Source organism: Dendrobates tinctorius, unplaced genomic scaffold, assembly GCF_039654945.1.
Source record: "Dendrobates tinctorius isolate UK_male_01 unplaced genomic scaffold, ASM3965494v1 ptg000376l, whole genome shotgun sequence".
In the NCBI taxonomy this organism is placed as follows: domain Eukaryota; kingdom Metazoa; phylum Chordata; class Amphibia; order Anura; family Dendrobatidae; genus Dendrobates; species Dendrobates tinctorius.
Window position 1 is genome coordinate 917 of NW_027362042.1, and position 72,089 is coordinate 73,005.

The 72,089-nt window shown below is 45.8% G+C and overlaps 1 protein-coding gene across 2 annotated transcripts; it reads right to left on the bottom strand.

Moving 5' to 3' along the window:
- Positions 1–7,714: 7,714 nt before the first annotated feature.
- LOC141075841 (RELT-like protein 1) lies at positions 7,715–49,656 on the bottom strand. 2 transcript variants are annotated; one of them, XM_073562990.1, is made up of 4 exons: positions 49,475–49,656; positions 22,107–22,337; positions 9,675–9,749; positions 7,715–7,827 (listed from the first exon to the last, which is right to left on the bottom strand). In XM_073562990.1, the coding sequence occupies exons 1-4, from the start codon at positions 49,524–49,526 to the stop codon at positions 7,748–7,750; spliced, it is 438 nt and encodes a 145-aa protein (XP_073419091.1). In that variant the 5' UTR covers positions 49,527–49,656; the 3' UTR covers positions 7,715–7,747. The 2 variants fall into 2 exon arrangements, with proteins under 2 accessions (XP_073419091.1, XP_073419090.1); XM_073562989.1 differs by lacking the exon at positions 49,475–49,656 and adding an exon at positions 49,327–49,406.
- Between the last annotated feature and the right edge of the window lie 22,433 nt (positions 49,657–72,089).

The following is a 72,089-nucleotide window of genomic DNA, read 5'->3' on the forward strand; positions in this document are numbered from 1 at the left end:
GGAAGAACACAGGTACAGTTCTTGTTAAGCCCAGAAGTGGCAGGCCAAGAAAAATATCAGAAAGGCGGAGAAGAAGAATGGTGAGAACAGTCAAGGACAATCCACAGACCAGCTCCAAAGACCTGCAGCATCATCTTGCTGCAGATGGTGTCACTGTGCATCGGTCAACAATACAGCGCACTTTGCACAAGGAGAAGCTATATGGGAGAGTGATGCGAAAGAAGCCGTTTCTGCAAGCACGCCACAAACAGAGTCGCCTGAGGAATGCAAAAGCACATTTTGACAAGCCAGTTACATTTTGGAAGAAGGTCCTGTGGACTGATGAAACAAAGATTGAGTTGTTTGGTCATACAAAAAGGCGTTATGCATGGAGGCTAAAAAACACAGCATTCCAAGAAAATCACTTGCTACCCACAGTAAAATTTGGTGGAGGCTCCATTATGCTTTGGGGCTGTGTGGCCAATGCCGGCACCGGGAATCTTGTTAAAGTTGAGGGTCGCATGCATTCAACTCAGTACCCGCAGATTCTTGACAATAATGTGCAAGAATCAGTGACGAAGTTGAAGTTACGCAGGGGATGGATATTTCAGCAAGACAATGATCCAAAACACAGCTCCAAATCTACTCAGGCTTTCATGCAGAGGAACAATTACAATGTTCTAGAATGGCCATCCCAGTCCCCAGACCAGAATATCATTGAACATCTGTGGGATGATTTGAAGCAGGCTGTCCATGCTCGACGGCCATCAAACTTAACTGAACTGGAATTGTTTTGTAAACAGGAATGGTCACAAATACCTTCATCCAGGATCCAGGAACTCATTAATAGCTACAGGAAGCGACTAGAGGCTGTTACTTTTGCAAAAGGAGAATCTACAAAATATTAATGTCACTTTTATGTTGAGGTGCCCATACTTTTGCACCGGTCAAATTTTGTTTAAATGCAGATTGCACATTTTCTGTTAGTACAATAAACCTCATTTGAATCCAGGAATATAACTGAGTCCATCAGTTATTAGATATATGAAACTGAAATAGCTGTTGCAAAAACCAAAATTGTTATAAAGAAAAAAGGTTAACATTAATAGGGGTGCCCAAACTTTAACATATGACTATATATATGTATGTGTGTGTGTGTGTGTGTGTGTGTGTGTGTGTGTGTGTGTGTGTGTGTGTGTGTGTGTGTGTGTGTGTATATATATATATATATATTATTTCACTCCGCATAATTTTTATTTCCTATTTTTCAGTACATGAGGTGGTAAGGTCAATGGTGTCATTTAAAAATACAAATGATTACCCCTGAAAAAAAACAAAACAAGGCCTCATAAGACTGCACATGTTGACGGAAATATAAAAAAAAGTTATGTCACTTGGAAAAAAAATGTAGAAAAACTAAAAAGGCACGAATGAAAAAACTGCCATGATAGGTAGGGGGTTAACCCCTTAACGACAGTTGAGATACGGTAAGTCATATGCCGGCGTCCTGACTTTGATGTGGGCTTGCTAACAGAGTCGGCATCTTTCCCAGCAGATAATGGCTGAATTATTATTATCTAGCTACGCCCGAGCTGGTAACCTGTTAAACGACGCTGCTGAATCGGAGAAGCAGCAATTAATGCGTGGCGGCACATCATTCTATGCACCCATCGGCGCCTCCCAATCGCATTTTGGCGGCATAGAATGACGCACTCCCCTGCCAGTGCACATTTAAGGCTACTTCATAGATTTGTCAGCGGCATTTAACAGGTGCCAAAGGGTTGTCAACCCAGCCAGGGGTCTGCTGATGACAGCCATGCCCATCATGACTGTAACTCCTGTGAAAACAGCCATTGGCTGATAGGTGGGGTGCTCGGTCAGAGGGAACATGTACACAAGTAACAAAAATACTAACCGTCACTTCCAAACAGAAAAACTGGTCACCTTGTCGATGGCTGATGGGCACACATGAATTGGCCAATTTATGCGTTACGTTTCTTCACTTTAACCCATTTTCTAGAGCAACAATGCAATTCCAAGTATGCATGCCATAGTGTGAACAGAGTGCAGCTTTAATTACATATGGAGGTGGCTCTCTTAGCTTGCACCTGTTCACACCTGTTTTTCTGTTTGGAAGTGATGGTCAGTTTGATATCTGTACTCCTGTGAAAGGCATCCTGTAGCTGGCGACCACAGGAGACGGTGATTTTTGCTATACGTAGTAGTACTGTGGCATTGCTGTACATAGGAGAAGCAGTCAGGCAATCGCAGATTCAAGTCCCTTAAGGGGACTAACAAATACAGTAAAAAGTGAAAAAAAAATTCAAAAAAAAATAAAATAAAAAATACATTTATAAAAAAAAAAAAAAAAAAAGAAAGAACATACACATTTCGTATCACTGCATTCATAAAAGCCAAATATATCAAAATATACAATAATTCAACCAGACTACTAAATGACGGGATGAGAAAAAAAAAAAAATCAATCAAAAAGCCATAATTACATGGCTTTTTTTGCCACTTCAACAAAATGCAGTAACAGTCTATCCAAACATCGCATCCACCCCAATATGGTATCAATAAAAACGTCAGGGCGCAAATAATAAGCCATCAGATAGCGCCATATCCCGAAAATTCACAACATTCTGTATCTCAGAAAATAGAGACAAGTGATTTTTTTTTTTTTTTTTATAAATTTTCCAAAGTTTTTTGCACCACTTAAAAACAAAAAAAATACATGTTTGGTATCTATGTTATCATGCTGACCTGGGGAATCGTACTGCCAGGTCAGTTGTACTGTATAGTAAACATGATAAATAAAATTTTTCATCACCTGGAATGTTTTTTCCTGCTTTCCAGTACATTACATAAAATGAATGGTGTCATTCAAAAGTACGACTCATCCCATAAGAAACAAGCCCTCATACGTTTATGTGGACAAAGCAATAAAGAAAACTTCTAGCTCTTGAATGAAGGACAGGAAAAAGTAAAAGAGAAAATTTCCCTGTAACGAAGGAGTTAAAAGCTGGTTAATGAAATCAATGATCTGTACATGGGCTGTGGCTACCATGGTGAAACTTAGAACAAATACAATACAAAAAAAATTCTATGAAATCAACCTGTCCAGTTATGAAGCAACACTAATAGTAAATCAATTTCTCCTGTTGTTGTGCAAATGGAACAGACAAGAGGTAGAAATGATCAGCAATTAGCAATACAACCCCTATAAAGGAGTGATTCTGCAGGGAGTGACCACAGACCATTTCTCTGTTCTCATCCTCTTTGGCTGTTTGGTCACTTTTGCATTTTGTCACTGCTCTCATTCATAAAGGTACTGTACAGTAGCATGAGACGGTGGCTACAATCCACTGAAGTTGCCAAGGTAGTGCAGCTCATCCAGGATGGCAAATCAATGCGAGCTGTGGCAAGAAGGGTAAATGTGTCTGTCAGCACAGTGTCCAGAGGATGGAACAGATCCCAGGAAACAGGCCAGTACACCAGGAACCGCGGAGAGGGCCGTAGGAGAGCAACAAACCAGCAGCAGGACCGCTACCTCCTCCTTTGTGCGAGGAGGAACAGGAGAGTCAGTGCTAGAGCCCTGTAAAATGACCTACAGCAGGCCACTAACATCCATGCGTCTGCTCAAACTGTCAGAAACAGACTCCATGAGGGCCCAACATCTACCAGTGGGTGTTGTGCTTAAAGCGCATCACCGTGCAGGGCGACAGGCATTTGCCAGAGAACACCAAGATTGGCAGATTCGACATAGGCACCCAGTGCTCTTCACGGATGAGAGCAGGTTTACACTGAGCACATGTGTCAGTCGTGACAGAGTCTGGAGACGCCATGGAGAAAATTCTTCTGCCTGCAACATCCTTCAGCATGACGGTTTGGAAGTGGGTCAGTAATGGTTTGGGGAGGCATTTCTTGGGAGAACTGCACAGCCTTCTATGTGCTAGCCAGAAGTACCCCGATTGCCATTAAGTACCGGGATGAGATCTTCAGACCCACTGTGAGACTACATGCAGGTGCACTGGGCCCTGGGTTCCTTCTGATGCATGACAATGCTAGGCCTCAAGTGGCTGAAGTGTGTCAGCAGTTCTTGCATGATTATTATTTATTTATATAGCGCCATTAATTCCATGGTGATGTACATAAGATATAAGTTATAGATATCGTAAACAATTTTCCACAACAAATTTACAATGACAGACTGGTACAGAGGGGAGAGGACCCTGTCCTTGCGGACTTACATTCTACGGGATAGCGGGGAAGAGACAGAAGGTCGGGGTGCAGCAGCTCTGGTGGTGATGAGGCGGCAGAATGGTTATTGCCGTCTGTAAGCTTTCCTGCAGAGATGGGTTTTCAGGTTCCGTTTGAAGGATCCGAGGGTGGTGGATAATCGGATGTGTTGAAGCATGGCATTCCAGAGGATAGGGGATATTCGGGAGAAATCTTGGAGGCGGTTGTGTGAGGAACAAATAAGTGTGGAGGAGAGTAGGAGGTCTTGGGAGGATCGAAGAGAACGTGAGGGAAGATATTGGGAGATTAGTTCAGAGATATAGGGAGGGGACAGGTTGTGGATGGCTTTGTAGGTCAGTGTTAGTAGTTTGAACTGGATTCGTTGGGGAATTGGGAGCCAATGGAAGGATTTGCAGAGGGGAGAGACAGGGGAGTAGCGAGGAGAGAGGTGGATTAGTTGGGCAGCAGAATTGAGGACTGGAGTGGTGCAAGAGAGTTAGCAGGGAGGCCACAGAGGAGGGTGTTGCAGTAGTCAAGGCAGGAGATGATGAGGGCATGTACAAGAGTTTTAGTAGATTGAGGACTGAGGAAGGGGCGGATTCTGGAAATATTTTTGAGTTGGAGGCGACAGGAGGTGGCAAGAGATTGGACGTGCGGTTTGAAGCACAGGGCAGTGTCGAGAGTTACTCCAAGGCAGCGGATTTCAGGTGCGGGAGAGAGCATGATGCCATTTACCATAATAGATAGATCGGGTAGGGAAGATACGTGAGATGGAGGAAAGATAATGAGTTCAGTTTTGTCTACGTTGAGTTTTAGGAAGCGAGAGGTGAAAAAGGAGGATATGGCTGATACTCCAGGATTCTGGACAGCAGAGAGGTGACATCTGGGCCAGAGAGGTAGATCTGAGTGTCATCTGCATACAGGTGGTACTGGAAGCCATGGGACTTTAGGAGTTGTCCTAGGCCAAGAGTATGGATGGAAAAAAGTAGGGGCCCCAGGACAGAGCCTTGGGGGGACTCCAACAGAGAGGGGGCGGGATGAGGAGGCAGTGTGGGAGTGGGAAACGCTGAATCTGCGGTCAGAAAGGTATGAGGAAATCCAGGACAGGGCGAGGTCTTTTATGCCAAGGGAAGGAAGAATCTGTAGTAGTAGGCAGTGGTCAACTGTGTCAAAGGCAGAGGACAGGTCAAGAAGCAGGAGGATGGAGAACTGTCTGTTAGCTTTGGCTGTAAGTCATTAGTAATTTTGGTCAGGGCAGTTTCAGTGGAGTGGTGGGTGCGGAAGCCAGATTGCAGGATGTCAAGGAGGGAGTTAGATGAGAGGTGGGAGGAAAGTTGAGCATGGACATGATGAAGGCATTGATGTTATGGACTGGCCTGCTTGTTCCCCAAGACCTGAATCCAATTGAGCACATCTGGGACATCATGTCTCGTTCCATCCACCACCGTGACATTGCACCACAAATTGTCCAGGAGTTGACTGATGCTTTAATCCAAGTCGGAGATCCCTCAGAACATCTGCTGCCTCATCAGGACCATGCCCAGGCATTGTAGGGAGGTCATACAGGCACATGGAGGCCACACACTGCTGAGCATCATTTCCTTGTCTTGAGGCAATTCATTTCCACTGAAGTTGGATCAGCCTGTAATTTGATTTTGAACTTTGATTTTGAGTATTTTTCCAAATCCAGACCTCCATGGGATATAAATTTTGATTTATATTGATCATTTTTACGTTTTATTCTTCTCAACGCATTCCAGTATGTAATGAATAAAGATCTGCAACTGCAATAATTCATTCATTGATATCTAGGATGTCGTATCTTAGTGTTTACTTTATTTTTTTGTGCAGTGTATTATTTGCTGCTATTAGACACTGTTCAAAGAGTTGTCCACTAAATGTAGAACCCCTTCCAAAATGAAAATGTCCCATGTAAAAAAAAAAAAAAAAAAAAAAAAAAACAGCATCATATGGTCCAGGACTACTGCAGTTCTGCCAGCATTGTCTCTGCGGATGCTGATGTTACAGAGTTATGTCCTATGTGTGCTCGGTGGCTATCATATTGTCTATAGGGTGCACTAGCCTTCGTCGAACGGAGGTGTAAGGGAGTGCAGGGCAGGAGCCCAGGAGGGGCAGGGCAGGAGCCCAGGAGGAGGGTTAGTCCATTTAAATGACCATTCAGAATGGACATTTGGAAACCGTTGGATTGGTAGCCTTTTGATTATGGACGGTCTCTACTGTTCTAGAGGTTTGCATTTTTATTAATATATATTTTTTAAGAATATTGAATAAAAGTTGAGATTTTTGCTGTAGTATATTGTATGGCGAGTTTGTCTTAAATATTGTTGAGTCTGGGGAACACAGAGTTCAAACTTTTGATTACAGTACGCTTTTCTGCTACTGTGGGACACTTGCAAGTTACGGACAAATTAAATAATCCTCAGGTTTGTGGCCAGGTAACTGCACATGGAATTATCACATTTTCCTCAGAGAAAATTGCACCCACAATCCATGCACCATGTGAGGTAATCCACCCAGATAGACGGCCCACTCTTCACTAATTCCTAATGGCCGTCTCTCTGCAATCGTATCTCTCAGCAGCTCACAACACATCACAGGCTTCTGGATACCTCCTCCTATCACTCTTACACAAGTGACACTCCAGTGACTCCAGGGCACGTAGACACATTCTGCTGACATATTGCTGCTGGGCTTATTTTCATGCCTCTTTTTGGGGGCTTCTCCTAATCCTCTCCTGGATGTCAGCAGCTATGACTGAACACACGGTCATTTATTTTATTTGACACTGGCCACAGATCCTGTGTTACCCTAAGGGTGTGTGCACACGCCGCGGATTTTGCTGCGGTTCCGCAGCGGATTTGGCCGCTGCGGACCCGCAGCAGTTTTTGCTGCGGTGTACAGTACCATTATTCCCTATGGGAATCAAAAACCGCAGTGCAGACGGTGCAGAATTTTCCGCGCGGATTATCTGCGGTTTTCAATCCGCATAAAGAATTGACATGTCAATTCTTTCTGCGGATTCCGCTGCGGTTTGCCATCTCCTCCATTGAGGAGATGAAAAACCGCAGAGCAATCCGCAGGATTTTACAAAATCTGCGCGGATAAACCCGCACCCCAATCCGCAGCGTGTGCACACAGCCTAACACTGCACCAAACCATGTATGCTGCTTTTTACTAGAATATAAAGATCCAGATATTGACCTGCAAAAATCGTGTGTTTCTGCAAATGTTACTGTGTGTACATACTACTGCCAAATGGTAAACTTACTGATCGGCGGTCCTTTCTAGCAGGATGCTAGGCAGTTACACCACGTCCTCTCTAGCAGGATGCTAGGCAGGTACACAGATCACCACTCCCCCACATACCTGCATGATGGGAATCTTTGAAGGCTAAAACTTGAAAACTTATGGGCATCTTACAGATAAGTAGGGATATTTCCATCACAATTGCACAGCTAGACTTAACATCATGTGAACTGTGATCTATAATCGGTTACTGAAGACCTTACCTTTCTGGATCAAACAGGCTGTTATCTCCCACGCCGGATGTGTCTGCGACCATGGCTTTCAGAACGTCAGCATTTGCTGCAGAGACAAATGAGAGGATGTTGCAAAATGACACCTCAATAAATGCACACCCTATAGGGGCAATCTTCTACCTGAATACAGGTACATAACATGTAATGTCCACAGAGGAGCAGAGCACAGGAATAGAATATGTGTGGCTTCTACGCTCCACACAAAGGCAGAAGCTCCGATAACAGAATATGCATTGCTGGAAATGTAATTCAGTGCTTCACACAAGGATGCCCCACTGACCAGCACGGCAGTAACACAAAATTATGAGAAGGCCTTCGCTCAGGTGGACATATGAATACATGCGACCATCACTTCTAGGTGACTGAGGTTTAAGGAACAGATCTGAGTCCTATGCTTCTACAGCCAACAAGATGTCGACTGGGTGCCCGACTGTCAGGGAAAGCTGGGAGTGTAGACAGAAGCATCACTGCCCCTTCCCTCTACCACCCAATCTTATGTATGGGGACACTGACTGTTACAGACAGGCGGGAAAGCAGAGGTGCAGTGGCACCAATTACGAGAGGACTTCTGTTGCCCTGGTCTGGCATCCAGTCTGGTCATCCATGGCAGCCGATCCTCACTTCTGCACTCAGTGCCCTAGTCGCTTACTAGGCACATGAATGATGCCTGGAAAATGCTAGAGGTGTCCAGGATGCTGAGGGCATGACACAGGAGACACGACGCCTCTACATCACAGGACATGTACTGAACAGATAAGTTATACCAGAATACATGTGACACCACGTTTGATACCTTACAGCGCGGGTGAAATATTCGCTCACTGAGCAGCCCCCAGTTGCTCACACTCCCTGATAAAACCTCTTCAGTATAGCTACATCTACACAGCCTGAATGACCCGAGTGCCTTAATGGGTTAAGCTTTATGGCCAATACCTAGTATTTTCTTCCAGGAGACCTTGAGGGGACATTCACTTTGACAAACAATAGACAATCAATGTAAGTAAACATACCATAAGTTAATGACTAACATGTTCTAGTGCAAACGTACATCGAAAATGACCACCTTTGGAGCTTTGCCCAGTAACAATAGGCACAAATGGATCAAGACTTAGAGGAAATGAATCGGAACAGGAAGCACAACCAGAGGAAAGTGTTACCCCCATACCAATCAGACCAGGAACTTATCGAATATTCACAGCAGAAACCAAACAAGACAATGGTGAAAATGCAAACAAGCGTATGCAGGGGGCAACTGCGAGCCCGGGATGCTTGTGAGGGCAGCAACTGTAGACTTGTACATACGCATGTGCCACTATAGACTGTATCAAAAAAATTCTCCATACTTGAAACAATGTTAAGCATTAATGTTTTAATTTAAAAATGAAATATATATATGATCTGCTAATTACCTGTTAATCTAATAGGGTTTTCCAGTACTGTGATACTGATGAGCTACACCTCAGACAGGTGATCAATATCAGCTCGGTGGGGGGCAGACACTCGGCACCCCCACACTGATCGGCTGTGTCCAGACAAGGTAAGTGACTGCATGTAAACAGTAACTGGAGTGGGAGAACACAGAGCCATAAAGTGTAGTGGCTGCTGCAGGGTACTGCAGATCCACTCCTATTGAAGTGACTCGGAAGTACACCGTGTATGGAGCGGTGCAGCCCTGTACAATGCCGGCATCCAGAGCAGGTAACAGCGGAGCAGTGGGGTACTCAAGTGTAAGTCCCCCACCAAGCTGATATTGATGGTCAGGTCTTCAGTATCAAAATAGTGGAAAACCATTTTAAGAACACCGACGCTGTAAGGACAGTAGGATGCTGATGTCAGTTGGTAAGGAGACCGTTATCGTCCACTGTAATACAATTGTCTGCTGTACAGACGTACCTTCATTTTTCATGATGAAGCTCACAATCTGTCCTACAGTATCATTGTTTGTTTCTGCAACACCATCTTGCATTTCTGGAAAGAAAAAAAAACAAACAAGCAATTAAATAAAAAATAATCAAGCACACAAAACTGTATGATATATGACAGACGTTTGTTATAGGGATTTTCCTAGTTATGAAATAATTTCTGCCCATCTGCTGTGTGAGATTGACGTCTGAGTGAGGCCTTACATGTATGACAGATTTTCACGTACAAGGGATATCCATGGTTTTCACAGACCGCACTCATTCCTGTGATAGCCTGCGGGGCCATTCACTGGTATGGGATTTTTCAGGGGCCGAGCGGCCTGTGGAAAGTTGCAGTGACATGTCCGATGACATCAGAGTGCGGTCCAATTTTCACGGACTGACAGAAAGGAGAAGATTGTGACATTTTTTTCTCCACGTACGGAAAAAAAAAAAAAAAAAAAAAAAACTTATGACACTCAGACCACACTAATAAAACACTGATCAAAATAATAAGTCCGTTTTCTCGTACGTGAGAAATTTGGACGCCTGAATGAAGCCCAAGACTGATGGCAGATGCTACAGAAATGGGCCAATGATCTGCTCATGACCAACTCCAGCTATAAGGCCTCATACACACTGGAAGAATGTTAGCGAACCTGCCAATGTCAGTCTACTGACTAATGTGTCTGGGGGTCTCCTGGCTATCCCCCCGACATGATGTGAAAAGGGAGAAGAATCCAACATACAGTTGTGGCCAAAAGTATTGACACCCCTGCAATTCTGCCAGATAATACTCAGTTTCTTCCTGAAAATGATTGCAAACACAAATTCTTTGGTATTATCATTTAATTTGTTTTAAATGAAAAAACCACAAAAGAGAATGAAGCAAAAAGCAAAACATTGATCATTTCACACAAAACTCCAAAAATGGGCCAGACAAAAGTATTGGCACCCTCAGCCTAATACTTGGTTGCACGACCTTTAGCCAAAATAACTGCGACCAACCGCTTCCGGTAACCATCAATGAGTTTCTTACAATGCTCTGCTGGAATTTTAGACCATTCTTCTTTGGAAAACTGCTCCAGGTCCATGATATTAGAAGGGTGCCTTCTCCAAACTGCCATTTTTAGATCTCTCCACAGGTGTTCTATGGGATTCAGGTCTGGACTCATTGCTGGCCACCTTAGAAGTCTCCAGTGCTTTCTCTCAAACCATTTTCTAGTGCTTTTTGAAGTGTGTTTTGGGTCATTGTCCTGCTGGAAGACCCATGACCTCTGAGGGAGACCCAGCTTTCTCACACTGGGCCCTACATTATGCTGCAAAATTTGTTGGTAGTCTTCTGACGTCATAATGCCATGCACACGGTCAAGCAGTCCAGTGCCAGAGGCAGCAAATCAACCCCATCAGGGAACCTCCGCCATGTTTGACTGTAGGAACCGTGTTCTTTTCTTTGAATGCCTCTTTTTTTCTCCTGTAAACTCTATGTTGATGCCTTTGCCCAAAAAGCTCTACTTTTGTCTCATCTGACCAGAGAACATTCTTCCAAAACGTTTTAGGCTTTTTAAGGTAAGTTTTGGCAAACTCCAGCCTGGCTTTTTTATGTCTCGGGGTAAGAAGTGGAGTCTTCCTGGGTCTCCTACCATACACAGTCCCTTTTCATTCAGACGCCGACGGATAGTACGGGTTGACACTGTTGTACCCTTGGACTGCAGGGCAGCTTGAACTTGTTTGGATGTTAGTCGAGGTTCTTTATCCAACATCCGCACAATCGTGTTGAAATCTCTTGTCAATTTTTCTTTTCCGTCCACATCTAGGGAGGTTAGCCACAGTGCCATGGGCTTTAAACTTATTGATGACACTGCGCACGGTAGACACAGGAACATTCAGGTCTTTGGAGATGGACTTGTAGCCTTGAGATTGCTCATGCTTCCTCACAAGTCCTCAGACAGTTCTTTGGTCTTCTTTCTTTTCTCCATGCTCAATGTGGTACACATAAGGACACAGGACAGAGGTTGAGTCAACTTTAATCCATGTCAACTGGCTGCAAGTGTGATTTAGTTATTGCCAACACCTGTTAGGTGGCACAGGTAAGTTACAGGTGCTGTTAATTACACAAATTAGAGAAGCATCACATGATTTTTCGAACAGTGCCAATACTTTTGTCCACCCTCTTGTTTTGTGTTTGGTGTGGAATTATATCCAATTTGGCTTTAGGACAATTCTTTTTGTGTTTTTTCATTTAAGACAAATTAAATGAAGATAATAATACCAAAGAATTTGTGTTTGCAATCATTTTCAGGAAGAAACTGAGTATTATCTGACAGAATTGCAGGGGTGTCAATACTTTTGTCCACAACTGTATTAGATTTCCATTGGCTGATCCTTCTATTCTCCGGGAGATAAGCCGTCACCAGAAGAGTCTGGCACCAGAAATGCCAGAGAACAGAGGAGCACTAGGTGGAGGCGGGCGATCCTGTGTATGGGGGAAGTCCAGAGGAAATAAGGGCTTTTAGGCCTCTTGTGCACCGCAGCAATGGGTCAGTATTTTGCAGTATCTTTCCATCATACTTTTTCTCTGTATAGTTCCCACTCACTAGCTTTGGACGACTAATTGCCCGATTTCCCCTGCAGCCACTTACCACAATCAGGCGGACACTTGCGTAAAATCAGAAAAACACACAGTGGCTTTCAAATGAGTTATTTGTAACTGAGGGGAAATTAATTTCTTGCTGAACACTAATGCAATACGCTTACCCTTAATTGCCAAGTGTCCATTTAAGAGCCCCTGCCACGTTCACGATAGAGTGGCATCGCGGCCGTCTCCAGGCTGTACCCGCGGTGTGGGACCCTGCGGTCATGTGCGCTCTAATTAATGATCGTGTCAAATCTCGATTGTGGACTCAATCTCTGCCATGACCCCATAAACCTACAAATATTAGGGATCACATCCCAAATCACAAGCTAAAGAAAATATTGGTGCAGACTATCATGTGCTATTAAAATGTGCTACAATGATTAGTGAGCAGATACTGCACAGAAAACAGAAAAAGCAACAGATTAGTCAGTCAGATTAGCATCACACTGAAGGGCAGATATTTTGTTACCCGCCATTTCCTGTGCAGTGATCGGCAGCTGATTACTATAGATATGCCGCCCTCATAAAAGACGACGATAACAGACATACTGCTGGCAGTATACAAGCTGTGGACCAGATCAGTGATCATTCACACACATACAGTTTGCCTCATCCGGCCTTTATACGAGAATTAATCGACTTGTTACATGGTGTATAGGTGCTCGCTAGAGCAGGAAATCTGCTGCTGGAAATCAGCCTTTAGGTGGTCTGGTAAAACCAGACATGTCCAACAGTGCAGAAGAGGGATCTGGGGGGTTAGATACCAATGTGCCCTTACCTTTTTAACACACATTTATATTAGAGTACATGAGCCAAATCTGACACGCATCCTGTACGGAGCGCTCTGTGGGGCGGCCCAGCATCCTGTACGGAGCGCTCTGTGGGGCGGCCCAGCATCCTGTACGGAGCGTTCTGTGGGGCGGCCCAGCATCCTGTACTGAGCGCTCTGTGGGGCGGCCCAGCATCGTGTACGGAGCGCTCTGTGGGGCGGCCCAGCATCCTGTACGGAGCGTTCTGTGGGGCGGCCCAGCATCCTGTACGGAGCGCTCTGTGGGGCGGCCCAGCATCCTGTACGGAGCGCTCTGTGGGGCGGCCCAGCATCCTGTACGGAGCGTTCTGTGGGGCGGCCCAGCATCCTGTACGGAGCGCTCTGTGGGGCGGCCCAGCATCCTGTACGGAGCGTTCTGTGGGGCGGCCCAGCATCCTGTACTGAGCGCTCTGTGGGGCGGCCCAGCATCCTGTACTGAGCGCTCTGTGGGGCGGCCCAGCATCCTGTACGGAGCACTCTGTGGGGCGGCCCAGCATCATGTACGGAGCACTATGTGGGGCGGCCCAGCATCCTGTTCGGAGCACTCTGTGGGGCCCAGTATCCTGTATGGAGCACTAAGTGGGCCCCAGTATCGTGGATGGAGCACTATGTGGGGCCCAGTATCGTGGATGGAGCACTATGTGGGGCCCATTATCCTGTATAGAGTACAATGTGGGGCCAATATACTGTACAGAGCACTATGTGGGGCCATTATACTGTATGGAGCACTATGTTGGGCTATTATACTGTATGGAAAGCAATGCAGGGCTCCATTATTCTGTATGGAGGGCTATGTGGGACACATTATACCGTATGAAGCACTGTTTGTGGCCATTATACTGTATGAAGGGCTGTGTGGGGATTATAGTTGGAGAATCATACTGTGATGGATTGACCACTATCGGGGGGGATTGAGGGATGGGGCAAAGAGTAGGGTCATCATACCGTGCATGTGGAGGGTACTTTGGAGGAATTTACTGTGGGGGTATTCTACTGTGTTTGGGGGCAATTTTGTTTGCATCATACTTTGTATTTTTCAAGGTTTTTTATCCTTTGTTATTACTTGTTTAAATTAGGCAATTGGGCCATCCATATGTTTTTACTGCTCTTACATAAAAGAATACAGAATACATTTTTGGAATAATATAAATAAGATTTATTAAAATGTGCTCTGTTTGTGAGACATATGAAAAAGTTCATAGTACTATTTGATAAGGAAAACCTTGCTCAATTGTGACTTTTTTTTAATAAATATTAAAGTTGGCCAGCGACTTTGTCCAAGCTTTTAATTCTGGCCTCTGTATATTTGAGTATGACCTCCATGTATAAGAAGAAGAATAGCCAAGGCACGTAAAGGTCTTGTGTGAGCCACTTACACCTCTATGAAAATGAAAACATTTTTAACCTGCTAAATGACATGTCACAGAGAAAACCACCATCTTAATACAGATGACAGAAATCCTGTGCACATCTCTTCCCGCATCAGACATGTGACCAAACCAGTTTACAAGCTGCACAACAAGGAAACGGCAGCCATAACCTCCCCTCCCCAAAGCCACAGAAGATAAGAAGATAAAACATATCCGCCCCCACTAGACACAAAAAGAGAGGAAACGTCATGTAAAGTCCAGACCTGGCATCAAGCGCGCTGCCGGTATCCCAAGCCAGCGACAATGTGCACTCAGGGAAGCCATCAGTTTTATTAATATTTTTACTTAAGCAAAGAATACAATAAAAAGAAAACATAGAAAACATAGAATATATAATAGGTCATAAAAAAACAAAATATAATAAAAAGGTTTCCTGACCATAAATGGATTAACTATACAACCCATAAGACTATCCTCACTCAGACATTAAACCTTTCAGTGGTTGTTGGGCTCTCTGTTAAAGATTCTCTTTTAGCGCTTTGCTTTGTTATTTTTTTTTATATTTTTTTTTTTTTTTTACACTAAACATTATGTGACTCGTACATCACACAATTCAAAGATTTACTCTTAAAACCATGTAAATAGGCAGAAGGTTCAAGAATATAAAAAAATAAATAAAAAAGATGAAGACATCAAGTAAAATGCATTAAAAAAAATTGATGATGCTTTTCGGTTATATCAGCTATATCCATACAGCAGTTTTATGAGTGAGATTAACAGGGAAAATTAACTGAAAAGTGATTGCAAAGTTCCCATGGGTCAAGTCTGAGCATAGATGGCCGCCGGTGACCACTAATTAGGCATCTGAAGATTTCCATCACTTAAAACACAATTCAAAAAATATATATTGGAGATGTCACATTTCCATGAACCTTAACCAAAGAAGCAGTTTCTTTTACAACTCCACCAAAGTCTGAAACTACATGGACTAAAATATGATTTTCTGATGTGAACCCATGACCCATCAGGGTCAAGTTTGCAAGATTTCTCCACTGAGTAAACAAGTGAATCTCAAATCTCATAAAACCAGTAGGTGTTGTGTTATCCAGCCCCATAAAATATTATAATAATAATAATAAATTTTATTTTTATAGCGCCAACATATTCCGCAGCACTTTACATTTCAGAGGGGATTTGTACAGACAATAGACATTACAGCATAACAATAATCACATACAGTAGATTATAACAAATACCAAGAGGAGTGAGGGCCCTGCTCGCAAGCTTACAGTCTATGAGGAAAGAGGTAGACACGAAAGGTGGGTGTTAACAGTTGCCCTGATTGTATGGACCAGCCATAATGTTAAGTGTGTGACAGTACAGACACAGAGGGCTAATGGAGGCATAAAGCATGTGGGAACATGATGCGGGAAATCTGGTTATGGTAAAACTTTTGGCTGTGCCACACAGGGATAGATTAGGTTAATGTGTTGAGGCGATAGGCCAGTCTGAATAAATGCGTTTTCAGGACACGCTTAAAATTGTGGGGATTGGGGACTAATCGCATTGACCTGGGAAGTGCATTCCAAAGAATTGGCGCGGCACGTGTAAAGTCTTGGAGACGGGAGTGGGAGGTTCTGACTATTGAGGATACTAACCTCAGGTCATCAGCAGAACGGAGGGCACGGGTAGGGTGGTATACTGAAACAAGGGAGAAGATGTAGGGTGGTGCTGAGCCATGGAGGGCTTTGTGGGTGAGTGTAATAAGTTTATACTGAATTCTGGAGTGGATGGGTAGCCAGTGTAATGACTGGCACAAGGTAGAGGCATCGGTGTAACGATTGGTGAGGAATATGATCCTGGCTGCAGCATGCAAGACAGATTGGAGAGGGGAGAGTTTGTTAAGAGGGAGACCGATTAGAAGAGAGTTACAATAGTCGAGGCGAGAATGAATAAGAGAAACAGTAAGAGTTTTTGCAGAGTCAAAAGTAAGAAAAGGTCGAATTCTAGAAATGTTTTTGAGGTGCAGATGACAAGAGCGAGCCAGTGATCGAATGTGGGGGGCAAAGGAAAGCTCGGAATCAAGTATGACCCCAAGACAGCGGGCCTGTTGCTGGGGAGTAATAGTGGAGCCACCCACAGAAATAGCAATGTCGGGTATAGGTACATTAGTAGAGGGAGGAAACACCAGGAGTTCAGTTTTTGACAGGTTCAGTTTCAGATATAGTGAGGACAGGATATTAGACACAGCGTTTAGACAATCGCCGGTGTTTTCTAGGAAGGCTGGCGTGATGTCAGGAGAAGAAGCGTATAGTTGGGTGTCATCAGCATAGAAATGGTACTGGAACCCAAATCTATTGATTGTTTGACCAATAGGGGCAGTGTACAAGGAGAAGAGGAGGGGGCCTAGAACTGATCCTTGGGGGACCCCAACAGTAAGGGGAAGGTGAGAGGAGGAGGAACCGGCAAAAGATACAGTAAAGGAGCGGTCAGAGAGATAGGAGGAGAACCAGGAGAGAACGGTGTCCTTGAGGTCAATGGAACGGAGCATAGTGAGGAGGAGCTGATGATCCACAGTGTCGAATGCTGCCGAGAGATCCAAGAGAATTAGCATGGAGTAATGACCATTTGATTTAGCTGTTAGCAGATCATTAGAGACTTTAGTGAGGGCAGTTTCAGTGGAGTGTAAAGAGCGGAAACCGGATTGGAGAGGGTCGAGAACAGAGTTTTCTGAGAGATAGCGGATAAGACGGGAGTGGACCAGGCGTTCCAGGAGTTTAGAGATGAAGGGAAGATTAGAGACAGGTCTATAGTTAGCGGCACAGTTTTGGTCGAGGGATGGTTTTTTAAGTAGTGGATGTATGATGGCATGCTTAAATGAGGAGGGAAAAATACCAGAAGAGAGAGAGAGGTTAAATATTTTAGTTAGGTGAGGGGTGACAGCAGGGGAAACGGACTGGAGGAGATGTGACGGAAATGGGTCACTGGTGCAAGTAGTTGGGCGAGAAGATGCAAGGAGCCTGCTTACTTCTTCTTCTGTGACTGGTTCAAAATCAGAGAGTGAGCTAGATGCAGTGGGGGAGGGAGGACAGTGCATGGTATGAGGTGATTGGGAGATAATTTCCTGTCGAATCTGGTCGATTTTTTCTTTGAAGTAATTGGCCAGATCGTCAGCTCTGAGCTCTGTGGTTGGGGCCTGTACTCTTGGATTGAGTAGAGAATGAAAAGTGTCAAAGAGACGTTTCGGGTTATTGGACAGTGAGGTGATGAGGGTGTTGAAATAGGTTTGTTTGGAGAGGTGAAGGGCAGTGTTGTATGTTCTAAGAATAAACTTAAAATGGATGAAATCTTCGTGTAGATTGGATTTTCTCCACAGACGTTCGGCGCACCTGGAGCACCGCTGCAGGAAACGTGTTTGCACCGTGTGCCAGGGTTGTCGCCGTCTGCGTTGTGGTGTTCTATTTATAGGGGGTGCAAATTCATCCAGGGCACTTTGAAGTGTTTCATTGTAATGCTTCAATGCAGAATCAGGACATGAGAGGGAGGAGATAGGGGCCAATGAAGACTGCAAGTTCTTCATAAGTTTCTGGGTGTTAATGGCCTGTATGTTTCTATAAGTCTGGACAGTGGGGGTGACCTGAGCAGCCTGGCAGTTCTTTATAGAAAATGAAAGAAGATTGTGGTCAGAGAGCGGGAGAGGGGAGTTTGCAAAATCATCCACTGCGCAAAGCCGAGAGAAGACCAAGTCGAGGGAGTTTCCATCTTCATGCGTTGGAGAATTAGTAAGCTGCGAAAGGCCAAATGAGGAGGTTAGAGATAAAAGGTGAGTAGCAGATGGTGAGAGGGGAAGAGCAATGGGGATGTTGAAATCTCCCATGATGAGGGTAGGGATGTCACAGGAGAGAAAATGTGGAAGCCAAGTGGCAAAATGATCCAGGAACTGATGGGAGGGGCCCGGAGGACGATACACCACCGCCACTCGCATGGAGAGGGGGGTGTAGAGTCTGACGGCATGGACCTCAAAAGAAGGGAAGACAAGTGAGGGTACTTGAGGGATAATCTGAAAGGTACATTTTGGTGATAGGAGCAGACCAACGCCTCCACCTGCTCTATTGTCTGATCTTGGGGTATGAGAGAAGTGTAGCCCCCCCGTATGAAAGAGCAGCAGCAGCGGTAGTGTCTGACTGCTGGATCCAGGTTTCAGTAAGTGCCAGGAGGTTAAGAGAATTAGAAAGGAAGAAATCATGGATGAAGGAGAGTTTGTTACACACTGAGCGAGAATTCCAAAGTGCACGATTAAGAGAGACAGATGGCAGGCAGGGAATATTAATCAGAATAGAGGGGTTTCTAAGTGTAGCAGTCGGGGGGTTTGACTTTCTATAACATGGGGGACCCGGGTTGGGAGCAATGTCTCCTGCGACTAGGAGGAGGATAGAAAGAGTGAGCAGATGGTTAAGTGATTTGTGAGAGCGTCTCTGATGTTGAATGGTGGGACTGACTGGATCTGTGCAATTTAACAATGTGAAAAGAGCGTGAGTGCTATACATATGAGAGGAAAGGAGTGAGGGGCCGATATGGATGGAGTGTAGAGAGTTAATGCCAGGGCGATGGATGTGTGTGAATGCAGCGGCCAGGATTAAAGTTACACAAATGCATAGGTATATATTTGTTGTACTCCAAATGTACAGGGAGTAGATGTATATAAATGTCTTACCTGTCTCCTGCCCTGTCTAACTGCCATGTTATAACTGCCAATAGTACTTTGATACATGCCATGTTATAACTGCCAATAGTACTTTGATACATGCCATGTTATAACTGCCAATAGTACTTTGATACATGCCATGTTATAACTGCCAATAGTACTTTGATACATGTACTTCGATTACATGTGCATAAATGCCCCCTGCATAAATGCTCCCCCTAGCTAGGTCTGAATATATAGGAGGTTAAGGCTAAGTTTTTTTATTTCTTTTTTTTTTTTGTTGGCTCTCTCTTCTCGTTAATCAATCACACTAAATTGAGACACCAGGACCCAATAAAATGTTGTGGTCAAATAAACACATGTCCAGCACTACATGGATCATAAAGCACTTTGAAAAGTTTCTTGACCTCACAACATAAGGGGACAAGCAGAGTAAGTTGAAAAAACTATATACCAGATATAAGCTTGCAGAGTTGAAAACACAGAGATAGCATTCAGGATTAACTGCTTGCTGACATTGAATGGAGACACAGGAGTGGATTCAGAGCAGAGATTGGAAAAGCTTGTTACCAGATATAAGCTTGCAGAGTTGAAAACACAGAGATAGCATTCAGGATTAACTGCTTGCTGACATTGAATGGAGACACAGGAGTGGATTCAGAGCAGAGATTGGAAAAGCTGGTTACCAGATATAAGCTTGCAGAGTTGAAAACACAGAGATAGCATTCAGGATTAACTGCTTGCTGACATTGAATGGAGACACAGGAGTGGATTCAGAGCAGAGATTGGAAAAGCTGGTTACCAGATATAAACTTGCAGAGTTGAAAACACAGAGATAGCATTCAGGATTATACAACCCAATCCTTTGTCCCTCCCAGGTCATCACTTCCTTGGCCTCAGTTGACCAGGCTCCACCGATGACAATCAACTCTTGGCTGCAAGGGTCACAATACATGTCACCGGAGTAAAGCCCCTGTCACACACAGCGAGGTCGCTAGCGAGATCGCTGCTGAGTCACAAGTTTTGTGACGCAACAGCAATCTCACCAGCGAGATCGCTGTGTGTGACAGCGATCAGTGACCGGCCTCCCTGCCGGTATCACTGATCACTCTTGGAAAACCCTGGACATTTCTTTGATTGCTGGTCTCCCGCTAGCCCTCACGCATCGCTGCTTTTGGCAGGTGGGAAACCAGCGATCAGAGAGCTGGAGCCTGGTATCCAAGATAAACCACGGGTTACTAAGCCGTGCGCAGCACTTAGAAACCCGCTGTTTACCTTGGTTACCAGCTCCCTGCACCAGCGCACTGGTATCTAAGGTACACAGCGGGTAACTAAGCGACGCCGTCGCTTGTTACCCGCGTCGTCGCTGGTCCTCATCGCTGGTGAAATCTGCCTGTTTGGTAGCTCACCAGCGATCATGTAGCGACACACCAGCGATCCTGACAAGGTCATATTGTTGTCGGGATCGCTGATGCCTCGCTATGTGTGACGGGGGCCTTAGGATGAACATAAAACCGCTAGGTCCCTGCACATCCAGCTCTGGTCATACAGTCATGTGATCATAGCAGCTGGCTGCAGCGGTGAGGAGTTGGTCACCGCTGCAGCCAATCAGTGGCCATTATATAGATGTGATATATGGGTTGCAGCAGGGGATTTTCTTTACGCATATATAAATAGATGAAGTTCTTTCACTGGTTTGAAACGTAATGACTCACGTAATATTTGCCTGCTGGGGAAATACAAGCTGTGAAATTATTAGAGGTACGAGTTCATTCAAGCCTCCAGTTGGCAGATCACGTACACACGTCTTCTAAGACTCCAGCGCTGGTTTTATGGTGTCAGAATTGGAGCTCATGATGCAATCATTGCTGGTACCCGGACCATCAAAATCTGAGCTGAATACACAGGAACCTGGCCCCCGTACAGATCGGCATTTCTAGGATTTCTATCAAGGAACCCACAACCTGCACATAACACTCAGCGGTTTCAATAAAAAATATAGAAAATTATGCAAAGAAAACAAGCAGCAGAGGAAATTACGTTCACACACCAACTCATATACAGTGAATTTGTCATACTAAAGAAGGCACCACAGATCCACACCCAAAGAAAAAAAAAAAAAACACACATTTCCTGCTAATTAAAACTTCTATCATGGTGTAAGGATGTGAAGGAGTCAATATCATACATCTTTGTGCTCTAGAATAAGGAGAGATTAGTGAAAGTGAACAAGTCGCCTCAAACAACGCTATTAACCTGCCGATGTAGGGTTAATCTGCAGGTCAATAGTGTGAAAAATGCAGCTACTGGGAGAAAATGAACTTCTTTTCTCCTGATATCTGCCAGCTTTCAGTCATGAGCACGTGCGCGGTGTGGCTACAGTCACCGCTCTATACTGTTAGGGGTGGATGTAAGCACGCCGCCCCAGGACTGTGACATGACCGGTACACTGCAGACTCGGCAGCTCCTGGGTGAACAGAAGTCACACTTGCAGGTAAATCCCTGAAATGACCTGTTTGCTTCAACAGTGAGCCGAAAACTAATCCTGATCATCAGCAGGCAGTCGTTTTCTGAGCACGGTCAGCCAGTGTAAGGCCGGCCGTGTATATTAGATAGCTGTTGACCCAATGATGCTTCTGCTGATCATTCGATCAACAGTCATCTCTGCCCGTGGCTTCTCTTGTGAAGAAAATTGCAAGAAGTCAGAAATCGGACATGCCGGACCAACATCCCCCCTGTAATCAGTGATGGCGGAACCAGTCATTATCAGCAGGTTTGGTCGACATTAGTCCAATTTGTATGTTGGGGCCTTTAAATGTACCCTCTGTGCAGGACACATACTAAAAGTGGCCATAATCACCAGTTATATGGCGTCGGGTCTGATTGTCTCTAGCTATACATACCGATTTTCTCCGCAGTGATTTTCTCCACCTCTGGCTCGGCTTCTGTAGTGCAACGATATCCTTTCTTCTTTAGGATATGGCAGATGAGCACTCCTACTAGACCCATGATGAAGAAAATTGGAACCAAGTAGAAGGCCACATATTCCGGATGGCCACCAGAAGAGGAGTCCGCGGTGTTACTCGTACTTGGCAATGCTGCACTTGGGTCAACAGATGGCTGAGACTCTAAAGCTTAAAAAGAGAGAAGAAACAATTAGAATAGACTATATCTTCAACTTAAAAAGAATTATACCCCTCACACTAGAAAAAGAAAAAAAGTCACGAGATGAAGGGATTTCCCAGGCTTCCTATATGGATGTCCTATAGTGGCCCTTCTCCGTTGCTGCAGCTCAGCTCCTATTGAGGTCAGTTAACAGGATCTGAGCTGTTCACCACCGGAGCCGATAAAAGTTGATAAGAAGGGGCGTCATTGTCTGACCCACAATGATCTGATATTGATGACCTGGTGACACAGATTTTTTTTTGTACGTACAAGAAAACAGATTCTGGTTGGTGGTGATAATCCCCGTGCCATCACATGCCAAAACACAATACAAATACAAATGTCCAGGCTTCTCCTACACATTGGAATGCCAAAAACCTGACTGAAGCAGAGGACGAAAACGGCTTCCATGTTCAGTCCATTTTTTCACTGACTTACCGTATTGTCTGAAAAGGGAGATTTGGATCTGCAAATGGGATTAAAATAAAACATTATTCCATATTTTTCTTTTGTGGTCACTTGATCCACGAAAAAAAACCTCACGCACCTTGTGAACAGCACCATGGACTATAATGAGTACATGGCATAGCCATAAAAAGATACAAAGTGCATGCGAAGCAGGCACGTAAGAGGAAAGGTCATACATTTTGGAAGCCTGGAAAACCCTATTACCATGTTTTGCTACCCCATCTGAGAGCAAAATGAGGAAAGACCCCAATTCCAGCGGTGTGTCACTTACTGGGTATCTTGCTGCAGTTTTGATAAAATCCGTGGTTTGTCTGCTACTGATCTATAAGCTCTCTGAATTAGGAGTTGTATAACCCCGCCCAGCTCAGTGATTGGCAGCTCTCTGTGCACACTGTGCATAGGCAGACAGCAGCCAATCAGTGCTGTGGGAAGAGTTATAAAGAGCTCATGAATATTGAGGATTAGCAGCAAGTTTACTAGTCTTTTATTGATAATCTCCTTCTGATAAAACTACAGACAGCAGCCCAGTGAGCTTCACATTTCTGCTACCAGGGTCTCTTCCCCTATATTATGATGTCATCAGATTAGGTGACAAAAACCTGGTAACAGATTCTTTTTAATGGCTGCCAAGCCTGATATTGGAACCCCCGAGTCCAAACCTCTGGTTTATAGCCAAATGAATAGAGTACAGCAGTAATGCCAGACGCGGCCAGTGAACAGGAGTGGCGTCATTTCTGGAGGCAGACTCTCTGCTAATTGCATAGGACCCTAGAACAACAGAACAGATGGAGGAGTTTACAAACACTGATCCAGTAGTATACTGAAAGGGTACCGTATGTGCCCACGATCAGGAACTGCTGTGGGTATGTACTGCATAATTACGTAGCGTCAAACCCGCAGTGTCCAGATGTTACAGCATAGTGGGTGGGAACTCAAGAAATCCCATGCCCACTATGCACCCACAGACACCCACTAATCACCCAGGGAGACGGAGAGGCGGCGCGTCTCTCCAGACAGCTGAAAGTCAATTTCTAGCATCTCTGCAAGAGAAATGACATCAATAGAATGTATTGGACGTGGTGAATCGGTACGCTTTAGTGAACACAGAGGATTTACCTGCGTTCATTAGAAGGCAGCGCTTTGGAAGCAGCGAACATGCTGTCTCACACGGCCAGTCATAACATATCACACTGGTAACTCCAACACATGTAAAATACTCTCTGGAGGCAGATTCTCATGTGCTCGGTGTCCGGCCCAGAGATCTTAACAGCTCATTTGCATCTAAGAAAAACATGGATTACTCTGGAACAAGACATAGGATCTCAGATACCAAGGTATCATTTTGTTCAGCTTCCTATGACCCACGCCCCTGTACACGGCTTAGGAGGGCTGATCTTACTGACAGAGTCCCTTTAAATCCCATTGGGTGGCACATATCACAGGTCAATATTGAGAATGTCTCCCTGGATATTAACCTTTACTGGATTTTTTTTTTTTTTTTTTGCATTTCTTGAGTGATTACCAGAATAAAAAAAAAGTGGTTTTCTTTTTAATAACTCTGGAGCATCTCACTTTAAACTGGAGGTTTGTTCCAGGACAAGCCAGCCCTGCTCAACCCCAGTGCATCGCTGAATGCGTTCACATGTGAGCAAGAGACTTTCTTAAAAGGAACTGTTCGCCTCCAAAAAATATTATAAAATACAATACTGTATATCTTTGTCCTACAGTTGTTTCAAAGAGCTATCTGCATTTTTATTTTTCCGCTGAAATAGTCATATCAGGGGGGGATCATTTTATTTTTTCTTTAGCTTTAAGGCCTCATTCAGATGGACGCGATTTTTCTTGTACATAAAAACACAGTCAACGCGGTTTTGGATCAGATTTTCATGAGTGTTTGGTCCATGTGTCAGTTTTTACCATTGGCATCTTATCAGTGATATTCACGTATTAATACAAAGCTTCTCCTACACCTCACAATGTTAATGGTGGCAGTGCATCGTTTGCTCTCTGCTATCTTCAAAGACCCATAGATATGGATGGGTAACTTAAGGCCCCGTCTCACATAGCGAGATCGTTCGCGAAATCGCTGAAACGTCACAGATTTTGTGACGCAACAGCGATCTCGCTACATGTGACACATAGCAGCGACCGGGCCCCCCGCTGCGATCTCGCTCGAATGTCCTGGGCCATTTTTTGATCGCTAGTGTCCCACTGGCCAGCGTGCATTTTTGTGTTTGACCCGACGAGTGACCTCATTGGTGACTCAGAACACAGGGACGCAGGCGAGAGTTGTCAGAATCGCTGCTGTGTGACTAGGTCCCAACGACCGCCGAGGTCGTTATACAGATAGCTGGATCGTTGCTGCGTCGTTGGGTAAATCTGCCTGTTTGTCAGCTTACTAGCGACCATTTAGCGACGCACCAGCGATCCCGACAACGATACGACCTGGTAAGGATCTCTGGTGCGTCGCTAAATGGTCGCTAGCAAGCTGCCAAACAGGCAGATTTACCCAACGACGCAACGATACGGCGATACGTATAACGACCTCGGCGGTTGGGTAAATCTGCCTGTTTGGCAGCTTACTAGCGACCATTTAGCAACGCACCAGCGATCCCGACAATGATACGACCTGGTAAGGATCGCTGGTGTATCGCTAAATGGTCGCTAGTAAGCTGCCAAACAGGCAGATTTACCCAACGACGCAACGATACGGCGATACATATAACGACCTCGGCGGTTGGGTAAATCTGCCTGTTTGGCAGCTCACTAGCAACCATTTAGCGACGCACCAGAGATCCCGACAACGATACGACCTGGTAAGGATCTCTGGTGCATCGCTAAATGGTCGCTAGTAAGCTGCCAAACAGGCAGATTTACCCAAGGACGCAACAATACGGCGATACATATAACGACCTCGGCGGTTGGGTAAATCTGCCTGTTTGGCAGCTCACTAGCAACCATTTAGCGACGCACCAGAGATCCTGACAACGATACGACCTGGTAAGGATCTCTGGTGCATCGCTAAATGGTCGCTAGTAAGCTGCCAAACAGGCAGATTTACCCAACGACGCAACGATACGGCGATACGTATAACGACCTCGGCGGTTGGGTAAATCTGCCTGTTTGGCAGCTTACTAGCGACCATTTAGCAACGCACCAGCGATCCCGACAATGATACGACCTGGTAAGGATCGCTGGTGTATCGCTAAATGGTCGCTAGTAAGCTGCCAAACAGGCAGATTTACCCAACGACGCAACGATACGGCGATACGTATAACGACCTCGGCGGTTGGGTAAATCTGCCTGTTTGGCAGCTTACTAGCGACCATTTAGCAACGCACCAGCGATCCCGACAATGATACGACCTGGTAAGGATCGCTGGTGTATCGCTAAATGGTCGCTAGTAAGCTGCCAAACAGGCAGATTTACCCAACGACGCAACGATACGGCGATACATATAACGACCTCGGCGGTTGGGTAAATCTGCCTGTTTGGCAGCTCACTAGCAACCATTTAGCGACGCACCAGAGATCCCGACAACGATACGACCTGGTAAGGATCTCTGGTGCGTCGCTAAATGGTCGCTAGTAAGCTGCCAAACAGGCAGATTTACCCAACGACGCAACGATACGGCGATACGTATAACGACCTCGGCGGTTGGGTAAATCTGCCTGTTTGGCAGCTTACTAGCGACCATTTAGCGACGCACCAGCGATCCCAATGATACGACCTGGTAAGGATCGCTGGTGCATCGCTAAATGGTCGCTAGTAAGCTGCCAAACAGGCAGATTTACCCAACGACGCAACGATACGGCGATACGTATAACGACCTCGGCGGTTGGGTAAATCTGCCTGTTTGGCAGCTTACTAGCGACCATTTAGCGACGCACCAGCGATCCCGACAACGATACGACCTGGTAAGGATCTCTGGTGCGTCGCTAAATGGTCGCTAGCAAGCTGCCAAACAGGCAGATTTACCCAACGACGCAACGATACGGCGATACGTATAACGACCTCGGCGGTTGGGTAAATCTGCCTGTTTGGCAGCTCACTAGCAACCATTTAGGGATGCACCAGAGATCCTTACCAGGTCGTATCGTTGTCGGGATCGCTGGTGCATCGCTATGTGTAACGGGAACATTAGACCAATGACAGATTAAAATCAGACATGCCTGCGATTTTCTTTGTCCCCAAAAAACAAAGCCATATGAACAGCTCATTAGATCACAGCAGGAACCTTCTGTGAAAAACAGGTAAAACAGGTAGAACACGTACATGAAGCATTGACATCTAAATGAGGTCCAAGTCTTGGGGAAAAAATCGTTTTAAGGCATGACTTTCTAAAACTTTGTTCTTTAGAGCGGCAAGCTGACATTTTTATTGACTCCATTTTGGGGTGAATATATTTTAATCTCTTCACGACGAGGGCCAATTGCCGCTTTTGCGTTTTCATTTTTCCTCCCCTTCTTCCCAGAGCCGATTTTTTTCTTCTGACCACATAGACATATGAGGGCTTGTTTTTTGTGAGACGAGTTGTACTTTTGAATGACACCATTCATTTTATCACATAATGGACATAAAAATATTAAAAAATAAAAAGTGCAATTTCATTGTTAGAAAAAAAAGAAAAAAAAAACAATTCTGACTGTTTTTTGGGCAAACCATGTGTGGCAAAAATGACGTCACAATTTTTTACTTTAGTGGTGGAAAAAAAAAAATCAGAAGTTTGAAGAAAAAAAACATTTTTTGGGTTGTGTCACCATTTTCAGAGACCCATAACATTCTCAATTTTAGGTTGATGGAGCTGTGTGGTGGCTTATTTTTTCCGGGGTGAGACAGCGTTTTTATTGATAACATTTTGGGATGGGCATGACGTTTTGATCCCTTGTTACAGCATTTTTTGTGGCATTAAAGCAACCAAAATAAACCCCTTAATTTTGGGGTTCTTTATTTTCGGTTGATTTTATATTGTGATAGATCAGACTTTTCTGAACGCAGTGATACCGCATGTATTTTTATAAGGTTTCAGATTAGTTCCATAATGACAGGCATGGGGGTCTTCAACAGATCCTCTGCTCTCATAGCAACCCATGGGTGACCAGCGATTATGTCACGGGCGTGCTGAGGGTTGCACTGAATGACGTGACCCCCCTGCTGTTCATTTATATGAGCGAGCTGCTGAATGTGTGTTCCTATATTACTCATATTGTATACAAAAAGCTCTCACTTCCTTTAATTTAAGCCCTGTGTTACTATTCAATGACCTTTAGTAAGTAATACAACACAGACATTTAATTCCCATACAACACAGAGAAATACAGGGACACGTATTAGCCATAAAATTCTTCCCAATTGCCCCTGGTGTGTAATATCCGGACCCCTCATGCCGTCTGCCTTTACTAACATGTGACATAATGGATGGTGGTAATGATCTCACCGATAACAGTGTGGTCCTGAAACAGGACGTCACCCGTGTAACAAGTCCGTACGTGACATTTCTTCCCCTACTCAATATTCCACCATCACCCGCAACTCGGCCACGAAGTGCAGACCACATAAGATCACAGAGCGAGGTCACCGGGGTCTGAGGGGCAGAGGGCACAAAGTCACTAACGCTCTGCCGACTCCATAACTGCAGAGGCTAAACCTGCTCTGGTATTAACAGCAGCACAAAAACTGTCCCCCACCGGGAGCTTCGTGGCCTGCGTTCCCAATGCCCGAGCTGGTGAATGCAAGTCTTACATCACCAAGCACAATACCAAGTATCAGATGGAGTGGGTGTAAAACCACCACCAATGGGCACCACCAATGGGCCTTTACAGTGAGAGGAATTGACACTTCTCCATCTGACATCTTGATGGACAAGTACCTGCTTTGCTTCATTGTTTATGGAAAGTTTGGTGGAGGAGAGATAATGCTGCGGGGTTGTTTTTCAGGGTTTGTCTTTAGCCCTTTAGTTCTAGTGAAAGAACAAGACATTTTAAACATTTCTGTGCAGTATTGGGAGGCCCTTTTCTGCTCCTCATGACTGTGCCTCCATGCACAAAGTAAGATCCATGAAGTCAGACCAACCTCAACCCCATCTAACACCTCTGGGATGAAGACCAGAGATTGTGAGCCTGGTCCTCTCCTCAAACATCAGTGTGTGACCTCACAAATGCTCTTCTTGATGAACAAACACAAATTCCCACAGATCCCTCCAAAATAATGTGTCAAGCCTTCCCAGAATAAGAGTGGGAACTGTTACTGCAGCAAAGGACCCCATACTAATGCCTATGGATTTGGAACGAGAGGTCATAACTGCTCCTTGTAGAGGTCATGTGGAGGTGTGCCAGTACTTTCAGCCATATCGTTTGTAATGGTGTGTATGTCTACACAAAAGGAATCTGTCACTACGTTTGCTACTTCATCTTGAGCAGAATAAAGAATGAAAAGAGACCCCGATTCCAATGATGTATCACTTAGATTACTGAATGCAGTTTTCAGATGTGGTATATAGCAGAGCTTAAGAAAGCTGTCCCTTTCCACACCGCAGTTCTATCTACATTGCATATTGACAGTGAGCTGCTCATCACAGGAAGGGGGTGTGGTCAGACCAGGGCTCATGTGAGCTGTAGTCCAGGCAATGATAATCTCCTGCTGATAAAACATTTGTTGCACTGAAACAGCACACAGCCAAAAAAGTGACATGTCCCTGAAATCTGTCCCTCAGTCGCTAACTCAAATTTCATAGCAAAAACCTGCTGACAGATTCCCTTTAACTGCATGTATACATTTCTGCGGAAAATACAGGAAAAAGGGGGCATGTGTAGTACATAGGGGGGAAAAAAATCATCTTTAAAAAAAAAAACTAACTTTTGTCGTCTTTTTTTAAATGTCTGATAGCAGGGACCGGCACAGTTTGCTACGCTATTTCATAAAGAGAAACAAAAAATGTAGGCAGATCATCGGACACTTCTGGCCCTTTCTGGGACAATAGTGTCATTTAACCTCCGTTTCTCAGCTTTGCCCATAGAGACAATGCTTCTGTAAGTAACACTCACATCCTGTATATACTCAGATTAAGAGCAGGAGCTTCCGCATACAATAGAATGTCACAACTCAAAGTGTAATGGAAACCGAGCCCCCGTGAATAGTAGAGCGTGAGTCATTGGTCATGTGTGGACTCGTGATGACGCTCCGCTTTCTAGAAACAATGTGTAGTGTCTCGGGGTTATGAAGGTGGAGTGAAGCCGCTCTGCTGTTTACTTCCCTCCTGTGCAACTCAGGAGACATCAGTCAGGAGCAGATACCCGGCTCATGGAAACCCCACTAACTGCCCAAAAATCTTACAACTATTAATATTCATGTTATGTACAATCTGTGCCAACCAATACAAGAAGTACAATGACAGATGTATTTCAGTGTATCTGGTGCAATGCTAGATCACCACATTATAGATACCCCTCCGAGACGCCTTTTCTGTGCCAATTTATGAACGTGATACTTGATGTTTGGTGAATCTTCAGGTAGAAGACAGTCTAAAGAGGTTTCAATAATTTGCAGACTCTCCAAGGGCGAGAATTTGCAATTAGTGCAACTTGCGTATCTACACCTTCCTGCATCTCCTCAGCAGGCCGCTCCTTCAGGTCAAGGAAAACCAACAGAAATTCTTAGCATGAGAGACAGAAGAGTAGACCAATTTTTTATTAGCAAAAAGAGTACAAGTCCTCTCTCTAAAGAGGCCATTTGCATATCCTGATTCCTGTTGAAATTTTGGCATCTGTACTATTTTGGGATGATTTTTCTTGCAAATCTCCCTTTGGATTTTGAGCCTGAACTTACTGTGCAGAATTATAGCCAAAACATGGGAGACGAGCTGCGGCCGGCAAAGGTGGGTCCGAGCGTGTGAGGAAGTCACAGGACACTGGAAGCTGCTTTCATCTGGCAGTAGTGTCCCCATTTCTGGGGAACATGCATTAACCATGTGGACAATGTATGGCACTAAGCAGGCAGCATGTCACACACTGTATAGAAAAGCAATGTATAGCCAGTATAAGAAAATAAAAACAAAGAATTGCGCTAGTAATACCCACATATAATCACTCTCTTAGTGGGAGGCAGGATTATTGTCTAGAGTTTCATATGTCTCCGTATAAGAACCTATATATCTCACTATAAAGAGAAAAACCACCCACATAAAACACTAACTTCATAGAAAACAGGGTTTCAAGTATAAACGTGTAAATATGTATATCTCACTACAACCAAGGAGCAAAACTTTTAAAAAAATGCAGCCAATCTTAATGTTGAATATACATTGGTGCGTCTCTCACCAAAGGAGGGGAATCGTACTGACCATTCAGGTTGTTGTTCAGACCATATGCGATGTGTGACAGTCTTGGATTCAGCACCTGGCAATTCCTCTCCTGATGAACTTTGATGAACTCCAATAGTGGTGAAAATAGTAAGTCCAAAAAATTGAGGAGTAATAATGGGTAAAAAATGATATGGTCACCTCTAATATACTAACGGGCGATGCTCCGGCCGGTAGCAATCGCCCAGTCTCCCCAGTGCTGCAATGTCCGTGGACAATGGAACATGCAGCGGGAGACGCGGTAAATGCCGGCAAGGTACAGGACCTTGCGTGACGTCACAGTCACGTGTTAGATCACGTGATCGGCAAAGTAAGACTGACAGAACTCGCATCCAATCCTACGCGTTTCGGAGGCTCACTGCCTCCTTCCTCAGGGATGTTTGCTGTCATTGAGGCGACACATATATACCCAGTCCATATAATGTATTGGACCTATTTATTGAAAGCAAATAATTCAATCTTGCTGTTTAAGCCATGTGGTCTAAGAGTGTTCATTTTAAATATCCACTCACTTTCTACTTTAGACATTTGTTCAATAAAATTTCCTTTTCTCCAGTTTTTCTTAACTATTCTAATACCAGTTACCGTAATACCACTAATAGAACCTCCATGATGTGTAAAAAAGTGATTGGAAAGAGGATGGCCAGTAAATTTATTGATAATATTACGAAGATGTTCAGCGATTCGTACCCACATTGGACGAATGGTTCTTTCAATATATAATTTGCCACATGGACAACTAAACCCATAAATAACCCCTTTAGTATTGCAATCAATAAAATCGGTGATTCTATTCTCAATCCCTTTATTAGTGATCATTTTTTGTTTTTTAGTGTTTAATTTTTTACATGCGATCGGCGCACCCTATCTTCAGCCAAAATCCGAAAAGTTTGATTTTGGCGCGCACGGCGCACCGTCAAAAGTGCGCAGCGCAGGTCAAAGCGCAACTAGCGCATGGCCTGCGCACGATCTGCGCACCCTATGCTAAAGATAGGGTGCGCCGATCGCAGGCGCCGCTGTGCGCTAGGAGGCGGCGCTACAAGCAAGGGGCGGGCACGCCGGGCAGAGAGCCGGCTCGGGGGCAGAGCTACCCCCGGCCGTGCGTGCGCTTAAAAAGCGCTAATGTGAAACCAGCCTAAGGAAATAAAAATTTTTGAATCCGTAGGTTTGTGGTATATTTGAGTCTGAACAGTGTTCCCCTCAATAAAAATCCTCAAATCTAAAAAATTTAACTCTTTATGGCTAATGTTTGCAGTGAAATTTAAAAAATAACAATTTTTATTTAAATCACTTAAAAATTCATTCAATAAAATATCACCCCCTGACCAAATGAAAAAAATATCGTCGATAAAACGACGCCATAATACCAAATTTGTCCGTAATTCACCTTCCATATAGATGGTCTCGAGTTCCCATTTTCCCACAAAGGTTGGCATAGCTAGGGGCAAACCTTGTACCCATAGCTGTGCCCCATTTCTGGGAGTAGTAGTTCGCCCCAAATTTAAAATAATTATGCGTTAAAATAAATTCAATACAATCCAGAATAAACTCCCTTTGTTCCTTAGGTATCACACTGTTCTTAGACATGAAGAACTCGACTGATTCACATCCTTTTTTATTTTGTATCACAGTGTACAGTGAGGTGATATCCAGAGTCCCCATGATGTAGTGATCCTGCCACACTACATTTTTCAAAATGTTCGGAAGGCAAATAATCTTGGTAATTTGATTGCACCTTCAATTCCAAGAATTTCAAACGGTAACAGTAATGGTGGTCAAAATCTCTTATGTGGTTTTTTCCCGTGTAGGAAATGTGGACCATGTAAAAAATTAAACACTAAAAAACAAAAAATGATCACTAATAAAGGGATTGAGAATAGAATCACCGATTTTATTGATTGCAATACTAAAGGGGTTATTTATGGGTTTAGTTGTCCATGTGGCAAATTATATATTGGAAGAACCATTCGTCCAATGTGGGTACGAATCGCTGAACATCTTCGTAATATTATCAATAAATTTACTGGCCATCCTCTTTCCAATCACTTTTTTACACATCATGGAGGTTCTATTAGTGGTATTACGGTAACTGGTATTAGAATAGTTAAGAAAAACTGGAGAAAAGGAAATTTTATTGAACAAATGTCTAAAGTAGAAAGTGAGTGGATATTTAAAATGAACACTCTTAGACCACATGGCTTAAACAGCAAGATTGAATTATTTGCTTTCAATAAATAGGTCCAATACATTATATGGACTGGGTATATATGTGTCGCCTCAATGACAGCAAACATCCCTGAGGAAGGAGGCAGTGAGCCTCCGAAACGCGTAGGATTGGTTGCGAGTTCTGTCAGTCTTACTTTGCCGATCACGTGATCTAACACGTGACTGTGACGTCACGCAAGGTCCTGTACCTTGCCGGCATTTACCGCGTCTCCCGCTGCATGTTCCATTGTCCACGGACATTGCAGCACTGGGGAGACTGGGCGATTGCTACCGGCCGGAGCATCGCCCGTTAGTATATTAGAGGTGACCATATCATTTTTTACCCATTATTACTCCTCAATTTTTTGGACTTACTATTTTCACCACTATTGGAGTTCATCAAAGTTCATCAGGAGAGGAATTGCCAGGTGCTGAATCCAAGACTGTCACACATCGCATATGGTCTGAACAACAACCTGAATGGTCAGTACGATTCCCCTCCTTTGGTGAGAGACGCACCAATGTATATTCAACATTAAGATTGGCTGCATTTTTTTTAAAAGTTTTGCTCCTTGGTTGTAGTGAGATATACATATTTACACGTTTATACTTGAAACCCTGTTTTCTATGAAGTTAGTGTTTTATGTGGGTGGTTTTTCTCTTTATAGTGAGATATATAGGTTCTTATACGGAGACATATGAAACTCTAGACAATAATCCTGCCTCCCACTAAGAGAGTGATTATATGTGGGTATTACTAGCGCAATTCTTTGTTTTTATTTTAATTGTTTTAACATTCAGACAAAATAGTGGCAGTGTCTGCTAATTTGCAGCTGTTATACCCTCACGCAGCGCCATTGGCTGTTAAATATTAGTATAAGAAAATACATAGCTCCAACAATAAAGAAGCACTCCTCCTCCTCCTCCCCTTAATATATTGCAGCCATCATATTATATGGCACTGTGTTCTTACAATTGCTCATTTTGCCTTCTAATTAATCCTTCTGTTTTCCATTAGGTCTATGACATCATGGGATTAAAAAATAACTGAATCCTTCTAAGCTTTATGTCTCTTTTGCCTGCATGTGTCTAAATGGATCATATGTAATATCTTCATCACTGACTCCACCCAGTACAGGACGGCACTGAGCGCGTGAGGCATCACCAGTGTGACTCCACTCAGTACAGGACGGCACTGAGTACGTGAGGCATCACCAGTGTGACTCCACCCAGTACAGGACGGCACTGAGCGTGTGACATCTCCATCACCAGTGTGACTCCACTCAGTACAGGACGGCACTGAGTACGTGAGGCATCACCAGTGTGACTCCACCCAGTACAGGACGGCACTGAGCGCGTGAGGCATCACCATCACCAGTGTGACTCCACCCAGTACAGGACGGCACTGAGCGTGTGACATCTCCATCACCAGTGTGACTCCACCCAGTACAGGACGGCACTGAGCGCGTGAGGCATCACCATTACCAGTGTGACTCCACCCAGTACAGGACGGCACTGAGCGTGTGACATCTCCATCACCAGTGTGACTTTACCCAGTACAGGACGGCACTGAGCATGTATGGCATCTTCATCATCAGTGACTCCACCCAGTACAGGACGGCACAGAGGTGGTGTGGCATCAGTGTGACTCCACCCAGTACAGGACGACACTGAGCACGTGAGGTATCTTCATCATGACTGACTCCACCCAGTACAGGACGGCACAGAGAAGGTGTGGCATCATCAGTGTGACTCCACCCAGTACAGGACAGCACTGAGCATGTGTGGCATCTTCATCCAGCACAGGACGGCACTGAGCATGTGAGGCACCTTCACCAGTGTGACTCAACCCAGTACAGACGACACTGAGCACGTGAGGCATCTTCATCATCAGTGTGGCTCCACCCAGCACAGTACGCCACTGAGCACATGTGGTATGTTCATCATCAGTGTGACTCCACCCAGTACAGGACGGCATTGAGCACATTGGGCATCACCTTCATCAGTGTGACTCCACTCAGTACAGGACGGCACTGAGCACGTGAGGCATCTTCATCATCACTGTGACTCCACCCAGTACAGGACGGCACTGAGCACGTGAGGCATCTTCATCATCACTGTGACTCCACCCAGTACAGGACGGCACTGAGTACGTGAGGCATCTTCATCATCACTGTGACTCCACCCAGTACAGGACGGCACTGAGCACGTGAGGCATCTTCATCATCAGTGTGGATCCACCCAGTACAGGACGGCACTGAGCGCGTGAGGCATCTTCATCATCACTGTGGCTCCACCCAGCATGTGTGGCTCTTGTGCTGGCTGAGATAACAGTGTAGCAGGTGTGATGCAGTCTCTTCACAAGTACACAAATAGCACAAGCCATGACTCTCTTCTCATGATCTAACAGTAAGACCATTAGCAAAAATTCTGCAAGTCTTTGCAAACCCCTTTAAGCATTTATGTTATCAGTTGACACATACATGACATTGCAGACAGGACAGTCCTGTAACTAATGAAAGCTGCCAGTACTAGAAACTGGATCCAGCACTGCGGCCTTTGTGTGCCTTCACAACAGAGCCTTCCCTTGATGTGACCTTATGTAAAAATGCAGGAATTTTCAGACGTAATAAAAGCTGGCAAACTGCAGCCCGAATCCAGCAACTGGTGATCCAACCAGGTCACATAACTGGGACAGATTATATACAAGGGAGAGCAGTCTAAAGAAGAACACGAACAGAAGAAAACATTACAGGAGGCAGAGAGCATTGGAGATCTATGGGGACCCCACTCTAGGGATCCACTTCTGATGCCATTGGAGGTTCACTCCTGGCTATTTAAAAAAGAGGAAAAACTTGGAACAAAATCTTCTACGTGTGATTGTACTCTTCTACTAATGCCACTTGGCACCAATACCAATGACTGGGGAGTCAACGTGCTTTTAACTTGGGGCTCACTTTTCTAGTGCCAGAGGTGCCATAAACCAGCGCAGGGATCCACTTTGGCAACATTTTGTAAGAAAAGGGAAGAAAGACATAACCATAAAAATCTTTTTTAATATGCAGAAAAATCCCTTTGTGCCGCGTACATTTCCCTCTTCTAATAAAATATTCCTAAAAATTAAACAGAAGGCGATGCAACACTCCAGTAAGGGAACATTCACACCTCAGTTTTTCCCTATCCATGTGCAGTTTTATACCGGTCAGTTTAACCCCTTTACTCCCAAGGCTGGTTTGCATGTTAATTACCAGGCCAATTTTTACAATTCTGACCACTGTACCTTTATGAGGTTATAACTCTGAAACGCTTCCATGGATCCCGGTGATTCTGACATTGTTTTCTCGTGACATATTGTACTTCATGTTAGTGGTAAAATTTCATTCAAATAACTTGGGTTTATTTGGGAAAAAACAGAAATTTGGCAAAAATTTCGCAATTTTCCAACTTTGAATTTTTATGCCCTTAAATCACAGAGATATGGCACACAAAAAACTTATAAGTAACATTTTCCACATGTTTACATTACATCAGCACAATTTGGGAACCAAATTTTTTTTTGTTACGAAGTTATAAGGGTTAAAAGTTGACCAGCGATTTCTCATTTTTGCAACACCATTTTATTTTTAGGGACCACATCACATTTGAAGTTATTTTGAGGGGTCTATATGATAGAAAATACCCCCAAAAAACTGCACCCCTCATGTGCTCAAAACCACATTCAATAAGTTTATTAACCCTTCAGGTGCTTCACAGGAATCTTTTGAATGTTTAAAAAAAATGAACATTTAACTTTTTTTCACAAAATAAAAAATACTTCAGGTTCTATTTTTTTTTTTTTACCAAGGGTAACAGGAGAAATTGGACTGCAAAAGTTATTGTGCAATTTGTCCTGAGTAAGCCGATACCTGATATGTGGGGGTGAACCACTGTTTGGGCGCATGGCAGAGCTCAGAAGGGAAGGAGCGCCGTTTGACTTATTCACTGCAAAATTGGCTGGAATTCAGATCGGATGCCATGTTAAGTTTGGAGAGCCCCTGATGTGCCTAAACAGTGGAAACCCCCCCACAAGTGACCCCAATTTGGAAACTAGACCCCCCAAGGAACTTATCTAGATATGTAGTGAGCACTTTGAACCCCCAAGGGCTTCACAGAAGTTTATAACGTACAGTCGTACAAATAAAAGATAATTTTTTCCACAAAAATGATCTTTTCACCCCTAATTTTTATTTTCCCAAGGGTAACAGGACCCCAAAAGCTATCATGCAATTTGTCCTGAGTACGCTTATACCCCACATGTGGGGGTAAACCACTATTTGGGCGCATGGCAGAGCTCGGAATCACCGGGATCCATGGAAGCGTTCCAGAGTTATGACCTCATAAAGGTACAGTGGTCAGAATTGTAAAAATTGGCCCGGTCATGAACGTGCAAACCACCCTTGGGGGTGAAGGGGTTAAAGGAACTTTGAACTCAGGATATGCACCATTTTCATCCATTTCTATGAAAATCCACTATTTAAGTCCAAATTCGTAGGTCCATCATTTGGCCGACAGCAATCTGTCGACACCCATACGCAGGAGAGCCCCCCCATACGCAGGAGAGCCCCCCCATACGCAGGAGAGCCCCCATACGCAGGAGAGCCCCCGTGTTCTCTCTGAGATGACAACCAACATACATCTCTGCCAGCAATTTACCTGTGGGAGAACAAAACGATCATCAGTCTTAAAACGACAATGCCCACTCAACAAGTCCTCCGATGATCAGGTGGCTGGTGCCACCATAAACAGAGTGTCGGCCAAACCCATCCCTCTTAGCGGGTTCAGCCAACATTAATCTAATGTATATTGGGGGCATAAGAAAAGTCCAATGTCGGGTCCCGATGTATAATGTGGTCTTAAGAGTTGAGTTTGCACCTTTCCCAGCAGATGCCGTCTGTGTTACACAGCCATCATCTGCATTCAAGGGTATGTGCAATGTCTCATGTTTTTGAGCTTCCAAAGATGGAAAGAGGATAAAAGAAATGACCTAACCAATCATCCGGCACCAGCCGCTCACTAAAAATTACCAAAAAAGACGCCAACAAGTTCTGAAGAGTGCTCCTCCTGAAAAGGACATTGTGGGCATATACATTAACATCAGCAAGCGGAGCTGCTGTTAACCACTTAAATGCCTCTGTCAATTAGACACAAGAAAAATTAAGGTTCTTTTGGGAAATGAAGAAAAACGGAAGTAAATGTGTCAATATTATTTGTTTTCTTATCCCACAAGTAACTCCAAAAGATCAAATAAAGGCTGACAAGTCCGAAGGTGCCCATTCAGACAACAGCTTTCTCTTTCCCAACCTGCCACCCCCATATACATAAATGCTCCCCAGAGCTTTCATGCACTCTTAGGCCTGTTGCACACTTCAGTTTTTTGTGTCAGTTAAAATCCGTCAAAAAGGCGGAAAGCGGATTCGTTCTTTTTGACGGATCTGCCGAATGAAGAATTTTAAAGGAGAGAGAGAGCGAGAGCGAGCGAGATATTTTTTTTTTCTGTCCGCCAGAAATGATTTCAGGGTTAAATTTCCGCCTGACATCATTCCTCCGGGCATGCGCACTATAAAAATGCGGATCCTTCAGCACAAAAAAACTTTACATGGTCCGTCGAGGCATCTCGGCGGACGCAAAAAAATTGACGGATCCAACGGATGGCCATCCGTCAAGATCCTCCGGTAATGCAAATCAATGCGGAAAAAAACGGATCCGCCCAAAAAAAGGCGGATCCGTTTTTTTTTTTAGCAAAAACGGCGGATTTTGACTGATAGTCAAAAACGGAAGTGTGAAACAGGCCTTAGGGTGTGTGCACACGCTGCGGAATCTGCTGCGGATTCATCCGCGCGGATTTTGCAAAATCCCCAGATAAATCCGCAGGTCAAAAGACCTGCGGTTTATCTGCGGATTATCCTGCGGTTTCACCATCTCCACAATGGAGGAGATGGGAATCCGCAGAAAGAATTGATATCAATTCTTTCTGCGGTTTAAAACCGCAGATAATCTGCGCGGAAAATTCTGCAGTGTCTGCACAGCGGTTTCCATTTCCCATAGGGAATAATGGTACTGATCCGCAGCGTGTGCACTCCCCCTTATTGGAGAGTCTGGAGAGTCATCTGATATGTCTGCCAATGCTAATCTCTGCATCACTGACACATCATCTATCAAGAAAAAGATTTCTCGATCCCATCAAAATTGCCATGTTTAAATAATCAAAACTCAAGATAAAAATGTAGTAAGCATAGTAGTATACCCTGCAGTAAATAAACAGCAATAGTGCATTAAAACAATATAGGGTGCTTAGATGACATAAAAAAAATTTTAATCTAATTTAATAGCCATCGCATCACATCATGGTTACCCTAATCGGGATACTCCTAACCTCTAATATTAAAACCTCACCATTTGACAAGTCAATGCGGATAATAAGGTCTGAGAAGGACTGAGCCCCGGTGAATGAACACCCAGACATGGGAAAATATAGCAGCAATGTGCAGCTCAAAGAAAAGGGAGGTCACACCTTTATATGCACTGTGTGTGCAAACAAACAAAAAAAAAAACGAAATAAATAAATTGGATTACATGTAGGTATGCATGCAGTGAGTAAACGCATGTTCACACTGGCCACTAACAAGACAAAACCCATGATAAGCACTGCAGTAAATAAACAGCGGCAGAGCATGAAAAAAAATATAGGGTGCTTAGTTGACATAATTGTGATTAAAAAAAACCATAAAAGCCATCTCACCACGTCATGGTGACCCTATTCGGGTTCAAATAATCCTATGAAATTCTTGAATTCACCTGACCTACAGGTGTTCACACATAATGGTAGTGTAGAAAGTGACATGTTTTATTACAGTTTTTGGCCATTACCTCCAACGTTGACTAAAAACAACATGACACCCAGGACTAAAGGCCCCTTTACATTTAGCGATGCACCAGCGATCCCGACAACGAAAAGACCCGGTCAGGATCGCTGGTGCATCGCTAAATGGTCGCTAGTGAGCTGCCACACAGAAAGACCTCACAGCGATGCAGCAGCGATACAGCGGACGATACTTTCAGACGCGGCGATCCTGACGTCCTCCCGTCCGCGTCCACGCGTCGCTCGTCGGCGCCAGCAGGAAGCACCCGATGAGAAATAGAGCTGCGCGATCAGCGATATCCAGCGGGGGAGCCGGTCGGAGGTAAGTATCACACATAGCGATATCGCTGCTGCGCCACCAAATCAGTGATGCTTTAGCGATATCGCTATGTGTAAAACCCCCTTAACTCATGGCTGCTGAGCTGTCTGGATAAACCCAGAGTTCAAACGCAAGCAGTGATAGCACGCACTGCCCCCGGCGTCCCACAGCACTGCCCCCGGCGTCCCGCCCTGGTGCCACAGCACTGCCCCCGGCGGCCCGCCCTGGTGCCACAGCACTGCCCCCGGCGGCCCGCCCTGGTGCCACAGCACTGCCCCCGGCGGCCCGCCCTGGTGCCACAGCACTGCCCCTGGCGGCCCGCCCTGGTGCCACAGCACTGCCCCTGGCGGCCCGCCCTGGTGCCACAGCACTACCCCCGGCGGCTCACCCTGGTGCCACAGCACTGACCCCGGTGGCCCGCCCTGGTGCCACAGCACTGCCCACATAGAAAAGCACGTCATAACATTCACACCACATCACCTCCACTATACATGGATTCATGCAAACCAGAAAAAAAAAAAAACAATTTTGTAAAACTTGCAAGACGTTTGGGGCAGTCACATTGAATCCACAGGGTTCTTTGTAGGAAGTTCTCATTCTCACCACACATCTCATTTATTAAAGGGGTTGTCCTCCACTCAATTTTATATTAGAATCCGACCCAGAGTGGTGTTTAAAAATCTCGCAGTAAGGCTACATTCCCAAGATGGGTGTTTGATGTTGCAAATTTCCTGTACCAATTTTTGGCTACTTGCGTTTCTTCAATACATTTGGGTGCATTTTTTTACATGGGTTTTTATTGCTTTTGATGCTGCTTTATTGTTGGTGTCATGTTTTAAATAAAGTGGCTTTGTTTTTGATGCTTACTGATATTTTGCATCTGTAAAACTTTTTTGATACAATTATGTACAGATTACATGGGTTTTTTTATATCGTGATTTTCCACATCTAATGCAATTCTATTAGGAAAATCCAAACTCGACGTACCCAGATGAGAAATTTACATTGTAACACGCCCCACAGGTCAGTTTACGCCGAGTAAAAAAAGAAGCACAGTGGGCATGAGATTTCTATTAATCCCATCCACTTTGTTGGAAATATAAGGGTGTGTGCACACGCTGTGGAATGCTCTGCAGATTTGGCCGCGCGGATTTTGTAAAATCCGCAGGAAAATCTGCAGGTCAAAAGACCTGCGGTTTTACCTGCGGATTGGCCTGTGGTTTTTCATCCATGGAGATGGCAAACCGCAGCGGAATCCGCAGAAAGAATTGACATGTCAATTCTTTCTGCGGTTTTGAAACCGCAGCAAATCCACGTCGAAAATTCCGCAGCGTCTGCACAGCGTTTTTTTTTCCCCATAAGTTAGAATGCTACTGTACACCGCAGCAACAACTGCTGCGGATCCGCAGCGGCTGGATCCGTAGCAGAATCTGCAGCGTGCACACACCCTAAGACGTTGTGCACATGGCATCTTGTCCGCCTGGAACCTGGGCGGAACAAAAACAAACAAAAAAAAAAAAAAACGCTAGCAGCGAAGCCACTCAAAAGTCATCCAAAAAGACACTTCCGAAAAATGCCGGCCGTAGCTTCCGCTTCAAAAACGATTCTGAGACAGGCGAGCACATGCCCCAAGGATATGTTCACACTGCTTCTGTTGTGGATTTTTGGGCACTTTTTTTTATAGCCAATTTTGTGTTTTGGGGGACTTTTTCCCTAATGATTTAGCAAATAAATGCAAAGCCCCCCACCCCTCCCACATCCCCAAGCAGAAACGCCTCAAGAGCTGACGTCACGTCTTTGCTTCTCAGTGTGAACACACCCTATGCACACATGACCTACGATGATTTTTGTCAAACAGACTTTTCTAAAAGCAATTCACCCCTAAGAAAAAAAATATCCACCCGGGCTGTGCTTACTCAGCGATCAGGTGCGAATGCGAACTAAAAAGTAACGGCAGGGGACACGAAAAATTACACAGTCAGATCCTTCAGAGTGATCGCTCTGGCAATAAGAGACACATAGAACACTCTCCATCACAAGGACCTTTCCTCTAGTTGGATCTCGCCAATATGTCAGCGTTAGTAAATACAGAAGCCTCCGGGGCTGTGCTACATTAGGCTCCGATAAGCAAGCAGAAGCCCACCGGCTGATGGACTCCATAAGGGTCACTTGTGTTGGAGCATTAATCGGCTGGATAAGTGGATTCCTGCAATGTTCAGCTGTCATACACTGCCTGCGTTATCGTAACCAAGGGTCAGATAATCGGTGCACTCTGGAGCAGTGTGTGGCTGCACAGACCTTATCCATACAATGCCTCTGGATGTGGAGTATCTACCAGGGCTGAGGAGTCGGAGCTGGTGTCAGGAGTCCACGTCCTGCCCAGAAACCCGCGCATAGGCGCCAACAGATAATTCTGCCATTCACATGCAGTACAGATCTGTAATCCATCATCCAAACAATGTAATCTCAAGCATTGTTATACATTTAACGCCTTTATTTACCAATGGGATCTGTGATACCTGTGGTCTGAGTACTGGGGTGGGCTTCCCTCACTGCTAGGACCTCCAGGGATCAGGGCAGCAGAAATCACTGCACAGAGGAGCAAGGACTCTGAGGCTCCAATGTCCATGGGGCTGTTGGACTCAGTAAGGGTATATTACCACTGTAGTATTTCTCTGCCATTTGTTTTTTAAATTGATCCTTTTATTTTTGAGCCCACAAAACCAGACACCGTCATCTGATCAATAATGAGGTATTACAGACTGATCCGCCCTGTAGAGACATTGCTTCTAGGGCAGAATAATCCTATATACACACACCAAGCGGAGGCCTAAAATATACATCAGCCACCAGCTCTAATTTGGTATCCTATATAAAGCTGGTCAGATAAATAAAAAGTTATGTTCAACAGAAGCGATCAGCGGGTTTGGCTATATGTTAGAGCAGCATGACGTAGGTGCAGAGACCCCGATTCCAGTGATGTCTCACATACTGGTCTGTGTATTGCTGTTTCAATACAATCAAAGTTTTAACAGAAGGAGATAACACTACATGACTAGGTATCTTGTGCATCCAAGTCTCCTGTTATGTAACCCCGACCACACCACTAATTAGCAGCTTTCTGCCTATGCACAGTGAACACAGAAAGCAGCCAATCAATGATGGTGTGGACAAGGTTATACAGAATTATGAGCACTGCTTCATGTGCAACAAAGCAAACAGGGATTGTATGAAAAAGACAGAATGCAGCATAGCAAGAGACATCGCTGGAATCAAGGTCTCAACCCCTACATTATGCTGCTCTCAGATTATGCAGCAAAAACCTGGCGACAGAATCACTTTAAAGGTTTTTCTCTCTACAACTCCGTGTATGTGCACACAACGTCTTTCGTTCAGAGTCTGCACTGAAAAAGTGATGCCTAAAAGCTCAAAGGAATGAATATATGCCCTTCTACATAAATATAACTTACTGTGCACATGACTGGACTTTTAACCCCTTAGTGATCGGGCCAAGCTTTTTTATATCAGACCAGAGTCACTTTATGCAGTAATAACTCTAAAATGCTTCAACAAATCCCAGCGATTTTGAGATTTTCGTGGCGCATTACACTTTATAATGGTAAACTTAGGTCAATATTTTTTATAAATAAATGCAAAACATATCAGAAATTTGACAAAAAGTGTTACAAAATTAGCAGTTTCAAACTTTGAATGATTATCCCTTTAATTCAGTCATACCATAGAAAAACATTAACAAATAACATTTCCCACACATCTGCTTCACATCGGCACCACTTGTAAGATGTTTTTTTATTTTGTTAGCATTTTAGGAGCTTGAAAAATGGAGCAGCAATTTTTCATTTTTTTCAAGGAAATTTACAAAACCTATTTTTGTCGGGACCTATCCAGGTTTGTTATGACTTTGGAAGGTCCCATATATTGGAAAAACCCCAAAAGTAATACCATTTTAAAAACAGCACCACACACACACACACACACACACACTAAAAACTGCTGTCAGGTAGTTTATTAACCCTTCAAGTGATTTTCAAGAATTAATGCAAAGTGACATAACAGGAATAAAAAAAATGTATTTTTACCACCTAAATGTCCCGAACTTCTGAACAGGCCGCTATAGCCGGGAGACTCTAAAGCCGCTATTTAGTCGTGAATTGCCATCGCAAACATCAGGACCACACAATCATGATCTCAGGGTGCCAATGGGGATAAAGAGGGAGCCCCAACACTTATATGATATAGTCACTATTGACAGCAGCAACTAAGGGGTTAAACAGATATGGACGGTGACAACACTGATCTTGGCTGATGTAGCCAGTTGTCAGCTATAGTGGACAGCTGCTGGATTGTCACCTGTATGGGGATGATATTCTCTTATATCTCGGGTCAGGAAAAAGACGTATTGGCCGTCATTAAGGGGTTAAAGCTCCACTCTGGCGTTTCAGGGTTTTTTCACTGATGGAGTGGTGCTTTAAACGCAAGTCACCTACCCCCCGGTCCTATACTCACCCCCGGTGTTTTCACCGTTTTTCAGGGCCACTCCAGTTCCACGATGTGAGCGCAGATTCTGATTGGCTGCAAGGTCAGACGTTGCGTCACAAGCTCTCAACGCAAGTGGATGAGAGACAGAACCAGGAAGAAATCGCACGGCCAATTCTTCAGGAACACGCTCCATACTTTACAATTCCATCCTGAGAAGGCTCAAAAAGGCACCTGAAAACGTCTGGGCAGCTTTTCAAGCATTTTGCAAAAAGTGGATTTTTTTTGTTATTTAATGGAGTGGGGAAAAAACAACAAAATGCTGAAAGAAGGTTCAGCAAAAAAAAAAATGTCAGTGTTCCCTAAAGAGTCTTCCTCTTGAAAAAATTCCCCGCCTCAAACAAGACGCAGCCTGCACATACCCTGATCCTGGATTGGCCAAGGTGGGTTCAAAATGGAACTAGACCTTCAATAAACTCAATATTACCGGTGATTACAAGAAACTGTATGATGTGTCTCATCAGAGAAAGGAGTTTCCAGCCAGCATTCCTCATCCCTGCCTCCTGAACTTATCATACTCGTCCAAAGCGCTGCCGTCTATTGTACGCAGGCGAATCCTCTGCGCTCACTGAACCGTGCGGACTCACAGCGTCCAATACATTCTACTGATGCGATTTCTGTTTGAGACCGGCGTCAGAGTCCGCGGGTGATCCGCAGGCGGCCATGCACATAGTGGACACGGGATTCTTGGAAATACCATCCTCTACACTGTCACAGCTGAGTGGTTGCACCCCCACGGATCAGACCTATCCTAAGAATAGCCCAAAATCATTAAAGCTGTGGACAACCCCTTTAACGAATTTGGGCTGCACAAGCGTCAACTAAAATCTACTCCAGGTACGAGCTGCCGTAGATTTTGGTGAATCTGTCGAGTCCTAGCTGTCATGTCCCCTAGAAAAGAGGCAGGGCAATAATGCAGCAGAACATCTGTGACAAAACTAACTTTATAGAAAATTACATATCTAAAAAAAAAAAAAAAAAGTCATATGAACCAATATTGCATTAACAAAAACTACAACTCTGCACAGAAACAACAAAAAAAGCCTTCATACATCCACAACGATGGAAACGCTAAAAAAAAAAAAAAATTAACAAAGGGATAAAATGTATCGATCTCTGAAAATGGCGACACTATGTACCATCATTTTCTCCATTACAAAAATCAGAACTAAAGTTATAATATTAATAATAATAATAATAATAATAATAATAATAATAATAATAAAAGTGACACCCATACACATTTGGTATCTCTGCAGTCGCACTGACCTGGAGAGTCCAGACTGCCTGATCATCATCACTGCACAATTAATGCCATAAGGCTCTTTTAACACTGCATTCTGGCACCCGTTCTTTGGACCCCTTGGTGCTTAAAGGGAATCTGTCACCTCATTTTTGGGCTATGAGATGCGGTCACCGCCATCAGGGGCTTATCTACAGCACTCTGTAGCGCTGTATATAAGCCCCCAATGTAATCTGAAAGATAAGAAAAACAAGTATTATACTCACCCGGGGGGCGCGGTCCGGCACCTCTCATCTTCTAGCGATGACGTCCTCCTCCTTACTTCTCCCTCGGCTCCTGCGCAGGCGCACTATATCTGCCCTGTTGAGGGCAGAGTAGAGTACTGAAGTGCGCAAGCGCCAGACCTCTCTGACCTCTCCCGGCGCCTGCACACTGCAGTACTTTTTGAGGTGATTGATTCCCTTTAAGTAACTTCCCCCTGGCAAAACGGGATTCAGGCGCATGTGCCGACAGGGCCATACACTACAATGGTGCAGACGGACTGAGCATGCACTCTGTCATGCATCATGTTCGGGCATATATGCCTACTGGAGACGGACACTCAGACGCAGTCTACTAGGGTGTGAAAGTCCCCCAAGAGAAGACCAATATCATAATATGAATGGCATTATCCAAAATTATACAGTGCCTACAAGTAGTATTCAACCCCCTGCAGACTTAGCAGGTTTACACATTCGGAATTAACTTGGCATTGTGACATTTGGACTGTAGATCAGCCTGGAAGTGTGAAATGCACTGCAGCAAAAAAGAATGTTATTTCTTTGTTTAATTTTTTTTTAAATTGTGAAAAGTTTATTCAGAGGGTCATTTATTATTCAACCCCTCAAACCACCAGAATTCTGTTTGGTTCCCCTAAAGTATTAAGAAGTATTTCAGGCACAAAGAACAATGAGCTTCACATGTTTGGATTAATTATCTCTTTTTCCAGCCTTTTCTGACTATTTAAGACCCTCCCCAAACTTGTGAACAGCACTCATACATGGTCAACATGGGAAAGACAAAGGAGCATTCCAAGGCCATCAGAGACAAGATCGTGGAGGGTCACAAGGCTGGCAAGGGGTACAAAACCCTTTCCAAGGAGTTGGGCCTACCTGTCTCCACTGTTGGGAGCATCATCCGGAAGTGGAAGGCTTATGGAACTACTGTTAGCCTTCCACGGCCTCGACAGCCTTTGAAAGTTTCCTCCCGTGCCGAGGCCAGGCTTGTCCGAAGAGTCACGGCTAACCCAAGGACAACAAGGAAGGAGCTCCGGGAAGATCTCATGGCAGTGGGGACATTGGTTTCAGTCAATACCATAAGTAACGTACTCCACCGCAATGGTCTCCGTTCCAGACGAGCCCGTAAGATACCTTTACTTTCAAAGCGTCATGTCAAGGCTCGTCTACAGTTTGCTCATGATCACTTGGAGGACTCTGAGACAGACTGGTTCAAGGTTCTCTGGTCTGATGAGACCAAGATCGAGATCTTTGGTGCCAACCACACACGTGACGTTTGGAGACTGGATGGCACTGCATACGACCCCAAGAATACCATCCCTACAGTCAAGCATGGTGGTGGCAGCATCATGCTGTGGGGCTGTTTCTCAGCCAAGGGGCCTGGCCATCTGGTCCGCATCCATGGGAAGATGGATAGCACGGCCTACCTGGAGATTTTGGCCAAGAACCTCCGCTCCTCCATCAAGGATCTTAAGATGGGTCGTCATTTCATCTTTCAACAAGACAACGACCCAAAGCACACAGCCAAGAAAACCAAGGCCTGGTTCAAGAGGCAAAAAATCAAGGTGTTGGAGTGGCCTAGTCAGTCTCCTGACCTTAACCCAATTGAAAACTTGTGGAAGGAGCTCAAGATTAAAGTCCACATGAGACACTCAAAGAACCTAGATAACTTGGAGAAGATCTGCATGGAGGAGTGGGCCAAGATAACTCCAGAGACCTGTGCCGGCCTGATCAGGTCTTATAAAAGACGATTATTAGCTGTAATTGCAAACAAGGGTTATTCCACAAAATATTAAACCTAGGGGTTGAATAATAATTGACCCACACTTGTATGTTTAAAATTTATTAAAATTTAACTGAGCAACATAACTTTTTGGTTTGTAAGATTTATGCATCTGTTAATAAATCCTGCTCTTGTGTGAAGTTTGAAGGCTCTAACTTATTTGCATCTTATCAAACCTGCTAAATCTGCAGGGGGTTGAATACTACTTGTAGGCACTGTAACTTCAAGCAACAAACAAGTCCTCATACAGCTATGGAAAAATGAGGGAGAGGGTGATCAAAGCACAAAAACGAAAATGACACGTGATGAGCTGCAAGGGCAGCACAGATCATCTCTTATAGTCAATAAGACGACGTCCAGCAGATGAAGCATAACCAGACAAGGCGCCTGCGCCGCTGGCACCGGACGTGGTGTCACCAGACAAGGCGCCTGCGCCGCTGGCACCGGACGTGGTGTCACCAGACAAGGCGCCTGCGCCGCTGGCACCGGACGTGGTGTCACCAGACAAGGCGCCTGCGCCGCTGGCACCGGACGTGGTGTAACCAGACAAGGCGCCTCCGCCGCTGGCACCGGACGTGGTGTCCCAAGACAAGGCGCCTCCGCCGCTGGCACCGGACGTGGTGTCCCAAGACAAGGCGCCTCCGCCGCTGGCACCGGACGTGGTGTCACCAGACAAGGCGCCTCCGCCGCTGGCACCAGCATTACATCCCAATCCATAACATCTGTATAAGTGAGAGACCCCCTGCCAGCCCAGTGCGCTATCAGGGCATACTGGGAGTTGTAGTTCCACCACTGTTGCAAGGCTGCAGGTTTCTGACCTTCCATAAGATACATAATGGACGGATGAGGCTCACCACACCCCGCCTGCACCGTACGAGGAGCAGTGCACAGGATACACCAGCGCCCCATATCTCCGGAGCTGCTGCAGCCATTCGGAGCGGGAGAAGTTTACAAAGTTGCCTCAAAGTTCCCTGAGCGGGAGGCGGGGGGTCGTCCTCTTACCGGCGCTGCGGACCACTCTCCACGGTCCCGGGGGCTTCACTACCGGAGACATCTCTGTTCTGCCGAACGCGCTCTCTCTCCTGCCTGTCACTCAGCTCCGCCACCGGGGCAGCAAGTGGGCGGGGCGTAGATGAGGGCGGGGCTACACACGGTAGCGCTCTCTCTCTCCATCCCGACCGCCATCTTGGAGGAGAATGAGAGAGTATAGGCTGCTATTGTACAGGCTGCCTGTTATGGCGGCAGCTAGTCACGAAATCGTCTGTAGCAACCACTACACTAGACACAAAAGTGAAATAAATATATTCCCAACATTGCCAGTGTTAGTGTAGCCTCTAGGTCTCTTGGTGGTAGCCGCCTCAGCTATGCTCTCATTATCACTCATCGTCTGTGGGACGGCTGGAGACAGCCAAACACCATGTATCGCGGACTCCGACTGTCCCACAGACAATGTGTGCTAGCGGATCCTGCACCACTGCGACACTGACTCTGCACCACTGCGACCCTGCAACACTGACTGCACCACTGCGACTGCACCACTGCGACCCTGCAACACTGACTGCACCACTGCGACTGCACCACTGCGACCCTGCAACACTGACTCTGCACCACTGCGACCTTGCGCCACAATGACCCTGCACCACTGCAATCCTGCACCACACCGACCCACACCACTGCGACCCAACACCACTTTGACCCCGAACCACTTAGGCCTGTTTCACACTTCCATTTTTGACCATCAGTCAAAATTCGCCATTTTTGCAAAAAAACGGATCCGCCATTTTTTTTTTTTGGCGGATCCGTTTTTTTCCCCATTGACTTGCATTTCCGGCGGATCTTGACGGATGGCCATCCGTTTTTTGTGGATCCGTCAACTTTTTTGCGTCCGCCGAGATGCCTGGACGGACCATGTAACGTTTTTTGTTCTGCAGGATCCGCATTTTTGTAGGGTGCATGTCCGGAGGAATGAAGTCAGGAGGAAATTTAACCCTGAAATCATTTCTGGCGGACAGAGGAAAAAAAACTCTCTCTCTCTCTGCGGTTCCTTTAAAATTCTTCATTCGGCGGATCCGTCAAAAAAATGGATCGATCCGCTTTCCACCTTTTTGGCGGATTTTAACTGACACAAAAAACAAGTGTGAAACAGGCCTAAACCGTGCTTTTCTAGGTAGCTGTTCCAGCAGTCGTGCTCCCATAATGAGTAACAGGATAGGGCTCAAAGAGGCTGATGTGGGTGATAAGCGCCCCCCCATACAGTATAAACTTATGGCAGCCAAAGCCACCAATACCAACAAGTTCATCCATCAGTCTAATGTGTATGGGGGTCAAGGACAGATGATGTCTTTTCTGGTGGACTTATCCCTGGCAGTTTTTTGTTTTGTTTGTTTTTAATTGTATTCATTAATAGTGAGTGGCTTCAATGAAGGGGTCTCATCTTTTTAAGGCTAAAGTAATTAAAAGCAACTGTAGAAGACTGAAGCTGCGCGCAGCAAGTCATTTTGATTTTGCTGCGCACATGTTTCTTTCTTGGGTTACAAGCAGAATCCCCTGGAAAAAGAAGTGTGCACATTACCCTTAGACTGGGCTGCCACCAGAATTTCGGGGCCCCGTACTGGCAGAATTTTCAGGCCCCCTAGAGACTCCGCCTTGAACCTTCTACAGTCTCACCGCCCACTCTTGGAAAAACTCCACTTCTGAACCACGTCCTCACCAATCAGACACTGAGGCTGTGTTCACACACAGCATTTTTTTTGCGGTTTTTCCCGCAGATTTGCCAAAAAATCCGCGGGAAAAACGCGAAAAAGAAGCTTCCCATTCATTTCTATGCATTTAGCACTTTTTGTGAACATTGATGCGTTTTTACTGCGAAAAAAACGCATCACAGTAAAAAACGCAGCATGCTCATTAATTTCGCGTTTTTTTCCGCGTTTCTGGCTAGTTCAATGCGTTTTGAAAACGCGTCGGAAAAAAAACGCATAAAAACCGCGCGGAAAACGCGAAGACAAAAAAAGGTGCGGTTTCTGGGAAGGGAGTCAGGTTTTTGAGCAGAAATTTTCTGCTACGTGTGCACTTAGCCGGAACATCATATGACATACACAGCCATCAGCTTTTGTTATGGCCAGAATATTTTTAAAGGGAACCCGTCACCCCCCAGGGCGTCTTTCATTTAAAGAGCCACCTTCAGTAGCACTAAGGCTGCATTCTGTGAAGGTGGCTCTTCTTTTTCTGACCCCTAGTAACGCTGAAATATCGACTTTTATAAATAGCTCCTCATACCTGTAATGTGTCCCATAGGTATGATGTGTCCCCCCGTATCAGCCTCCTACCATCCATCCATCATGCCTCTGTCCGGTGTCTCGGCGCCGCCCACCATCTGTCCATCATGATGCCCCTGTGCGTCGCTGCGCAGTGCGCGCTGCCCGACAACAGACATCAGGCTATTGCGCCTGCGTGTTGTGGAGGCCCCAGCCCCGCAGTGTGAATACATCATAACACACTGCGGGGCAGGATCTGGGGCCTCCACAACACGCAGGCGCAATAGCCTGATGTCTGTTCTCGGGCAGCGCGCACTGCGCATCCCCGAGAACTCTTGTCACAGCGCAGGCGCCGGCATTCAAATCCAGAGGATGCAGCGACACACAGGGGCATCATGATGGACAGATGGTGGGCGGCGCCGAGACACCGGACAGGCATGATGGACGGATGGTAGGTGGCTGATACAGGGGGACACATCATACCATCATACACATTACAGGTATGAGGAGCTATTTATAAAAGTTGATATTTCAGCGTTACTAGGGGTCAGAAAAAGAAGAGCCATCTTCAGGCTGTGTGTCCACGTTGCGTTTTTTTAAACGTTTCCGCAGCGTTTGTGCCGGCTCAGACGCTGCAGAAACGCTTAAAAGAAGCTTCACATTAAATTGCATGCGTTTTTGGCTTTTCGTGCCAATGCATGCGTTTTTAAACGCTCAGGAATCGCTTAGCGGCTAAAAACGCAGCATGCTCATTAATTTCCGCATTGCTGAGCGCTTTTAGCCTTTTCCAATGTTCCCAGAAATGCGCGGAAAAAAAGTGTCAAAAACGCGCGTCTTTTGTGCAAAAACGCCCAAGAAACGTGCGGAAATTAAACGCGCGTTTTCTGGGAAGGGGATCAGTTTCCTGAGCGTTTAAAAACGCTACCGTGGGCACATAGCCTCACAGAGTGCTGCTGAAGGTGGCTCTTTAACTGAATAACGCCCTGGGGGGGGTGACAGGTTCCCTTTAAAGCTGCCACCATGACAAGGTACACTGTTTTGGCCGGGCCCTACTCTCCTCTAACCTATTAAACATTTCTTAAAATATCCAATACTCTTTTTTGGTATATTTTTATTTATTTTTCAATTTTTAAAATGACCAATAATATCACATACAAGAGACAAATACCGCCACACCATGACCAAGCCACATATTACCACCATAAAGAGATCGAATAATAACACAAACAAGGAGCAAATACCACCACACCATGGCCAGACCACATATTACCACAACATAGTGACCAATAATACCACAAAAAAGGGACAAATACCATCACACCATGACCTGACCACATCTTACTACCACATAGTGATCAAATAATAATACAAGGAACAAATACTGCCACACTATGACCAGACCACATATTACCACCACATAGTGATTGAATAATACTATGTACAAGGGACAAATACCATCGCACTGTGGCTGGACCACATATTATCACCACATAGTGACTAATAATACCACACGAGCTCTGTATATAGTGTCAGTGTACAGGTAATACAGGGATCACTAGTGATATTATACAAAGGAGATCTGTATATAGTGTATAGGTAATACAGTGACATTACAAAGAGGAACTCTATATATAGTACATATAATGTATAATGTACAGGTAATACAGTGATCACTGGTGACATTATTCACAGGAGCTCTGTATACAGTGTCAGTGTACAGGTAATACAGGGATCATCAGTGACAATACACATAGGAGCTCTGTATATACTATATAGTTTATAGGCAACACAAAATCCTTCATCTTCGCTTTCCTTTTTCAGCCAGCTCAGACCATCACCACTTCTTCCATCCAGGGCTCATCTCTGCAGGAAATAACACAGTTATCTAGAGCACCGCTTGCAGAGCACATTACTTAATATTTTCCCAACATCTAAACTAGTCTAGATGAAAAAAAAAAGGCAACATAGTGCTGCCCTGAACAGTAACAGACCACCCTCATTGAAAACAGTATCCTCAATAATAAAACACATCACTGCAGTAATAATATCTCTTAATTAGCCCCAACAGTAATAATATCCCCCATCCTGACCCCCTTGTGTCTCATTTCTAGCCCCTTGTGCTCCTGGCTCCAGCCATATGTCCTCACATCCTTGCCCTATATGATCTCCCATCCTGCCCCCGTGTGATGTCCCATCCTGCCCCATATGATCTCCCATCCTGCCCCATATGATCTCCCATCCTGCCCCTCTGTCCCATGACCCTGCCCCTCTGTCCCATGACCCTGCCCCATCTGTCGTCTCCATCCTGCTCCATCTGACTTCTCCATCCTTCCCCATGTGTCCCATGATCCTGCCCCATTTAAAATAAATGAATAAATATCGATGCAATTGTACTGACCAGGAAGATCAAAGGTTATTTATGCTGCACAGTGAATGATGCCAATTTTCTGTTGTAAAAGAACACTGATTTCATGATTGTAAGAGTTAATAAAACATTATCTATGCCTTACATCTTCCCCTAAGTGGTGCCCTTAAAATACAAAATATCATACAAAAATGAAACAGTCCTCAATTGTCTATTTCAAAATATATAAAAAGTAGAGATGAGCGACTTTGCCTTTTTTAGGGTCGAGTCGGGTTTCATGAATCCCGACTTTCTCAAAAGTCGGGTCGAACGAAATCGGCCGACTGTAGGGAAAAGTCGGTGTCCGACTGAAACACGAAACCCAATGCAAGTCAATGGGGAAGCAAAGTCGGCAGGGAGTGGAGGACAGTAAGCACATCTACAGTGCCCATTTCAATGCCAAAAACATCAATTCTTATAAGTGAAGCTTGTCAACCTTAATTTACTTCATAATAATAGTTATGCATTGAAAACAGGGGGTTATTTGGCTAAAGTTGTGGGGCGGTAGGGCTGGCTCCAGGTTTTCGGGTGCCCTGGGCCAAAGATGGTCAGTGCGCCCCTTTAACACATACCACAACTCATCATGCTCCGATACGGCACAGAAATATAGGTATAGTACAATGACAAATACTTCACTGCTTACATGACATGACTGATCTATTTTTAATTGTACAATAGCTCAAAAAAAGGACAGTATATTACTCCATACAGTATTATGGCCACCACATTGTGCGCCATACAGAATAATGAGCCCCATATATTTCTCCATACAGAATAATTGGCCACATATAATGTTCCATACAGTATATGATGAGCTCCACATAATACTACAGTATATGATGGTCCCCATGGACGATGCTCCAGTGTGTTATGGGCCCAAACAATGCTCCATATATAATGGGCCCCATTTCTAATGCTCCAGTGTATAATGTGCCCCATAGATGCTGCTCGAGTGTCTGATCTGCCCCATTTGGAATGCTCCAGGATATGATGTGCCTCATGGATGATGCTCCAGTGTATGATGGGCCCTAATAATACTCCATATATAATGGGCCCCATTTCTAATACTCCAGTGTATCATGTGCCCCATAGATGCTGCTCCAGTGTCTGATCTGCCCCATTTCTAATGCTCAAGTATATGATGAGCCTCATGGATGATGCTCCAGTGTATGATGGGCCCTAATAATGCTCCATATATTATGGGCCCCATTTCTAATGCTCCAGTGTATCATGTGCCCCATAGATGCTGCTCCAGTGTCTGATCTGCCCCATTTATAATGCTCAAGTATATGATGGGCCTCATGGATGATGCTCCAGTGTATGATGGGCCCTAAGAATGCTCCATATATAATGGGCCCTTTTTCTAATGCTCCAGTGTATAATGGGCCCAGTAAATACTGCTCCAGTGTCTGATGTCCCCCATTTGGAATGCTCCAGTATATGATGGGTTCCCATTTTTAATTAACCCAGGCATGGTATGTGAAAAGAGCTCCATGGAGTAATCTGAAGTGTGGGCTGCCGCATTCTTTACTTTTGGTGTGGGTGAAGGACACAAGGAAAGGGGTTGCTCCTGACCATAAGCCTGGCGATAGAGCTGGAGGCTGTTTCAGCAATGTAGCCCAAAAACTGTTCTTGATTCTCCGGCTTTAAAAGCAGTCTACCTACTCCCAGAAAACAAAGCCTTACAGGCCTTCCAGAGCTACACCATGACGCAGGCTCAACACCTCCTGCCTTAGTTGCTATTGTGTTTTTGGCACTACCAGCAGATGCACCACCACCACCATCAGTACCAGGTGGCCCCCCGCGTCCGCGTCCTCTTCCACCATACTTCCTCATGTTTTGGAAAATGGACCCAAAATACCAGCAGATATATGGTACTGTATCAGAAGCATACAGCTCTATACAGTCTAGGGATAACAGTAAATCTCCGTATATATTTAATGAGCCATACACAGACGCTCACAGGCTCAGTATGGATTACACAATAAAATAAAATGTTGAAAAAGGGTACAGTATCACCAGATACAAGGTATATATAGTATAGTGTAGACATTCTGAATCTCCGTATACATTTCAGGGGGCAGACACAAACGCTCTCAGGCCCAGTATGGATTACACAAGAATATGAAAAGCTGAAAATGGGTAACGTAACACAAGCGTACAGCTGTATACAGTGTTGGGGTAATCTTAAAGCTCCTAATATATTGCCGGAGTAACAGACATACGTTCACAGGCTCATTATGGATTACACCAGAATCTAAATAGCTAAAAAGGTTACTGTATCAGAAGCGTACAGCTGTACACAGTGTTGGCCAAATTTGAAATATCGGTATATATTTCCGGAGTCACCCTCAGACGCTCACTCAGTCTGGGTTTGACCATAATAAAAAATGTTGTAAAAAAGGTACTGGATAACAAGATAGCAAGTATATATATTATAGGGTACAAATGTAATCTCTGTGTATATAGTCCCGTAGTCACTCTCAGACGCTTACTCAGTATCGATTTGACCGTAATACTAAATGTCGAACAAAGGTACTGTATAACAAGATACAAGCTGTATCGAGTATAGGTTAAAAATTTGTATCTCTGATTCACCGTATATATAGAAGGCGTAAACCACACACGCTCACTCACTATGGATAATACCATAATACAAAATTGTGAAAAAAAAGGTACTGTATCAGCACATACCAGGTGTATCCAGTCTAGGGGTAATTGTAAATTTCCGTATATACTTCCGTAGTCAGACACAGACACTCACAGGCTCACTATGTATTACACCAGAATTTAAAAAGTAGAAAAAGGGAAAGGTAGTCGAAGCGTATAACAGTCTACAGTGTTGTGGTACTTTTAAATCTTCGTATATATTTCAATCTCCGTAAGCCAGTCCAGACTCTCCGCTAATGGAAACTAGATGGATACAAGTACAGACGGAAAGTCGAGTGTTAGCAGAAATATGGGAATTACTCATCGTGGGAAAACCTCCTGGTAGATGTTGCAGAGGTGATGCAGACCCTCAATTACTGCGAAAATGGTTCTTTGTGAAGAAAGGATTGCTTTACCGCAGTAGCGTGGATCACATCACCGCTACTCGTCTCCATCAAATTGTGATCACAGGGAGAGATGTAGACATGGTCCTCACTGCCTATCATGATGTGTCTGGTCATTTTGGAGTGCAAAACACAGAAGCCACAGGCCGTAGGCGATTCTATTGGATTGGCATGAGAGGAGACAATGAAAAATGGTGGCAGGAATGTCACACGTCTGTGACTAACACAACTATGAAAGGTGATCATAAAAGCACCACTGCATCCGCTTGTAACTTGACATCCATTACAAATGGTAGCCATCGATCATCTGAAGGTAGAGGCCAGCAGGACAGGACATAGCTACATCTTAACCATCATCGATCAATACTCCAAATTTCTAGTGGCCATCCCTGTGAAGGATTTAACTGCCCAGACTACACAGCGGTGGAGCAGGGAGAGGAAAGTATTGTAACTTGCAAGAGCTGTGGCATGACCAAGCAGGGGGGGCACACTCGTGGTCGACTGGCACAGGGCCCCTCATAGTACACTGGTGTGTCTGACGGCGAGTGGGCCCCCCACCGTCAGAGAAACTGTATTGTACTATGAGGGGCCCTGTGCCAGAGCCGTCGGCCATCAGTGGGCCCATCCACCTGTTCAGAGCAACGGCACTTGCCCGGGTGCGCCAGTTGTTGACCCCAGCCATTGGGGGGGGTGTGGACAGCCCCCTTAGGGAGGTTTTAAAAATGGCATAGGTTGATGTGTTGGCTGGACATTCAGCTGCTGCAAAGGGCGGAATTGGGCAAGTCCGAGGAAGAGGAGGACAAAAGCGAGGCAGTTTTCTGGCAACCTATGTGTCATCAGGGGAAGGTGGGACAAAATCCTTTGAAACCCATGCATGGTTCATTTTAAGGAAGGTTAGAACATCAATATTTTGGGTTGACAGACGGGTCCTTTTTTCCGTCAGGATTGATCCAGCAGCACTGAAGACTCTTTCAGATAGCACACTAGCAGCAGGGTAAGCAAGCTCCTGTAAGGCCTATTGTGCCAATTCAGGCCAGGTGTCCAGTTTAGAGGCCCAATAGTCAAAGGGGAATGACCTGTGAGGGAGAACATTGATATGGGAGAAGTAGTTTGTAACCATAGTTGACAACTGCTGTCTCCTGTCACTTGTAATCGATGCAGTATTAGCAGTCGTGTGAGCGGTACTTGAGAAATCATTCCACAACATGGTCATTAAACCCCTGTCTCCAATGCCACTTCGGCTGTGTGCACCACGAACACCTCTTCCATTGTGACCACTACAGCTTGTGGGAGAACCAGCACCGCTGCGGTGTGCTGGAAAGCCTCAAACGGTTTACCAGAGTTGCTTGTTTGTTAGCCAATATTATCTCTAGGTTCTCCTGTGGCATGATGTTGTGTAATTTGCCTTTGTAGCGTGGATCGAGGATGCTGGCCAGCCAGTAGTCGTCATCACTCATCATTTTGGCAATGCGGGGGTCCCTTTTTAGGATCCACAAGACATAATCGCACATGTGGGCCAATGTTCCAGGTGTCAATGCTGCACTGCCACTGCTGGGTGGAGGAGCACTTTCTGGCAAATCCACATCCCTACAGTCACGCACAAATACTGTACCTGACCTTGGAATGCCAACATTTTCTCTTGCCCCCTGAGAAGCATCCTCCTGCCCAAAATAATCATCCCCCTCATCCTCATCCTCCTCTTCCTCTTCTTCCTCCTCCAGGACAGTTCCCTGACCAGACAATAGCTGACTGTCATCAAGGCTTCCCTCCTCCTCCTCCTCCGCTGCAGACGCCTGATCCTTAATGTGCGTCAAACTTTGCATGAGCAGACGCATAAGTGGGATGCTCATGCTTATGATGGCGTCGTCTGCGCTTACCAGTCGTGTGCATTCCTCAAAACACTGAAGGACTTTACAGAGGTCTTTCAGCTTTGACCACTGCACACCCAACAATTCCATGTCTTCCCTCAAACTGCCTGCCCGTGTATCCTCCCACAAATGCATTACAGCATGCCTCTGTTCGCACAGCCTTTCAACCATGTGCAGGGTGGAGTTCCACCTTGTTGCAACGTCTATGATTAGGCGGTGCTTGGGGAGGTGGAGCAATCTCTGCAGCTTCTGCATATGAGTGGAGTGGACGTTTGAGCGACGGATGTGCGAGCACAGTCTTCGCACCTTATGTAGCAGGGATGTTAACTCCGGATAATTAGCACTGCACCACCAGGTTCAAAGTGTGAGCCAGGCAAGGTTTGTGTGTGAGTTTTGCACGGGCTATGGCTGCCACAAAATTACGGCCGTTATCACTGACTACCATGCCTGCCTCAAGATGTAGACTGCCCAGCCATGACTCAGTTTGTCGCTGCAAGTAGTCGGCCAGTACCTCCACGGTGTGTCTGTTGTTGCCCAAAGACATCATCTTTAATACAGCCTGCTGACGCTTACCACTAGCTGTTCGATAGTGGGACACATCGTGTGCAACACTGCTAGCTGTGGATGGAGTGCTCGTGCGACTGCGGTCTGTGGACGAGCTGTCGCTCATGGAGGAGGAGGGTCGAAAGCCTACAGCCAACTGTTTCCTATAACTTGGGCTAGGCAGCACTGTTCCACCGCCGCTGTCCCCTGTGGAGCCTGCATCCACCACATTAACCCAGTGTGCAGTGATGGACACGTAACAGCCCTGACCATGCCTACTGGTCCATGCATCTGTTGTGAGGTGCACCTTTCCACTCACTAACTATTTTAGTGCATGGACAATGCGGTCTTTCACATGCCGGTGGAGGGCAGGGATGGCTTTTCGAGAAAAGAAGTGCCGACTGGGTAGGTCATAGCGTGGGACAGCGTAGGCCATGAGCTCGCGGAAAGCTTAGCTTTGAACCAAACGGTAGGGCATCATCTCTAATGAGATTAGTTTGGCAATGTAGGCGTTCAAACACAGTGTATGCGGATGAGAGGATGAGTACTTTCTTGTCCTACTCAGAGTGTCTGGTAGGGTGAGCTGGACTGGAGAGCTGCATATGGGGGAAGTAGCGGCAGAGGCGTATCTAGGCTTTCTGGCACCCGGGGCAAGAATTGGGTTCGGCGCCCCCCCCCCGCCCAAGTACATATGCGACTTGCACACTTAGCCATGTACCTGCGAGCTGCTCTTCCTAATGCTCTCAATGTTCAGTAAAAAACTGAGAGAAGCAGGAAGAGAAGCTCGTTGTCACAGGACCATACCTATGAAAATCGCATATGAGTGAAGTGTCCATGTGATGACTACTGCAACCTGCAGAGCTGAATCCTGACATTGCAGCTTCTGAATTCTCACAACGAATGCACTGCACACGTTTAGGATTCTCCCTTGCCGATGTACAGTCATGTCAGCACAAGCATGCGATTTATATACTTCTGGCCACACTCCAACTAGACGTGCCCGGCCTCGCTCTGTTCATTTTCATTGAGTGAGGCAACACACGTCTAGTCAGCATGTGACCGCATATGTAAATTACCGGCACGAGAGAATCCTAACAGCGTTCAGTGAGCACTGTGAGAATTCAGAAGTCTGCAGTCACATAGAATGACTGCAGACTCAGCACAAACCTGGACAACCCCTTTAATGTTCCTAACAAATAAAAACATGAGAATAAGTCAGTAGCACAAATAACATTTACATCCAGGTACCTTATAGATGACGTCTCTGCAGTCAGTCACCTTTTCTTCTAGACCCCATGATGAGTTTTCTCATCCACATCTCGTCTCTGTAGACGTCCATCTTCTCCGGTCTTCTGCAGCAAATCTCCACACGACGCCCTTAAAGATAGAAGTGTCATTATAATGCCCCTAAATAAAAATATCTGCAATATACTGTCACCTCACACTATTCCCCTCTAGCATCCCACCTGTTCACCATACTGTCTCCTCATATATTTACCCCCTCACTCTCTATACTGTCTGCTCACACATATCCCTGACTCCCCATACTGTGTCCACTTACATTAACCCATTCGCTCCCCATACTGTCTGCACCAATCCCCCATACTGTTTCCTCATACATACTCTTTATTTTGTGTCCTCAAATCTCCCCACACATTAAATCCCCCCATCCCCAATCCCACACACATTAAGTACCCCCCATCCCCACTCCAAATCCCCCCACACATTAAATAACCCCCCATCCCCACTCCAAATCCCCCCACACATTAACCCAATCCCCACTCATTAACCCCCATCAGCACTCCAAATCCCCCCACCCCCACTCCAAATACCCCCACACATTAACCCCAACCCCACTCATTAACGCCCCCACACATTAACCCGATCCCCATTCATTAACCCCTGCACACATTAACCCAATCCCCACTCATTAACCCCATCACCACTCCAAATCCCCCCACACATTAAATAACCATCTCCACTCCAAATACCCCCACACATTAACCCCCATCCCCATTCATTAACCCCCACACACATTAACCCCCATCCCCACATTAACCCCCATCCCCACTCATTAACGCCCCCACACATTAACTCCCATCCCCATTCATTAACCCCCGCACACATTAACCCAATCCCCACTCATTAACCCCATCACATTAAATAACCCCCATCTCCACTCCAAATCCCCCCACACATTAACCGCATGGCACCCCACTCATTAACCCCCACACACATTAACCCCCATCCCCACTCTAAATACCCCCACACTTTAACCGCCATCCCCTCTACAAATCCCCCCCCCATCTCCACTCATTAACTCCCCCTCATCTCCCATCTTCGGTGGTTCTTCAGCTCCACAGAGGAGCACACTTACCACCAGAGTTTGCTTTGGGCGCCGGGGAGTGACGCCAGCAGCGTGATCACATGACCAGATCACGATGCTGACGTCACTCTGGCCCGGCGGTCAGAGCTTCATTTGTACTGGCGTCTGTATAGACGCCAGTACAATTGTTCCCTGGGAGCCGGCACGCGCTCCTTCTCTGCGCCGGCTGTCAGCTTGACAGCTGACACAGAGAATCGCCGACTCTCAGGCCGGGGGGGCGGCAGAATGCAGCCGCCAAGGAGGACACTGCGGACCGCTGCATTAGGCGGCCCGACTGCGCCCCCCTGCTGGCTGCGCCTGGGGCAACTGCCCCGGCTGCCCCCCCCTAGATACGCCCCTGAGTAGCGGTGGCCCAGGCGGAGTGAGAGGGGGTTGGTGATGGTATTGGTGGTGAAGGCCTAGATTCAGTGTTGTGTTGCAAAACCATTGTGATTCCCTGAGTGCTTTGGCCTTGCGACGACACCTCAACATTTAGTGCTGGTGACGTGCTTAACGGTGGCGGTGGTCTTACAGTGGGGGAAGCGATGGAGCGTTGCTGGCTACCTGCAGTCGGAGCAGGTGCACATGTGCTACCTGAGGTTTTGTAGTCCGTCCACGCTTGCAAGTGCATGTGTCGGGGTCGTAAACGACAATAAATCCTCATTCACCAGTCATTCCAAATCATTGTGCGAGCGCAAAACATCTGGTACCAATTAAGAATGACTCAGACACGCAGCTGATTCAGTCTTAGCTAATGTCCCGCATCCACACCTGTCAGGAGCAGTACAACAACTGGCTTTATTTACAAATACACAATACTATATTGAGTGTTAGGGGAAGGCGTGCATTAGGCGGGGTTTATGCAGTATACATCTAGTGTCCAGTCTCTCTCTGATTCGTCAAAAAGTCTCCCGATGGTTACTTCTTCTTCACATTCCTGAGTTATCTTTTTTTAGGAGAAATGAAACTTAACTTAACTCTTTAGACACTGAATTTAAGTGAAAGTGAACACTGGCAGCCATCTTTAATACAGTTACATTTGCATTAGCAAGCAATTAGGAAAAACTTATTGTTTCACAGTATAAAAGTATAAAAGTTATATAAGAAAATATATTTTCACCTTGACAATCCCCCCTAAACACTAAGTTTTTCCCTTAATGAAAGATCCTTCGAGACTGTCCATGCGATGGGAAAAGGGGAGGTGGATTTCTTCATCCAGACACCTCAGAAGCTCTCCCCTAGCGAGAGGCCTCCAGGCAGCTGAACCCTTCACTAACCTCACATGGAGTTCTCCCGCTGTCCCTAAACTAAGTCTCTTAACATCATCTGAGAATGGGGGGTTTTGTCTACTCTCTTGAGGGGAATATACTTAGGGATCTCCCCTAGATCAGTACCATCGTACTCTGGTGGGTCTACTTCTTGATTGAGGAAGGTGCCAGTCGGAGTTGCTTTGGCAATAACCTTTTTATACAAGGGAATAACACAACAAAGAGTTATCGATCCAATTACAAGGAGGGCAATCAGTACTATACAAGCTTGTTGAAGGAATCCCTTGAGTCCACCCAACCAGCCGGAAAAGAAAGATGTGTCTACTCCAGCATTAGTTTTCAATTCTGCTGCTAACCCAGTTATCTTTTTAAGGGCTATCATGGTTTTTCCATTCACTCCAGAGTTCTGAGGGATATAGGTACAACACTCCTCTCCCACCATCCCACAAACTCCTCCTTTCTCAGCTAATATCATATCAAGGGCTAGTCGATTTTGGAGTGTCATTCTAGTGTTAGGGCCCAATTCTTCAACTATACCTTGGAAGGCATCTTGGCTGAAATTGACAAACCTTTGTTCACTGTAATATATGTAATTGATCCATTCAACATTTTTATTAATCTGCACCTGTGGGATTATAGAAGCAAAGCCAGCATAGATCTGGTTCTGGGCTTTAAATTGGTCAGGCACCCCCCTTGGCACTCCAATAGCATCAATATATACTAGTGGATCTTCTTCATAACTCATATGGAGCTGATCGAGGCTTCTCCTTTTCCTGGTAGGTTCATCAGGTATCTTTGGATCCCAGGGTAGAATCTTGAACTGCATAGCTAGTTTAACAAGGGTGCATTGGCCTGTCCAGGCATTTGGCAACCTAGGACGGAGCTTACCATCTCCACATAACCAATAAATGTCATACATATATTGTGTATGTTTGATTAACAAGTCAGTATCTAGAGAACTATTCTCTTTGCAGAAACCTGTCTCGAAGATCCCTACTGGTGTACCTGTGGTGTCGTGGGAATTATAGCAGGTGTAATTGTCAGCTAATACAGTTACTTCTCCTGGGACCTTTAGTTTGGGTTCCTTATGAATTAGTGGGACGTAATCTGGGCAATCAGTGGGCTTCAAACCTTTCAACAAATTCATGACACAGGCAGTGGTGTTGTCATCAGGGAAAAGCAATGCATGTGTGTATAGGTGTGTATTCGCAGCAGCACAAGCAATACATCCTACAGAGATATTCTGGACTTTTACATTGTACCTCACCCATTCTAACCACAAATTTTTCCTTGGGGCTGTTTGTGTTTCTATGGAGAAAACCTCTTGCCAACTGAGACCTGGAATGGGGATCACTTCATTAACTACATTTTGCAAACGCTCACCTGGGCCTATTTTAGGTGTACTGGTAACGGGGGCCTTGGTTGGTCTGAAGCTAATATCCTGAAGCCGTATATGGCCTAAATACGCATAAGGTCCAGCACTAAATACATAATTATAATGCCTTCCTAGTACGAACGTCTGCAGATCAGCAGATTGAGGGCTTTCAAGATTTAGGAGAAGGGGGTGACAGCTTCTACCCCATTTACAGCCCCTAAATGGTTGCAGAAGGGCTGTTAGATGCATTCTCTCACGAAGACTCCTACCCGTCCCATCCTTGGGGAACATGGCTTCGCTAGGTTTATATCCCCAATCATTCCCCGTACTCCAGGCAGCATCTGTCCAATAATGACAATTATTGTTGTCTTGTCTGGTAACACACATATAGAACTGGATGATCCCCTCTACCACCCGTTCAGTCTCAAGGCACTTGACTACATCACAGAAATCAAATCGCCAGATATTCACCGGGGCTGTCAGGTTTACCCAGAGAATAAAGGGACCAGAATTCTTATTTACAATAGGGGCCGAAGAGGTAGGGGCGAGGATGGCCCCCAGTCCCAAGGTCAAAAACAACAGCAACATTTCCCTTCAGTCACTACTGTGACTAAACACTGGTTCGGTCTCTTTTACAGTGTGAAGCATGAATCCAGGTGCTCTTTCCTTCAAGTTTTACTGCAGTGGGGGTGACCAGGATCACCGTGTGGGGTCCTTCAAATCTCGGCTGGAGACAATCTCTGCGCACAAACTTTTTCACATACACCAGGTCTCCTGGCACAAAGTCATGGACCACGTCACCTGTGGATTCTGGAAGAGAAGCAGAAACTGTAGAGTGGGTGTTAGACAGTTCCTTAGACAATGCAACCACAAATTGTACAACTTTATCATTTGTCTCAGACAACTCTTGTGGCCTAATGTCTCCTATTTTAGGTGGAGCACCAAAAAGAATCTCAAAGGGAGTCAGGCCGTGTTTTCCCTGTGGGGTGTGTCTGATATGGTATAGGACCACGGGGAGCAAATCTGGCCATGGGAGTGGGTGGTCCTGGCTCATTTTAAGCAACTGGGTCTTAATTGTGGAGTTCATTCTCTCAACTTTGGCTGAACTGGAGGGGTGATAGGGGGTGTGCAGACCCAAATCTGTCCCTAACATGTGCCACAATTCCTCGTAGACATTGGCAGTGAAGGCTGGGCCTTGATCTGATTCAACAACTTCGGGAATTCCAAATCTGCACGAAATTTCAGTGATGAGCTTCTTAGCTGTAGTTTTGGCAGTCATGTTGGTCACTGAGTAGGCTTCGGGCCATCCTGAGAACATATCCACAGCCACTAGGACGTACTCATACTTTCCTGACTTGGGCATCTGAATATGATCAACCTGGATTCTCTGCCAAGGGTAGTCTGGTTTGGCAAGATGCTGAAGTGGAACCTTGGCGGTGGCTGTTGGGTTACAGATGGCACAGACTGGGCAGGCTCTTGAGTAGGCTGTGACAGTGGTAGAGATTCCTGGGGCCCAGTAGAGCTTCTTGATACAGGCCAGAGCTTGGTTCTTTCCTCGATGAGTTGATCCATGAGCCCATGCTGCAACGGCTGGATACATTCTTTTGGGTAGACAGGGTTTCCCATCCACCTTATAGAGTCTAGGAAATTGGTATTGTCCGGCAGAACTACGATTCCCATGAATGGCTCCTGCAGCTTCCCACTGCTTCTTTTCTTCTTTAGAGGTCAACTTTTGTTCTTCCCACAATCTCTCTTCAGGTGGTCGGGCTGGCTTCCAGACAGATCCGGTGGCAGGGTATTCCATTTCCATGTCTTCTATCAACTCCCTCTTCTTTCTTCGGGCTTCGGACTTCTCAAAGTCTCGTTCTTCTTCGGCTTGGGTAGCTTCTTTGGTTGCCTGTTCTCTTGTTTGTGCTCTGGTAAGCACAGGCATCACAGGTGTATCAGTGCCTTCCCAACAGGGTTTTTCTGGTGCTGTTTCTTCTTCTTCCCACTTTGCTGAGACATTTTTTATGGCAGCAGCTTTGGCAGCTTGATCTGCTAAATGGTTTCCTCTAGTCTCCTTCGAATTGACTTTCCCGTGAGCTTTGACCTTGATCACCGCAATTTGTACAGGTAGCTCCAATGCCTTCATCAGGGCTTTAATCCTTAGTGCATGTTTAACAGGGGTTCCTGTAGCCGTAATGAACCCTCGGGACTTCCACAGGAATCCAAAATCGTGACAGATTCCATAGCCGTATCTTGAGTCAGTGTAGACATTGGCCGTCTTCCCTTCTGCTAGATAACATGCTTGTTGTAGGGTCACAAGTTCGGCTTCTTGAGCCGAAAGGTGAGGTGGCAAGGCTTCAGCCAGAAGGACTTCTGTTTCAGTGGTGACCGCATATCCAGTGTGGAACTTGCCATAAGAGTCTGCAAATCGAGATCCATCAGTCCATAGTTGCAAATCAGGGTTGAGAAGTTCTTGAGTTACCACATTTTGTGGTGCAGAGGCTTCTTGTTCCAGTGCTTTTACACAGTCATGCGGGTCATCAGGTGACCTCCCGTCTGGTAAATCCTTATACCCGTCAGGGAACTCCCCCCTATAATGTGGAAGCAAAGTGGCTGGGTTGATGGTAGTACATTTCTGGAAGGTGATGTTGGAGGGCAGAAGTAGAGAGCATTGAAGTCTGAGATGTCTTTGGCTCGTTAGATGCTTAGGAGATGTTTGTTGGAGGACAGCAGAGAGATCATGTCCAGCTTGAATGACCAAGTCATGACCAAGTGCTATGTCAGCAGACTTATCCAGAAGAACATGGGCTGCATGCACAGCCTTGAGGCAGGAAGGAGCAGTTCTGGCAACAGGGTCTAGCCTGGCTGAGTAGTAGGCCAGAGGACGGAAACGATCAGCATGTTTCTGTGCCAGCACACCAGAGGCATGTCCTTCAGATTCTGAAACAAAGAGATGAAACGGCTGAGTGTAGTCAGGGAGACCCAGAGCAGGGGCGCTGACAACAGCTTCCTTGAGAGCCAGGAAACAGTCCTTTTGCTGAGCATAGATATACGGATTTTCAGCATGATCCCAGTCCGGTCCTCCAGTCTTGAGGCAATCATACAAAGGTTGCATGAGTCTTGAAGCATCCGGAATCCACTGTCTGCAGTAGTGTCATGTCGGACGCTGTTCACACCACAGCATCCGGCAGGCAGAGGTAGTTCCACCTCCAGCCACTATGGCCTCAGTGGCGCCGGCCTGATCTTCAGGCTCTCGGGGGTTAATCCTGCTGGAGACCAGGTTGGATGGTTAGTCACGCCCACGGTCTTTAAATAGTCATGCTGGCCTATGGGCGTCGCCGATTATAGCTTGTGTTTCATACCAAGTGGTTCCGGTCTGGAGTGGAGGTGTTCAAGAGAGAGAGATTCATATCTGGTGTCGTATGATCCGTCGTTATCCTTTCTCCTTCCCATATTTGTGTTTAGTTGTGCCCTGTTCACATTACTGTTTATTCCTGTGTGTGTGCGGCGCAGTGCAGTTTAAGTTCTCCCTGTCTGTCATTATTTGTGTGGGAGCTTTGGTGGTGACTTCTCACTGGGTGGAGGGTGGAGGGTTAAGTGCAGGGCTGAGCAGGAGATAAGGAAAGGTCGGAGGCTCAGGCATTTGCACCTTCAGCAAAAACCCTGGGTTGAGGGTCAGACAGGGTTTCCCCTAGTAAAGGGACACCACAGGGGCCCCGGGTCTTTCAGCCTTAGTTGAACTAAGCCCCCGTGACATTATAATCGGCCCACATTTTTTCAGGAGTCCATGGATCCATTAGATTCCATAACCCGCCAGTTGGCGGCGCTGTTCATACAGGTCTCCGAGTTGAATGGGGCAGTTCAGCAGCAGGGCCTGGTAGTAGCAAAGGTGCAAACGGCATCTGCAGGTATCGGTGCAGAGCCGAAGTTTCCGCTGCCAGAACGTTTTTCAGGCGATCGCAGCAAATTTGTCGTATTTCGGGAGGCCTGCAAATTATACTTCCGCATGCGGCCAATATCCTCAGGTAATGAGGCCCAGCGAGTAGGGCTGGTGTTATCATTACTGAGTGGTGACCCCCAAGCATGGGCATTTTCCTTACCACCTGACTCTGCTACATTTCATTCGGTCGATAATGTTTTTTCTGCCCTCGGGCTCATTTACGATGACCCTGACCGACTGGCTCTAGCGGAATCTAAAATCCGCGCCCTCCGCCAGGGGGAGCGCTTGGCAGAAGACTATTGTTCGGAATTTCGCCGCTGGGCTGTAGACACACAGTGGAATGACCCAGCACTGCGGAGCCAGTTTATTCATGGGGTATCAGGGAGGGTGAAACAAGCCCTCCTGATGTATGAGACTCCGGCATCATTGGAGTCTGCCATGAGTTTGGTGATACGTATTGATCGCCGTTTTCGTCAGGGGGCACAGGAGACGCTACCTCTGGGGGAAAACAGAGGTGCAGGTGTGGTTGAAGTAGATGAGCCCCCTGAACCTATGCAGATTGCTGGCGTGGCACAGGTTCAGCCTCGCGCTCCGGGAGTCCGGAAGTCCGGAGCATGTTTCTACTGTGGTAAAGGTGGTCATTATGTTAACGTTTGCCCGGTACTACCTAAGAGGGTCACACCGGCGGAAAACTGTTAAGCTCAGAGGGTATGGAGGAGACCCAACTGAGCGTATGCATATCCTCCATGATGGTATCTCAATGTATGCTCCCTGCCAAGGTTATTGTCGCCGGCAGAGAGCTACCTATATCAGTGTTTGTGGATAGCGGTTCCGCCACCAATCTCATAGATGAGGAGTTTGCACACACCGCCGGGTTTAAGATTGAAAAACTTCCTCACCCCATACAGGTGGTGACCATTAATGCTGTTCCCCTCCCTCAAGGGGAGATTACTGAGTTTGTGGCAGAGGTGAAACTCCACATTGGGGTCCTACATTCTGAGTCGGTTACATGTAGGGTCCTCCGTAATCTCCCAGCTCAAATGGTCCTGGGTTTTCCATGGCTGTCCAGGCACAACCCGGTAATTGATTGGAAAACTCAGGACATAGTACAATGGAGTGGTTTCTGCCAAGACAATTGCTTGGCCACATGTGTGTCCGCCGTGACGCCCAGCCTGCCGGAGGCTTTGCAGGATTTCGCGGATGTTTTCTCTGAGAAGGGTTGCTCAGAACTGCCTCCACATAGAGCCTATGACTGTGCTATTAGGCTAAAACCCGGGGCCAAATTACCTAAGGCCAGGATGTTTAATATTTCTGGTCCTGAGAGACAAGCTCTGAAAGACTACATCGCGGAGAGTCTGAGCAAAGGTCACATCCGGCCTTCGTCCTCGCCTGTAGCCGCGGGGTTTTTCTTCATTAAGAAGAAAGATGGGGGGTTACGCCCGTGTCTGGATTTCCGAGAGTTAAACCAGATTACTATCCGTGATCCCTACCCAATGCCGTTGATCCCGGATTTGTTCAACCAGGTAGCGGGGGCAAAATGGTTTTCCAAGCTGGACCTCAGGGGGGCGTATAACCTCATAAGGGTCCGTCAGGGGGATGAGTGGAAGACGGCGTTTAACACTCCTGAGGGTCATTTTGAGAGTCTGGTTATGCCGTTTGGGTTGACCACCGCGCCTGCCGTTTTCCAACATTTTATTAATGATGTCTTTGCTCATGTCCTGGGGAGATTTGTGATTGTATACCTGGATGATATCCTCATTTATTCTAGCGATCGGGACACTCATTTGCAGCATGTTAGGCAGGTGTTACAGTTGCTCCGGGAGAACCAGCTCTATGCTAAGCTGGAAAAATGTTTATTTTTTGTCCAGGAGTTGCCCTTTTTGGGATATATTGTGTCCGCAGCTGGTTTTAAAATGGACACCGCTAAGGTGCAAGCGGTGTTGCAATGGGAGAGGCCGGAGAGTCTGAAAGCACTCCAGCGGTTCCTGGGGTTTGCGAATTATTATAGGAAATTTATAAAACACTTTTCGACTGTCGCCAAACCGCTCACGGACATGACAAAAAAGGGTGCCGATCTGGCGAACTGGCCTGAGGTGGCTATACGTGCATTTGAGCGTCTGAAGAATAGTTTTGCTTCAGCCCCCATTCTGGTGCAACCAGACGTGTCTAAACCTTTTGTGGTAGAGGTTGATGCATCGGAGGTGGGAGTGGGGGCAGTACTGTCTCAAGGCTCGTCCTTGAGCGAGATGCATCCATGCGCCTACTTCTCCAAGAAGTTGTCGCCGGCCGAACGGAATTATGATATCGGCAACAGGGAGTTGTTGGCCATCAAACTGGCTTTTGAGGAATGGCGACACTTCTTGGAGGGGGCGGCTCACCAGGTCACAGTTATCACCGACCATAAGAATCTGCTGTACCTGGAGTCGGCCAAGCGTCTGTCTCCTAGGCAGGCTCGCTGGGCATTGTTTTTTACTCGTTTCAATTTTCTTGTGACGTACCGTCCCGGGGCTAAAAACACCAAGGCGGATGCTTTGTCTAGGTGTTTTCCGGGGGGAGAACCTCGGGAAGAGCCGGTACCCATCCTCCAGAAAGGGGTAGTGGTCTCGGCTCTCACGACTGAGGTAGAGGCGGAGATTGCCGAGGCCCAAGAGGAGGTACCACCAGGACTTCCCGCCAACAAATCATTTGTACCCCTGCATCTTCGGCCTAAGGTGTTGAAGGAACACCACGATTCGGTACTGGCTGGTCACCCAGGGGTGAAGGGCACCTTAGAGCTGGTATCGCGTCGTTTCTGGTGGCCCAAAATCCGGCAGGACGTGGTCTCGTACGTGGCAGCTTGCATCACGTGCGCTAGGGCTAAGTCACCCCGAACCCGTCCTGCTGGCACGCTACAGCCTCTGGGGGTACCCAATAGGCCATGGACAGAAATCTCCATGGATTTTATCACTGACTTGCCAGCCTCGGCAGGGAACACGGTCATCCTGGTGGTGGTTGACCGTTTTTCAAAGATGGCGCATTTTGTGGCGTTGTCCTCTTTGCCCAATGCTAAGACGTTGGCTCAGGTATTTGTGAAGGAGGTGGTCAGACTCCACGGAGTACCGTCTGACATAGTATCTGATAGGGGTACGCAATTTGTGGCGAGGTTTTGGAAAGCTTTTTGCTCAAGGTTGGGGATCAAGTTGTCACATTCATCGGCGTTTCATCCACAGTCTAATGGACAAACTGAGCGCATGAACCAAAATCTTGAACAGTATTTACGATGCTTTGTGTCCGACAACCAGGAGGAGTGGTCTACTTTCCTTCCTCTGGCCGAATTCGCATTAAATAATCACCGCCAAGAGTCATCAGGAGAGTCTCCATTCTTTTGTGTGTACGGTCAACATCCTCAGTTTTGTACCTTACGTCAGGGTGACTCCGGGGGTGTCCCGGAGGAGGATCAGCTAGGAGCCCAATTGTCATCAGTCTGGAGGCGGGTGAAACAGCGTTTGTTGAGCATGAGTGCCAGGTACAAACGGGTGGCTGACAGTAGACGCGTGCCAGGTCCGGACCTGTGTGTGGG

Bases quoted from the DNA above. Each gene is read 5' to 3' on its own strand.
- LOC141075841 (XM_073562989.1), bottom strand. From the start codon at position 49,381: ATGGGGCGCTGGTGTATCCTGTGCACTGCTCCTCGTACGGTGCAGGCG. The intron at 22,338-49,326 runs GTGAGCCTCATC...TCTCTTTTTAAG, and splicing joins TACGGTGCAGGCGGGGTGTG to CTTTAGAGTCTCAGCCATCT. The intron at 7,828-9,674 runs GTACGTCTGTAC...TTGTCTCTGCAG, and splicing joins CTTCATCATGAAAAATGAAG to CAAATGCTGACGTTCTGAAA.